Genomic DNA, 71716 nt, shown 5'->3' on the forward strand with positions numbered 1-71716 from the left:
AGCAGGTTACCTATTAACTTTGATATCTTTCTGTTTTACTTCACACTGTTGCCACAATTCAGATCTTGATTTCACAATATTTTGCAAAACTGACAAAACTACATTTTCATTGTGTGAGTAGCCATGGAGGAAGTAGAGGGGTTTGGGAGCTGGAGTTTCTGGGACACAAGCCTCTGGAAGCAGGGTAAAATTGCCAGCTTAGGACAGCAACTGAACAGATTTGCTAAAATAATGAAAAAAAGAAGGTTGGAAGGGACTCCAGGAGATGTTCTACTCAAGTTCCTCTGCTTCAGCTGCATCTATTTGAATCTCAATTGTGATATTCTTGAAAATGTCCAGATATGACAATTCCACTGTTCCCACAGGCCATTTATGGCAGCACCCACAAGAAAGGTAAAAAAAGCTCACTGCTAAAATGATTCCAAGGATAAATTAAGCAACTTAGGCTTTTACTTAAGGCTGCTGGTAAATTCAGGACACTTTACTTCATCTGTTACATCCTGGGCATCTTTTCAATCATAATCTTCAGTGCCCCAAGCAATAAAGAAGACACAGCTTGAGCTACTGTGCTGAGTTCCTGTGGCTTTGTGCCAGCTGAGGATCTGGCCTGTTTGTTTTTATAATGACAGCTCAGACTCTGGACCACAACTCTGCAACAGGAGGTTGGGCTTTGAGGGTGCTGTCTCCTGATGTCCTGCTGGCAGCACTCATCTCCTTCCAGGAAATGAACCCTTTGTTCCTGCTCAGACCTGGGTTCACCTCCCCACAGACATGGGGCAGAGCACACAGAAACACAAGGTTTGCAGAAGTGGGGGTCAGAGTACGCCCTGCAGGTTCTGCCCAGGGCTGTCTTCTCCCTCTGACTCATGGATTTTGCAACACAGGGAGATAGCAGGGCAGTGCTCCCTGGAATTTGGCTGCTCTGCTCTTTGCCTAGGTATCTGTTTGTTCAGGAGTTCCATCCATCAGCCAATTACCATCCAAATGCCCTGGCACGTCCTCACCCAGCTGGGCTGGCCTCTCCCTGCCTGGCCCCGGATGTTATTGAACACTGACATTGATTCACACTGAAGGTTGTTTCACTGGGTCGTGTAGGTGCCTTTGACACCAGAGTTCTGGAAGGCTCTTTCACCCTGGCAGGCTGAAAAGCTTGTATGTTCTTACACGTGTGCATGGCACCCAGGACTGGCAAAAGGATATATTTCCAATGAAAAGCAGCAAATTAAAGCAATGGCTGTGCTTTCTTTCAGCCTTCATTGTGCTGTCACGTCCCTTTTCTTCCCTATCAGCTTTTGTGCCACCAGGTTCTCTTCTGACCTCTTCTTCTTTCAGAAACTTTCTTCTCTAATTTTCTTTGCTCATGGTACTCCTCTGTTTGCTCATCCTTTCACACACCTGCCTTGCACAGCATCTTCAATACTTTCTGTATTGCATGCTTACAAGGGCCTGAACACGCAATTCAACAACAGAATGCCTCCCTTGTCTCATGCCTGACATTGACAATATCATTTCACACTTTCCATGATCTAAACTTTGAATTTCTTTATGCTTTTTTTGTCTTTCTTGGCCCTTGGCATGTTGTTCTCATCCTATTCATCCCTTGGAGTCTCTGTCTAACTTGGTTTGGGGCATTTATGAGCAGGCTTGTGACACTGTTTGCACATGCATGTACAATTTAGTGTCAGGAGAGAGAGTCTCAGACCTCTGTAATGACATTTGGGTCTGCAATTACATTATTAGACTGTTTTCTGGAATTATCTGTCTCCATGGTGGCTACAAATGCAGGAAGGAGGAGCCACCTCCCACACTACCCAGGAACAAATGCATATCTTCAGCAGGAAAGGATAAGCAACTTTGCCAAGCTCCACAGGCACTCTCCTCTCCCCACAGGGTTAGTCTGGAGTCCTGCCAAGGCAATGGTTAGACACAGGGTTTGGGAAATACTGTTACAGCTCAGAGATGCAGCACTAACCAGACACTCAACACTCAGAACATACTGTTCAGGGCTTGGGCCTCCACAGCCTTGCAAGCAAAGAAGACTCTCAAACCTTTCTGAAAACTCTCAAAATTCTTTCTTACAACTGTGTTTTTCTTGTCCATACTTTTTTCTTTGCAGTTTGATATATTTCATACCTAAAAATGGCAACAGAGAGGAAAAAAAAGTAGCCAACAAGGCCAATTAGTCTACCCAAAGTTCTGAAGGAAACCTCTATTTGATGTTGTACCTTTCTGTAAACAGGTACATTTTAGCTCAAGGGTTTTACTTGTTTAAGTATTCTGGGATTTGGGGAGATTTGAAAATAAGCTTACATAATTGGTTTATCCTATCAGTAATGTTGATAACTGCATACCTTTGTTGGCTGGCAGACTAAACTTTGAGTTGTCATACACTAAATTAAACTAACAATCAACAGAAAGTCAGATGAGATTAATCTTTTATTGTTGTTATTCAGCATGAATACTTAAATGTAACAAGAGCTAAAGGTAAAAAGCTCACCCTCTGCTTCGATTAAGACATTCAAATGCCTTTGTCTTTACCCTAACACAGGCCAGACAGAAAACTAAGTGAGGGCACTGCTCTCTAAGTGACAACCTTTATTTAAAATCCTTCTGATGTCTGCTCAAGATTAGGCATCATCCCTAGTATTTCAAACAGAAGCTCAGCATTTTTTATCATATGAGGTTACACTGCTACAGTCCTGTGAGGAGCATGGGACAGATCAGTCTAATAACTCTTTGAAGAAGCAAAGAACTGTCTTTGAATCCTGAAATAATGTGATTTTTGATAGCAGATTTTGAGAAAAATAAAAAAGGGCTTCATTCTGCTTAGAACATTAATCAGTGAATTCAAGAGGTGAAACTCTTCATAGTAGTAAAGCCAATATGAAAATCAAGCATTCAGTGGGTTCACAAATGGAAAGGAACTCAGCCTCTGCTTTACTGAGACAGGTACCCCTCTAAACTTCAACAAACAGGAAACATGTCCTAATTTACACAGCCTGACACTTACAAATTTTGGAGACCCAACTGTGAGTAAAAATGAGTATCTTTATCTGGATAGCACAAAGCCAAGATTAGGAAATTACACCCAAGATTCAGCAAAGTGTAGAAAACTTCCCATGCAATTCAAAGTTTTAATGATTTGTTGAATTTCTTTCCCATCTCTCAATTTCTTCTTCTCTTCTTCCTCTTTTTCTACTCTTCTTCTTCATTTTGCTTTTTAAAATTTATCATTTTATGATTGCACTGTGCCTGTACCGACTTGGTAAACCTACCCCTACTATTTACACATGCCCAACCTAAATAAAGCAAGAAACTCTTAAATTCCATAGAGATGTTTCATTTTCAAGCTGAGAGGCAGCAACATTTAATTACTAGCAGGCTAATCCTGCAATCATCACTCACCACAACCACTCAACACATGGAAGGGTGCTAAATTGATTCTAAATAGTACTGTGTAATGACTGACAAACATAAAAAACAAACAAACAAGAAAGCAAAGCTGTTCAGATAAGGGATACGTTCTGAAATGTGGTGGAAAAGCATCAATTAAGACTAAAATATCCACAATGGCAGGTAATTTAGATCTAGGTTGATTTCCAGGTATACCAGAATGTTTCTCCCAAATCTCACAGGCTGCTTACCACACCTATTAGTCACCTATGGATTTTTTTGTATGAGGTATTCCATGGCTGGGAGGGTAGCTGCACCAATTCATCAGTAAGATACTTTTCATGAGACCAACCACAGACTGGATTGGCACTGATGAAGCAGCTCTCCAGTTTCTTCCTGAAAGCAAGCAAAAGAGAGAGAACAGATATCATTTCAGGAGCTATAAATTCACCATTACCTATTTACATTCCATTTGCTATTGTGAAAAATAACTAGAAATAGTATTATTTGACATAAGGTATTGAAATTATTTGATCCTTTTACCTTAAGAAAAAAAGATTTTCAAAGATCAAGTAATTAATAGTTAAATGCAGTCACTCCCTACACACTGCATGCATTGCCTCTATTCATTAACTAATGAGATTCCTTTGGTGCCCTGCAAAAAAGGGTGACAGTTTGAATACATGAGATTAACTACTTAATTTTGCCTGTTTTCTAACACAATATTGTCCTGTGTAATATGCATTCCATATCTGGGCTTTTATGTCCAAATACAAAATCTGCTAAAATGTGTGGTTCAAAGGCCATAGCAACATCCTACCTAAATCAAGAGCATCAAAACATGGTGTGGGGCAGAAAGCCACAGAGGATTATTGTGTGTGATGGGATTTGAAGAATCAAGAAATAATCAGGACAACTACATTTGCTTTTGTCTTTGGTATCCATGAGACCTCCCTGTAGAAGAGACAGAGCACACAAGGGAACAAGGGTGACAGCTTCTGCAGTGATGACTTTTCACTGCTTTTTTTGTTCTAATACTCTAGTTCAGAAAGCACAATGGGCCACTGTGCTTTCCACCAACACATAATTAGCAATATCAGAGATCCCAGCCCTCCTTGTTAATTCAAAGCAGTGTCTGATCTTTTCTAGAGTGTGCCCAGTGCAACACGTGGTGAATTGTATGAGCACCCCACTCCAAGCAGATATTCTGAAAGGCACCCAGTTCTAAAAAACTATGACACATTCTCCCCCAAATCCTGCTTCAACTAGTCATTCAGAATTGTGCCTTATTTTAATGGTTACATTTTATGCTGTAAGTCATAACTCTCAAAGATTACTGAGGAGGATGCAGCCTATCTCAAATGAAGAGGACAAGGGGAGACTGTGCAGTGGCAACATGAACTGTTGCAATGTTCATTGCAGGCACAGGAGCAGAGAGACCTAACAGGCCCTGGAAACTTTTTGTATTCAGGGATACAACACAACTTGCCACAGATCTTTCTTATAAAAGCTGAAGCAATCCATCTTCATTTTCTATTGGTGGGCAGTCACTGTACATGACAAAAAGACCTTCATGAAACAAGCTGTGGACATGACATTTAGTCCAGATGTAACTTTTTCAGTCCTGATAAATGCACTAAACTGGGTCAGAAATTACTCATTCCTCTCCATAACATTGCTCCAAAGCATCTGACTGCAGACAACCGAGATCCTGATCTAGGATAATAAGGCAGGGGAGAGTATTCTAGGAAAGTTCCAACTGTACCTTTATGCTTACTGCCATTTTGCCAAGTTCAAACCCATTTCTCCTGCTCACTGGGCTATATCCCAAAGGACAATGTGGCATGCATCAAGAGACAGGCCCTGAAAGAAATGACAGGGGCACATGCACTTTGTCTAGTCAGTAACATGTACTAAATGTTTAAGGCAAAGTTGATGTTAATACCCACCCCTTGCTTAATAACTGAGAGTGATAACAGGGAATGACAGGATAAAAATGCTGCCCTCTGCCCTTCATTGCATCTAGACATGTATGAGAGTCACTCAGTACTTTAGGGTCTTTCCCTTAGCTGAGCCAAAAGCTAGTTTCTATTAATTTTAATAGTTTTAAACACAAATAGTGTTCAAGACAGAGCTGATTTGCAGAAAATTATCTTTTCTTATAACAAGATCCTGTAGGCCTTTCCAAACAAATGGATGGCTCCATTTGGCAACAACATCCTTAAGAATCCATTTACATTTTTAAATTAGTTTATTGTGATAGTTAATAGTTAATTATTAATAGTAGTTAGTTATTGTAGTTAACTTTAAAAAAAAAAAGAAGCCATTGATATAAAAATGGAGAGTGAACCAACACCATGACCATTTTAAGTTTCATGTTCCCTGAAAGAGTAGTAATTGCTGGCACAATCTGCTCATCCCCACTGACATCATCACAACCAGCTCAGATAAAGATGCTCCCTCTCCTTAGAGCAGCATTGGTATGGGCACTATAATGCTTAGAGAAATTTTAGTTTGGCAGCAGTTTGCCTTCTAGAGCAAGCAAAGGTTGTTGTGTACAAAACCCAGCAACCACAATGCCTTGGTTTCACTTTTGTTTCATGGCTGCAGCCCTGTGACTGTGAAGCTGCAGGATCAAAAGGCTCCATCTTGCTGTGATATAGAAGTCTCTGTAGACAAGCTTACAAAATAGGTCTCCCAGGTATATTTTCTGATTAAGAAGGGAAGAAAAGTGATGTATAGATGGGCTATTAATTTAACTGGATTGGCACAAATGTGCCACTTCAGAGGAATATACTCCTTTCGACCAGAAATTTAAATACCAGGGATTTTAAAGGTAGGTGTGTTCAACTCTGAAAAAATCCTTAGGTTGCATCAAAGGGAAAAGTGACAAAACAAAAAGGAGGCATTTGAATTTGGGCTTTTGAACATGTATAAATGAGATGTATGAAAGGGAGTAAGGACAAATAAGGAGCATCCAAATTTTGTGGGTGTTCAGGATGTTTTGGGAGACTTGGAGATTCCTGGTGGGCTGCAATCACATGCCAGTCCTTCAGCACTATGGATCACCTGCTGAATAGACCTGAACTTGTCAGGTCCAGTTTGAAATAAATGGAGTTCTGCATGCAAAAAGCCAGTCCTGTATCAGTCTATATCAGCAACTGGGGAAAAGGGAAGGAAAGAGGAACTTTTAGTGGTTTGATTTGATCTAATACATATTTTAAAAAAGCCCTTTTGTTTTCCAAAGAATTCTGCTCTACAACTAGACAACAATGGATTGTAAATTACTGGATGTAAAGACAATTTTTTGATATATTTATATTATACTGGCAATTTTTGCTGCTTTCATGAAACAAACAAACAAAAAATCATCCTTTTACTGACTTTTATACAGAATATTATCATATTCTGGCAGAACAAAGTACATCACCCGAAAAACTGTCTCACAGTGAGTGATGTCTTGTATCTCTGCCAATATTAGCTTTATGGACCAAGTAACAATATTATGTTAATAACTGCTGATTGCTATTTGTGTACCAGACTGTTCCAATACCATGGTGATGAGCATGCTGTTGGTGTCTGGAACAGATGGACAGAACACAAGAGATCTTTGCCTTGATTTCAAGACAAATAGGATTACCTGTTTCATTAATAATGCTACATGAAAGCACAGACAAAACCACAGTTCTGTCTCCATCTCCAGTAACTGACAGGAAGAAAAAGATATATGGCACACATTGGATGCCCAAAAAAATTTAACCTAACTTTAAGGGAGAGCAAACCTTTAAATCACTTGTAAAGCCAACACAGCTGCTTTATGCTGTTTAGAGTGGAAACAAAATTCACCATCTTATTGTCAGCAAAAAACTCCTTTGTAGCTCTCTGCAAAGGGGATACTTAAGGCTGGAGATGAGGCAATGGCCTGCATTCTGCCCAGCACCACTAATTCCCTATCTGCTGATTTAAACACCCCTTACAAAGAAGTCATTGCAACAGCTTCCTGCCATTTGAGAAGAAAACTGAAAGCACTGTGAGTGACACTTGCCATCAATGCTTTTATATGACAAAGAAAAAGGAAGAAAAGTACACTTCAATTCCATGATGATGTTTCTTAAGCCCTACCACCAGCACCAGATAGACACTTTATTCTGCACTCTCCTCTTCTTTCATAGAAATGAGGAAGAAAGACCAAGAGACAAAAGAAGGAGGACATCTTTTCACTGTAGGTTGTGCAATTCTGTTTAGAATGAAGCCTGTGATATTGGGGAAAAAGTGATCTTGCAACAATCTCATACACAGTAGAAGATATGATGCTGTGTACTATTGACAAACTGGCTTTGAATGACTGAAAAAGCAGTTATGTGGGGAAGAGAACTTGGACAGAGCATTGAGACCATAACAATAACAACTCCTTTCCTATCTCAGTGGAAATTGAAAAGAGGAAACTGGATACTATTTTCATAGAAGAGCTGCCAATTTCCTACTGATATCAGAAGCCAATCATGTTTGGAAAGGAAATTACCTATTCCTGCATGGCAAGGCTAGCAGATGCAGATGGCATGTGAACAAATTTCCCAATCACTTATCTGTCAAGGGCACAAAACTTAAAGTGCAAATGGTTTTATGGACAATCATTCAGTTCCTGCCAGGTCATCCACAGATTCTGGAAGCACTTAATTCAACTTGGCATCCAGAAAGGTTTGAAATAAAGCCACCCACAGAGGTGAGGTGTCACAGGAGCTGCCAGAGCAAGCACGACCCAGCTCACAGTTTGTGTCTCGGCACGAAAGGAGGAACAGCCATGAAAACTGCTGAAGGTCTGAGGAAATGAGATTTAGCAGCTTCTGCTGAACGTGTCAAGCAAGGCCAGCGCTGCTGTGCTCGCTGTGGCTGCTGGCCTCCAGGCATCAAAGCCTCACAGCTAAAAGGAGAAAACTTTCTGCAGTGCTTTTGCTCTTCATTCCCTTTTCACCTGCAAATAGCATCCATCTACATCTGTCCAACCTCACACTGCCACAAACACAAAGAGATTCTGACTGGGTCCCCTTCTCTTCTGAAATACAAAACTGGAGAAAATAACAGGAAATAACAGAGCAAAGATGGTTTCCAAGAAGCACAGAGCCAAATCAGCACTTTGTTCTGAGTGGGTAAATTAAAAATCTCCTCTGCTGCTCTGTGGAGCAGGGTGAAATATAGTAGAAACACTTATAGTGCTGCAGAGCTTTGCATTTGCAAATATTGACTGAATTTTCATTAGGTTCCAGTCACAAAAACAGGTTGGATAAGGTTGTTAGTGTTAATTTGAAAGCTAAGCAGTGATAGCTGCACATACAAAACTATCCCTTCCTTCTTGTGTGGGATGAGTTCCTCTCTCCTGAAATGGGTATCAAAGATGAAGAGAATAAATTATCTTCTGAGTTGCCTGTTTACTGCCTACTGACCATTTGGTGAGAGAAGCTGGCTGGCCTTTAGAGGGTGGTTCATTTTACTTTCTCAATTACTTCTGTTCTTTTCGATAAGAAAAATGAATAGAATATGTAATAAGAAAAGCAAAACTGTGTACAATACCATCTTTATTGTCTCAATAATTCAGTTTGTTCATTTTCATTAGGAAAAACCCAGAGTTTCCATGCTTTGGCACTAAAGTTTTAGTCTGGGTTCTAGAAGTTAAACTACATGCTCTTTCTTAACTTCACTGTGCTCACAGTTAACTTACAGATCCCCATTTAGCAGAGGTACAGCTAAATGACTACGAAAAATTGGTCTGGAGTGATGAGGTCATAATTCACGGCATGAAGTCATAGAGTAAAAAATCTCTATATTTGAAGCTGTGCCAGCTTCAAGGGGGAAAAAAAATGGGGCAAGGAGGAAAGAAAAAAGAAATTAAATGAATGATTGCCCTGTAGCCTTCAAATTTTCTCAGATATTCACCAGTAAAATCAGTGAAATATTCTTGGGCAACAGTTAATTTTTAAGTTGGTAATATTCAAAATACTACCCAAGGACCATTGAAAATAGCACTGGAAGATGTGGCCTGAGGTGCTGTGACTTACACTGAGCATGTTAAGAGGAAGACCACAGCTGCTTTGGGTATGTTCTCTGCTCTCAGGCACCAGTGTCACACTCCAGACAGTGTTTGTGGTTAAAACTTGTTTTCCATGACACAGACACTTCCAATATACAGCGTCAAAGAAAGGCTATCCAGCATAGGATGAATGTGTAGTAATACTTCTCATAAGCAGTCTCCCAGTCTCCAAATTCCACAACCATTTGTTCCTCCTGCAGCCAGGAACACATACCCATGTTTGCTCCCAAGGTCGCACAAACAAGCCCCTTCCCTTCACAGAATCAGTAGAACCAGTTTAGCTGCATAGTCTGATAAGTACAAAGATCACCTCAAACTACTTAGATTCAGGTGGTAGCAGTAGATGAATTGTTGGTATTAACAGAGAGAAGGCACTTGAGCTTCATGGTATCTAAAGGAGGCCTTGTACTGGAAGACAGCTCTTGTTTCCCATACCTACCCAGCACTCAGAGATGATACACAAGGGTCAGTTCTAACCTGCTGGCAAACACTACGTGCAGGAAAACAGCCTAAGGAGCCTGGAAAACCCCCCACTGCAGCCTTCCTTGGCTCTGGAGCTGACTCAGATGTTGGCTAGGGTCATGCAAGCACAGATCTGAGCAGTGCTAGTTTACAAGGCCAGGACTGCTCAGGCAGGAGTCACTCAAACCCCAGTCACACCACCTGTATCAGAGTGTTGTGAAAGTCATTTGGCAGGATTGACACCACCCTGAATTCCTTACAGAGGGAAACACTGCTCTCACTGCCTCAGTGACAGTCAATATTATAAACTGGGACTGTTGGAAGAAGGGCTCATGCCCTGCAAACTGATTGCCTATTAAAATGGGAAAAGTAAGGCCAAGAAGGCAGGAATTTAATGCAGAAGCCTGGTATCTCATAGAGTAATATAAGAAATAAAACAGAGTAATAGAAGAAATAAAAGCAGGGAATAGGAATTAACTTCCTCAGATTTAAGAAGTACTTCTCCCTGGATAGGAGCTGTGCTGTTAGACAACACATCCTAGGGTGCACTGTACATACAGTTCTTGTAGAAGCTTTATTACTTTCCAGAGCCATAAGTTACAGTTCGTTTAATTGAAATATTAGTCTGTTACAAGCCCTACTGAAGGGTACATTTTTACTGAGAATTTCAGTGAGGCAAAGGAGGTTTTTTGTCACACCTATCTGTACAGATTCTTCCATCCTAGTTATGTCAACAGATATTTTCTATTTGGTGAAAAAAGGTTTGCACTTGGCTAAGCACCTAGATAAAGCCCTTTTGTTTTCTGCAGTCAAGATGTATCTATTTTTAAGGCAATAACATAATCTACATGAAACCCACCTTTCCTTCTTACCAAGGGGATACATGGTATATATTCCCTGTGTAGAATAAATTTTCAGCTGGTGCTAGCAAACATGAGGTAGGTTATTCAAGCCCAGGCCTGGAGCTAAATGAAATTTTCAGAGACAGAGAGGACATGTGCACAGCTGTTTATTCTGAATAGTTCTTCTGATAGGTTCCTCTTTCCTTTTCCATTTAAGCTTTTGTGTTTTTTCCCTGGGAGAAAAGCACAGCTTGCCATTACTAGATATTTCAGCTACATGTTCTCAAATAGTCAAAGGAAAACTATTATTCAAGTCAACCAAAGCACTAGCAAAACAATGGGGTTCTTACCTACTGAGATGAAGATCAAAGATGAAGGTGTTGATAAGAATTACAGAAAATTGTCCTGGTTCACAAAACGTACCTATTAAATTTGACCTACATGTTCATGCAGATTGCTTTGTGCACCTGCTACTGGATTTTGTTTTCTCATTCATTCCCACTAGACAAATATATGTGATTTTGGAATGACTAGCAGGTTAAGCAAAATTAATCTTATCAGTAATATTGATGTAAGAAACAGTTGAAAAATGCAATCTACATATAGATATTGACCAACTCCTAGCATATTTTCACCTAATGAATAACCAACTTCCAAATAAATGCCAACAAAGTCCCTGCACAAGAGTTCAATATTGTAAATCTGTCCCTCAGTTCTCTATAAAACAGGCCTACAAGATGAAAGCAGGTTTAAGTTTAGAAAGCTGCTTCCATTTGCCCTTTCCATGTCCCAGTGAGGAAACCTTGCCAGTGCTGGAAATCACTAAATATAAAGGAAGTGCCTTCTCCAACTGTTCTGATTCCCTAAGGAAAAAAAAAGGCTTTGTCATCATATTTTGTGTGTGAGTGCCTATTCTGCTGTCTTCACTTCCTCTTAGAGTAACTTTTTAATCCAGTACTGATCTTCAACTAAATTTGAAAATGAATAAGAAGTTTCAAGACAAAAAAATCATCTCAAGTTTAGTGAAAGTAGGCAGCTAGCTGGAAAAAGAGGAGATCCAGATGGTGTCTCCAGCCATGGAAAAGAGTGTAGCAAAAGCCTCATTCTTACCAGGCATCAGAAAAACCATCTAAGACAAAGACCATAAAGGCCAGGGGGAGAACTTGCATGAAGCACAAATCCATTGGAAACCAGGCTTCAATGATTCCATTATTCATGGACTTCTTGCTCATTTCTTTTAGACTTTTCTGCCCCACACAAGGCTAGGGTTCCCCAAATACCTGTTCATGCCATTCACAGTCATAGTTCTGAGAACTACGCTCTCAGAATTGATCTCCTTAGTGCCTCAAACCACTAAATAGTTCTTCAAATACCTTTTCCACATATCTAGAGCTTTTCTCACCATAAGAAACCATTTTCACATGTGGCCCAATTTAAAATGTGACTCTGCTCTGGAACTGGTTTGTAAAAGCATATGAGTCAATGTTTTTCTTTCAGTTTCAGATATTCAAATCCCCAAATGGCAGTCACTCACCTTTTGTGCAGGCAGAAGTCCTGCCCATGATGCCATATGCTTGGGAACTACCAAAAGGGCTTCAGGCTATGTAGAGGTGGTTTCTTCTACATCTAGAAGTGCCAGTGGGTGAGATTAACTACCTCAGATGTTCCTGACCACTCTTCAGGGTGTTGACAGAAGAGCTCATGGCAGTACTGCTAACTCAGGTGAGGCAGAGCCAGCTGCCATACCTCAGACCAGGATTTTAAACTGATTAAAATGATACACCTCTGTGCTGAGTATGAATTAGAGAAAACCCATAAAAGCTTCTCCATGACAGACCAGTTTGTAACAGCTAGAAGCACCCATTTGGCTGTGGAGGGAAAACCACTTTTCTCTGCACAGCTGTGTCTGGAAAAAGACATCTGTCCATGTCCTAACCCAGCCAAGGCTGCAGCTACTGTTGTTCCAAGAAAGCAACAATCAGAAAGAGAACCCTTAAGACTCCAAAACTACCTACTCAAAAAAAGAGAAAACTATATTTCTCCAGCAACACAGACATTATAAGGCCCAAGTTTATTGCACTTCCTCATAGAACAAAATGCTTTTTGGCACATTTTCCAATCCCATAAATGCTGCAGAATGAAAATTAAATTAATGCACAGAACAAGTGTTATGACTCAGCCTTCAACCTAAAAGTAGTGATCAGTACTGATCATCTGTATCAAGCAAGTTTTGCACATTCTTTCACAGTTTCAGTGGCCAAACACACACAAAAAGGGAGGTGCTCATCTTGACTCCAAATAAATCTCAAATTTTTTGGTATTTTGGTATTCAAAATTTGGCATGTATCTCCTAAATTAACAAGTACCTTAATACTAGAAGACAGTAGTTGGCTCTCTTTCCTCCCCTCAGCCATCCACTTCCATAAATTGCTAGGAAGCTGGAAGACTGGAGTCCCCTGTTCCTCTTCCACATGAAGTGAAATGGCCAGTGGGGTTCCACATTATTAGTGTGGCATGTTGAGGGTTGGATTAGGCAGAGAATGATAACACAAGCCTTATTTCTTTAGGGAATCCAGCTCAAAGAATCATCCCCCACCCACTTCTTGTACTAAAAAGACAGCTATTAACTCCCTGATCTGCCTGCCTGTGACAGACAAAGGAAGGGAAGAGAAATATAACAAATGAACTGAGGAATAAATTACTTTTGGCAGTCAGATGGAGGAGAAGCCTCTGAGGAAATGTAATCACCACACCCTGCCACTTATTAAAGGATTGTGTGGAAGCCATGGCTGGGTAACTGCTTATGCAAACTTAAGGAAATATCTGCTTAATAAAAAGATTAAACAGAAGGTTCCTTGACAATGTCTGCTATGCCTAACAGGACTGGACTGTTACAGAAAACATGGTCTCTCATGGAGATCCATCCAGGCAATGGTGTCTGTGTGCAGCAGACAGATCTGTGCATGCACAGGTCAACTGCAGGATTCAAGCCACAGGGGAAAAAGAGGAAAATGCTATTTTTTGCCTGCAGACTGTGACAAAAAAAAACAAGCTCAGAAAATTAGTTCTGTTATGGATCAATACTTACATGCATGTGTGCTTTCAAGGCAGAGCAGAGTTGCAAGCTGTTCTATTTGAAGGATTTGTTGCTTAGCAAACTTTCAAATGAAGACTTTTCACATGGATCTGAAGGAAAAAATTGTAATTTGAAATTTGGCCCAATTTTTTTTTTTTTTAAATGTGGAGCTGTAGGGAAAAATCAATCAATACATACACAAAATTTACAAGTACAATTCCTACTATGAATATCCAGCAGAAATTAACAACACTGCAGAACTCTCTTGGTTACATTTTTTCCCAGTGAATGGTACTGTTCACATTCTTCAAAAAGATTAGAAGTGGGAGGTTGCATGGAGCTACTCTGATTCATTTAATCTTTTTTTGTCTTTTTCCAACTAAGCATTTTCACAGGGGAAAAACAATGATGTCATCAAGTTCCTCTGTCTGCTGAGACTGTGTAGTTGCAAGGGTTTCTGCTGATTTATGGATTAGAAAATTTCAGTGATATTGCTAATAAAAGTAAGTTACTTTGGCATTACTATGTGGTAGTTCATGAAGATAGAAGTACCTCATGACCTGCTTGTACACCACAGTTAGGGGATGAAGAATCACCCAGCATTCCAGGATACCAAAAAGGAGACCAGAAATAGGCACAATTTCCCTTTGAATAAATCAACTCCATATTTTATTAGTTATTCTTGTCTGCAACATAATTTTCCTAGTTAGAAGAAACAGATCCAGAGGAGAATGACACAGATTAAATTCTGCCTCTGCAGTGTGATGCAGTCTTTCCTGCTACAACTACTCATCCAAACGTTAAAAAAATCTAGGAAAACTCATAGCTTCACATTAAAAGTATTAAACTAATTAGCTACATTTTTAATTACCAAGCAAAAATGCCAAAGCTAGTTGTTGCCATCTTCACTATCCGGGATGCTTGCCGTAGTGATGTTTCAGAAAAAGGGCTGAGATGCTGAGCTGTTTGTGCCCAGCTCTGACTCCATTTGGATCTGAGCCTAACCAGGCAGAGACAGCACTGAGTTACTACTCAAGGCTGCCACCTCCTGTTTTAAATCTCCACTTCTTCACGGGCTGATTAATAATCTGATCAGGGTGTTCCTCCCAACACTGCCTTTGATTGTAAAGCTGATTCTGCATAGAAAGGATGTTTTCTCAAAAATAATTATAAACAAATATTTACATAAGTTACAGGAACTAGAAGTATGTCATATCCATCTTAGAGCAGCTATTGATTTCCAAAGCTATGAGCCCTAATGAAAATTATAAAAAAAAGATTATTTCCTCCTCAAGTAGCACTACGCTGCGTGTCACTGTTCAGCATCTCAGCAGACAGGCCTATCCATCTTATTATGCACATTAATCAATTGCCAGATAAAAATGCATTACTGACATCTGAAATGTGCTACTGCATTTATAAAGCATTGATTAAAGAGCGAAAGATTAAAGAGAGGAAGGCTGCATTTCCCCTCCAAGTATTAATACTAATTTAAAGTACAAGTGGCATCAAAACTGCCAAAGTGGAGAAATTAGAGGTCAGTCTTCCCCTTTGCACACTCCAGATATCTGACAGCTCTTTGCTTCTAATCAATTAGGAAACAACCTCACAGTCTTTTATTTGCATCTGAGACTTTCTCTTCATGAGCCTGGCTACTGGAATCTAAGTAAATGCATGTTCCTCTCTTACCATCTAGCCTGAGACATCAATATCTCCCTAATCAAGAAGCATAAAAATTCTCATTCAAAATTTTAAGTACATACAATATTCACCTGCAAAATAAAAAAAAACCACCACCCCCCCAAAAAAAACCAAACCAAAGCAAAAAAAAAAAAAAAAGAAAAAGAAACAAAACCAAAAAACAAACCAACCCCCCAAAATTCTGTATTTCCTTTCCTTCGTGTTTGTCTTATCTAATTTGAAATTCAGGGCAAATAATCTCTACAAAGTTGCTAGCTGAAAGTTTGTGATATTGAGTGTGACAAGGGAAGAGAGGTTTTCCCTATCTTAAGCTAGTGGTGCATCCACATATTTGAGCTATTTCCCCATTTTCATTCTCAATCTTAGTAACTTTTTGGACTTGGCCGGAAACAAAAGGCTTTAAAAATACCAACTCTTTTGAGAAAAAGTGAAAGGTGCAATTCAAACTCCCAGCAATAACAGATATTGAGAATTTGTATGCATTCTGGAAAAGCTACTTAATGAAAGACACTGCAGTTCACTCTGAAATGTCTCTCTCATTTAGTCAAACCCTTTAATACTCACAGAGTTGGGGCATCCACAGCTTCTCTGGGCAGCCTGTGCCAGTGTCTCATCACCTCTGACACAAAAAATGCCTTTCTTAGGCCCAATCTAAACCTGCCCTCTCTGTTTAAAACCATTTACCTTTGTTGTGTCACTGCAGCCCTTGGTAAAAAGTCTTCTGCCACTTTTCTTATAAAGCCCCTTCTAGTATTGAAAAGGCAAAATAAAGTCTCCCCAGAACCTTCTCTTCTCCATGCTGAACAACCCCAGCTCACTCAGCCTGCCTTCAAAGGAAAAATGGGAAACCTCACTGCTTTCTATCATCTAATATGTACAGTATTTTACAGCAACCATATTTACTCTCATGTAGAAGTATTTGGTAAGAATTGACTTTAGAAGTGCAGAAAACAGATAAAGAATGGTAAAAAAAAAAAAATCCATGAATCAATTAATTAAAAGCAATATTTACCTGCATGGGGCTTAACTTCACCACACTAAAGAACAAATTTATTTGAAACCACTTTCTTTGAAAATTTGAGATGCAAATTGACTTCAGCTACCAGAATTCTGTAAATTACATCAAAACACTATTTGCATGTGCTGTGGATGAGTTTTGAAAACTGCATTTATTCTTTTAACAAGTCAGTATTCGAGCTCACATTATTAAAAAATCAGTGTTGTGGTTAATGCACAGGATTGGTGTCAGATGATTTAGATTCTAGTTTTAACTTTGTCTCAGACATCCCCTATGAGATCATCACTTACAATTATCTTTTCAGAATTGGCATCTAATTTTGGATAACCCAGCTTTGCCTGCCAGACTTTAATATCTGGAACCCAATTTTCAGAAAATGGTTTAATTCGCTTCAGCTGGTATAAAAAGAACTTGAAATCTCTGGAAATCAGGTTTCTGAAACTCTGAAATTCCATTGGGTGCCATTTATATCTCTGGAAAGTGGCCTCAAAATGTTAGCAGTGATGTAAGTGAAGAATTCAGATTTATTAATACCTTGCATCTGCTGCACATGTAAACAACTACAAAATATTTAGGGCAATGGAGAACAGGGAGAGAGAGCACCCAGGGGTTTCCCATGAGTCCAGGGTCCAACACATCTCATCTGCACATTTTACTGCTTCATCTTAAGGCCTCAGAAATGGAACTGTTTCAAATAAGAAGCAAAGCTATAAAGGCAGATTTTCTTTACCATAAAACTATTTGTGTCCCCTAAATTTTAGCGAAATCAGCACAGTATATGCCCTGCATGGATCTGGGCTTTTGTGACAAAGAATCATCACATTTACAGTGGTCAAAATTCATGATGATTTGTAGTGCCTGAAGTCTATAAGATAACTTTGTTTGAAGTTGAGTTTTAAAAGTTTTGAATGGCAGATGGGACATATGCTATATATACTACATAAAATTGAATTTTTGTTGAATTTAAAACACAAAATGACCTTTGGAATGTGTTCTTGTTTATCTGGAAATGAGCCAACAAAAAATAAAAGTTCACTTTCTGTACCCCTCTGATGCTAAAAAAACCCCCATTTTCTCTGCCCTGTGAAGAAATGTTTGTGAAAAATACCCAACAATAAAAAAACCTCTCCTCATAGTATTTTAATTACAGCCAAATATCTCACTCAAGAATCCTCATGTAACCTACAGTGGATCATGCCATCTGTGTGAAGATGTTTTGCAATTATGCCAGTACTTCCAGCTCAGATGACTCAGAATGGGTGGTGCTTATAGGGAGGAGAATCCAGACCCTTTTGTCCTTCACAGAAATCCAGGCCTGCTCAGCACTCCTGGGCTGCTGCAGTTTGACAACCAAGCTGTCTTAGCAGGAAAATTATCCTGCTTTGGCCCCCATGGCCACACTACCTCTGGCACCTGAGTGTGGTTGGTTTGATAAGCAGGAAAGTGAGATATTCAGGATCTGGGAAGGTCAGAGTCTCTCAATGCTAATGAAGCAGTCACACAATGTTGAAGGTGTGTCTGCTGAGGGCTTGTCTGCCCTTTAAACCATGATCTATTCACAAGTATCCAGACTGTTTTTAACTTCTTACATCCACAGTTTGACAAATCCAGAAAACTATCAGTGATTAGTGTTTAGTCAGGGGACATTTTCTGCGAACATTTCTAGTCTTCTATTTTTGGTAAAGTAATGAAATAAATCCAAGTCAAAGGTAAAATGCCTCAATAAGAAGCCAAACAGATTATTGAAGAGAAAAGATTAATGCTACTTTTCAGGTAGAATGTCTTTCTCCTGCCCTGCCAATACAACATTGGAACCAGCCTCATCAGCATAGGAATGAACTGGCCTCAGTTTCTCCAGCCAGCCAGAGTTTGCAGGTCCAAATTCCACACACCTGCACTGGGAGAGAGGGCTCTGTGGGGAGTGGAGGAGGGACTAAGGAACACACTGTTTGCTTTGCTGCAAGCAAGATATCAGTAGACCCTCCTTTCTCTTCTATAATGAGCAGAGCTATAGGACAGCTGTTGCAGTAACTCCTTTTCCCTTTTAATTCTGAGTATTTCCTGCCTCTCTTTGTATGCCTGCACTATTAGGTTAAGCACAGAGCACTTATTTGGCAAGTTCATAAACGTCTATCAAGCTCTTTATAAAAGAGAGGTAGTACTTTCTCTGATAAGCTTCAGCACTCTGCTTAGTCATGATACTTTATTATCTTCTATCACGACATCTAGCTCACTCAGAAGTCACAGCTTAGGAAACTGTGGATAGTTCTCTCCATGGCTTTTCTTCTTACAGACACTGCTTTTTAAAAAATCTTTAAAACAAGAAGTAATATCTCTGTTCAGCTAAATCAGTAAAACAAGTTTTAAAAGAGATGTCTGTTCAAACCACATTTAATTTCCTCTCCTTGCACTGTACATGACATTTAATAAAATACAAAAATCTTTTACAGCTATCCAGCAGCTAACACCAACAACAGTTGGTAGTAAGGAGAATGGTGAATTTATTGACTATACCATGCAGGATGCAAATTCAGGTACTTCTGGTACAGAACCTGCATCCCTCTGATATTAAATCTTTATGCTGGGCTGCAAACAGCAAATTAACCATTTATATTTGCCAGACTTCAGTATCACTATTTCCTGAGAGACTTTGATTACACCATAAATTCTGATGGCAAATATCAAAGTAACCCTTAGTCATACTGTGTTTTCTTTAACTGATGGCCTAAATTCCTGGCAGGAAAAGGCTCATCTGATAAAAAGCTACAAAACATTATTAAGAAGGAGTTGTGTGTTATATTTAACCTATTTAAGAATCTACTGAGTATCTAACCTCAGAAAAGTTAGTGAAGAAAGTTTGCTCCTTTTTTACTTCATTGCTGCCATATTAAAACATAGTTTGCCTTGAAGCAGAGTAAATGTAGCCACCACTGTGCATGAGGAGGCACAGCTGAAGCATTCTGTCTGGCAAATAATTTGAACCCAAAATGAAACATTTCTCACTCAGAGATTGCAGATGCTTTCTACATGAGCATTAGTATGAGGTGCCATGGTACCATATGCAGCTTTGTGGGGCTGAGGCACAGGCTGGTTAAGTGCTTTGTCCAGAATTACCCAGCAGAGTAGGAAATAGGGTGTACTTCCCCTAGTGAGCCCTCTATGCCACAAGCTGAGTGATTTAAAACATACAGATTAATTATTTTTTCTGGACAAAGAGCAGGCTTTTAAGGCAATTGCTTTATGCATCTGGCTTCAACCAGCAGTGTAAACTGTGCCATGCTCTGAAAAGCAGATTATAAGAAGATCATGAATCAGATGTATATTAGAAAGGCAGGTAAAGCTGTGCAGAGTGACCAGGATGTCCTTCCATCAGAGCTGTGCGCTACTGGATTAGTCCATGTTTGTTTCCATAGTCCCTTCCTCCTTCTAGGTATGACAACCCTGTTGTTTCCTCATTCTCAGTATCTGGATGCGATTAAAGTTTTAAAAAGTCAAATATTATGGCCTTTATTCTGGTATTTATAAAATTTCTCATTGTTCTCACTATTCTGAAAAATTAAAGGTAGAAAAAAATTACAACCATAAACATATACATCTATCCATATGAGACAGGAGAAATGGGTTTAAAGTGTTTACCAAAGACTTAATGTGAAAGGAGCTGCCAGGTTCTGGAAGAATGGGTGTGGGGGTCTTTACCAACATCAAGCTGTGCAGTTTGTTGCAGAGAGAAGCACAGCCTGAACTTCTGAACCTAACAGACTTATGAGCATTAACATCTCTACCCAGGGTCATGAAGTGCACAATGAGGGAGGGATACACGTTCAAGGGGGAATATGTAGGAGATGGTTTGGGAAGGCTGTAGCTGGGGAAAGGAGGAGGGCAACATGCATCCTCCAAAAAGTCAAGAGAAACCCCACAGGGGTATGGCCCACTGGGCTCTCTCTCTTTATTCAAATACACGTGATTTTTGCAGGATTCCTCTGTCTCCTTTGCAGACACTGGCCTTTCACAGCGTGATTTTCCACACAATATGTAACTCCCTTAACTATACAACCCCTGTCGTGGTTATATTGTGTGATACCCAATTGTATCAGGCTGCTGTTCATAATGGACCCACACAGCTCAGGGCACAGAGGGAAAAACCTGGGGATTGTTCTGACTTCTCGTGGAAGTCAGTGGAATTTGGGGCAACACAATAAACAAATATTGGGCTGCCAGAGACAATGCAGGAGGTCATCCTTATCCTTTACAAATATTGGGCTGCCAGAGAAGAGCCAGGGGATCGCACTTATCTTTTCCTTTATTCAGAACCCATCACACAAATGCACACTGTTCGCCAGGCAGAGCTGGGCAAGGCCTCCTGGGAAGAGTAGAAGTTCCTCCGGGCCGTCGAGCTATGGAATAACACAACATTCATGGCAAACAGCTTTTAAGAGCTGCCTGATTTCGCCAGTGCGAGGAAAGAGAGGAGAGAGACCCCCGCGGGAAGGGGAAGGCGTGAGGGGGAAGGCGGGCCGTCCCTCAGGTGACCCGTCCCCGCCTGGGCATGGGTAGGAGAACGAACACAAAGAGCCGACGTGGCAGGCTGGGGTGACTCGGGAGCCTTGGGGCGCCCCGAGTTCGCCTTGAGGCTCGGTTTCGGGGCCGCTTTGCCGCCCGTGCCCCCCTCAGCCGCTGCCGCTGCCGCCGCCATGGCAACGGGGGCGGGGCCGGCGGCGGGCGGGGCGGCGGCGCGCGCTGACGGCTTCCGGCGTGCGCGCGCGGCGGGCGGCGCGCTCGGGGGGCCCGGCGGAGGTCGGGGCGGTGCCGGTGGCGCGGTCGGTGTCGGTCCCGGAGCGGAGCCGTGTCGGTGTCGCAGCGATGGACACGCTGGGCAGGAAAGTGGTCGTGTGCGACAACGGCACCGGGGTGAGTCTCTGCGGGCGGCGCCGGGACCCGCCCTGCTGCCGGGGCGGAGGGGAAGGGGAAGCCGGGTGGCTCCCCCCGGACCCGGCCCGGCTTCCTGCCGGCACCGCCCGCGGGCCGCGCCCGCCCGGCCCTGCCGCCGCCGCCGGGCCCGGCCGCCATCCCGGCGCTCCGGCGGGCCCGCGGAATGAATGGGCGGGGGGGGCCGGCGGCCCTCGGGCGGGCGTGCCCGTGCTCCCGAACCGCGGGCACCGCCGGCGCTGTGCGGGGCTGCGGCTGCTCTGCCCGCCCCCGGCCCCGCCGCGATCTCGTTCTGCCGTCAGTACCCTGGTTTCTCTGCGTGACCTGAGCGGGTCTCCATGGAGCAACGCGCCTTTAGACAAAAATACCGATTTTTTAAAATTCTGAATGAGCGCATTCTGCATTGAGCAATTAGGATGTGTCCTGTGTCTGCAGGATTATTCGCTTAGAGAAATGCTTGGGGGCTTTGGTGGGGGTTTTTTGTTTGATTTTTTCTTTTTGGCAGCTGCTGTTCAAAATAGAGCATCGTCCTTTCCTTAATACCTCTCTAATCTGCCACGTACCTCCAAATTGGCATTTTTAAATGAAAGGTTTTCTCCCCATCCTTTCCACCTTTTCTGGCCTCCGTCAGCGTGCAGGCAAACCCATCCTTTTGTCAGGCTGTGAGGCACCTTGGCAGGAAGTGAAAGAGATACCATTTTAAAGCAGGAGGAGATCAGATGCTATCGGGGGATATTTCCCCTTGGTAATTTTTTTTAGCGGTCTAGCGTTTCCCCTAGTAAAGCAATATTATGTGGAGAGTTACCTTAACTGGTGATGCAGTAGGATCTCTTGAATGGCAAAAAAAACCAAGGGGTTTTCTTATATATGGATACTTGTGATAAATATTTTTTTTAATAACCCTAGGAGAGAATAGTTGGGACAAAGGATTATTTTATTAGAGATTCAGTGTCCTAAATTAGAGGGTTTTTCAATTAGTATCTGAAATTGTTAGAGTAGTTCAGGAAGAAGATCATCATATTTGACAGTTCAGGGATTTGACACTTTTGATGTCTTTGTTAACCCTCATATAGCAAAAATTATCTTTAATAGGGCTAGAGTTCAGAGCCTTTGGGCACTTTTTGCACTATCATTTAGAAAAAGGAGAGAAGAAGAGATAGCATAGCATTTTCTTGTTACACAGGGATATGGAAGCTGCTTTATGGTTTGTTTGTTTTTAGTTTGAGGGGGTTTTTTTGTTGCTGTTGTTGAGGGTTTTTTTGGTTTTGGCTTTTTTTTTTCTTTAATATTCCTATTGGGAAGCCCAAATTTAGAAAAAAAAAATCAGAGCTTCATCCGTTGGTGTGGTCCTTTATATGGCAATAATGACTGAGTTGTAAAATGTTCAGTGTATTGGTGGTGACAGCAGTGTTGTGCCTTGGCTGGTCTCAGGTGTGACACAGGGGATAAAAGCAATTTTTCCAACCCGATTTGCCAAGCTGGGTGTGCCACACACGTTTCTTTACAGCCTGGGTATCTGTGTGTGCTGTGAGTTCCAGAGACATCTTGGATCCGTAGGGTTTTCCCTCGGTGAGTTGGAGCAGCAGGATATAAATAACCACAGGAGTGGAAGGTGCCTTCCTGGTGCCAGAGGAGGGGCCTGTGTCACTTCAGCTGGGGTGGCTTTGGGCTGTCTCAGCCTTTGTGCAGAGCACTGTGTGTCTGGGAGCCTCGGAGCTCCTTGGGTGGGAGAGCAGGATGTCAGAAGGAATTGTGAAATCCATCAACTCAAAATGTTCACACTGATTTGGGGTAATTGAACGAGGATTGGGATAACGAAGCTGGACAAAAATTCCGTTCAGTAAAACTTTTGAGTCTCAATTACATGTTGAGATATCAAGTAGTTCTGTATTGTCAAGCCAGTATTTTGGTGATAATATTTTGCCTATGTGACAAGAGATGTCTTATTTTAGAGTTATTTCTAATATCTCACACTTAAAAGCATGATTGAAATTAAATCTCTTTACAGGTGTCAGAACACTTATAGATAAAAAATGGAGAATGTCTTTGGAAAAATGAAGTGAATTTTTAACATTAGGCATGAAATTTGAAATTTACTGTTCTTGTTAGGCTGCAGTAGGACCTCTGATGATAGGCAGCAGCCTGTCTTTGAGGAAGAGGTGAGTGACTCGAAGGAAGTTCTTGCAACATGTGGTGTGGGAGGCAGGCAATGGCACCTCAAGGGTCTGGAGTGTTAGAGGTGCATTCTTATTGTTAGAGGCCAAACAGAAAGTTACTCATTGGCCTGTAAAATTGCTGTAACTGTATTTAGGGTTTTTGTTTGAGAGTTGTATCAGTGGAAAGGATCAAGCACTGAGATGTGATAAGAATATTAGTATTCATTTTAAAACCAGTCACGTGACTTGTTTGCAAGCTTCCTCATTCTTTTAGTTTGAAAGAACACTTATACATGCAAGTTGTTAGTGTTTGATGACTCAGTAGGAAGTGAAAGACTCGGTATAAACCACAGTGAAATGGAGAAGAAACTATATATGGTAAAAATTGTTACATACATGGTCTTGCACACGGGCAGGCTAAATAGCTGTTCTTAGAACATTCTGAATGTAGAGCAAATGTGTGCAAAAACAAATGATGAATTAGTTCTTGCAGAAATGGGTAAATTCATGGAGTGCTTGTGTTATTGTTGGAAACCCGAGCATTGTACTGAAATTGTTCAATAATTGGTTTGAGGGTTGTGCGTGGCAAAAGGTGGAAGAGAAACAAGTGCACTGTACTTAAATTAGAGAGTTTCAAACTGAGAGTGGCAGAACAGTGAGTGTTTAATGCTGGGCCTTAGAAAAGAGAAGCTGCTCCAGATTACTGCAGTTCATAACATTTACTTGAAGATTTTGAAGGATTTTCTGTAAGGGACAAGAGGGAGAGGTATCTTATGTTTCCTGTACCCCTTCAAAAAAAAATCTAAGAGTCTAAAGTCTGTTATTGTACAGATCTGTGCATTTTCCTGTGGCTGGTTTTACTGAGCCTTTTCTTCAGCCATGATAGGCAATGTTAGGTGATCACAAACCAACTGAACCAGCTGAATGTTCAGGATAGTGTCAGGGAGAATACTACAGTGGGGATGTCCCCATTGATGGGGAAGCTGACAAAGAAGGCTCACTTGTTCTTATCTTCCCCAAATTTTTATGTAGACTGGAAGGAGAAATTTCAAATTTGAAGGCAAGTTAAAATTCCGTCCTTTCTGTCTGTGGCAGAGTCTATCAGACTTTGTCAAATGTAATTTTTGAGGCTCTCTGTTCTGGCCAGGAAAAAGTGGGAAACAGACTGTCAGTGTCTAAGCTTATTCTCGCTCACTGTAGTTTGCATCAATTAAATCTGGTTTTGATTGTGTTTTAGGCTGGTTGGAGAAATGACAGTCTGTTTTTAAAACCTAGAATTTGTTAATTTCCCAGGAAGATACATCAAGATCTTAATGCAAAAAGAGGCTGGAAGTTGCTATTCATATCAAATAGTAAGAATTTTTGTGGTTTTGTAGGTCAGCAGTTTGTAGGTCAGTGCAGTTGTATGTGATTCTGGGAGGTGTTTTAAAGGTTGCCCAGTAGAGGTGCAGATTTTTGTGCAGTAGTTGTTTTGCTTGCATACATCAGGGTTGCTATATAAGTACAGGGGTTTTGAAAATTTGTGTAGTGGAGCTTCTTGAGGGGGTGTTCCAGGAGTTTAAGTTTTAAAGATTTATTTGGATATTTCTTATCCTGTTACTTCTGATGTGCTGGTGTATTCAAGTATGCAATCCAGAAGTGCTTGTGGCTGCTGTTTGCTTTCTCATAGCAGCACTGCATTCTTGAATGCACAGATTAAATCTATGCAACTCCTAGGCAGGTTTGGCCTTAGTATAACCAAAAAAATTGATAAATACTTGCCTTTTCAGAGTATTCTGGGTTTGAAGTAGAATGAGGGAAACGAGTTGTGTACACAGTGTCATTCTTCAGGTATTCCAAACAGCTCTGCCTTTGGAGGGCAAGCACTGAAGGAGTGAAAGAAGCTAGGGTCAAAAAAACCAAAATTTTTCTCCCCTCTATTACCCTAGCTTTAATTAAAATATCTATTGGTTTTGTCTGTGACCAGCTCTCTAAATTTCTTTCCACAGCAGGTGCCCTTTTTTACTGCAGTAAGGTGAATAATTACGAGCAGCAGCACAAGTGACTTTTCATGTTACCGTTAGTGTAATGACAGAATTCCTCTCAGCTGCAATTAGCTGTGCTCTTTGCTGGGATAATTGTTCCAGTGGCAGTCTTCAGACCTTGCTTCAGAAAACTCGGCGAATATTTGGGAAATTCTAGCAGATGGCTTTTAATACAAGCTGCAGTGGATAATTACATTTTGGGACAGGGTCCCGTGGAGTCTGTGAATTGCCTGTTCTTAAAGGTTCCCAGCAGCCAGCCGGTCCAAGCTCTGAGCAAGCTGCTCAGAATTCAGCAGTGAGTGGTTTGAGCCCAGTGTTGGATGACACAGCTCCTGAGGGTCCCTCCAACCCCAGGGATCTGGGGTGCTGGGTTACTGCTGCTGCACCTCAGTGCTTGGGTGATTTTGCAGATGAAAATGTTTTTGTTCTGGCATATTAATACAGCCTGGTGTGCAAACTGTGCATCAGAGTAAAAGAGGAGTGTTCTCTGTATGAGCTGCAGGCAGAACACTAGGGTATGATACATGAAAGTGCCCTATCAAAATAGGAGAGCTGAAGAGCACAACTTGCTGATCCCTATGAACTAAATGTCTTCCTGGCACATTTAAAGTTCACGTTTTACAGCTGAACTTCCTCTAGTGACTATATATTTTTTTATTGTTCAGTAAATACTGTCTTGGAACCCAGTGATATAAAGCTTCCTTTTGTATATATTTGGGTAATAAACACTCTTTTCATCCTGTTTGGTGTGAACTGCCATCATCTGAGGTTTTGGTTGTGCTGTTGGTTATAGAAGTGCTTGCAGCAGACTTTATCCTTAAAGGAAAGCTTCAAAATTACAAAAATTTGAGAAATCTGTCTGAATTGCTAGTTCACATTTGAGCACTTTTTACAAGAGTATATAACTTGAATTCACAAGCTTTTGGGGCTTTTTCTGGTGTGTAATTCATTATGCTACCATGTGTTCTAATTGGAGAGGTGATTTAATTAGGTTTCATTGGGTACTCATTATAAGGTGATCCATTACAAAATTACAGATTTTAGGTTGCTAGAGGACTTTTTTAATAGAGTGGCAGGAAATCCAAATTCAGACCCTGGATGCTTTTACACCTTGCAGTGTACCTATTCATTTTAAACTGTTTCTCAAAAATCTGATAGTCTTGATTCAGAAAACATTCTGGAAAATACTTTTACTCAGTTTTAAAAATCTATGCATCGTCTAAAATGTGTAAAATTGCTTTGAAAGTATAAATTAATTTGGTTTCCAGCAGGGTACATGCTCTTAAATTTGGACTTTTAATTTTTTACCCCAAACCAGGTTTCTATTTGTAAACAAAAATAATGCATATTCTAATAAAATTATTTCTTCCTTTTCAGTTTGTGAAATGTGGCTATGCAGGCTCGAATTTTCCTGAGCACATTTTTCCAGCTTTGGTTGGCAGACCCATTATAAGATCAACTGCTAAAGTAGGAAACATTGAAATCAAGGTAAATTTTTTTATTGTTATTTCTTTCTGACAGATAAAAATATTTAGGGCTTGTGTAATGTTTGGAAATGTTTTTTCCTTAACTCCCTTTTATGCTGTTTCAGTATCTCTTGATTCATTTCTGTATTGGATTTTAGCCTGTCACAAACTACAAAGTTAAGAAGAGGGTGCTCTAAAGCATTGGAGGCCTTCAGATAGTGCACCTGAGGAGGCAGCAGGTAGGGCTTGAGTGGTTCTGGGCAAAAAGGGGCTTCAAATGCCAATAATGCAAATGGTGTCAAGATCAGAAGGCAGAAATCAGACAGAAGTGACTGACTGTCACCAAGCTATCGTGTGGGATTCTGAGACAGTGCTGAAGAGCTGCTGGAGCTTCCAGGTTTTTCTGTATGGTTTGCTTTCTACTCAGAGTTGATCATCTGTGATCTTGTATGAGATGTTTAACCTTGGCTGTGTTTGCGTTTCATTGTTTCTATGGTTTTTGTTTTCCTTTTGCTGTTGATGGACGTAGGTGCTCCACACCAGTTAGAGATGGAGGGGCTCTCCATCAGGCTGCTTTGTCTTGGGGCATTATTCCAAGGCATGAGGGGAGAACTGCTGTTGGAGAATTCATTTTCTGATGTCCAGGGAGCTATAATTTTTCACTTATTTTGTAATTAGAGAGTAACACTTCAAATGTTATTAGTTGCTTCTGCTATATAGGCTTTGGTAAATGTCTTGGCCCTGCTGTGGTCACATCCTCCCTTCTTGCTTGTAGCCACACAATTCTCACCTTGTGCTGGTCATGCTGCTTGTGCAGGCGTGTTGTGAGCTGATCCAGCTGAAAAAGAGGGATTTCTTGGTCAGGTAAAGTAATGACAGCCTTACTAGACCATGGGGCAAGCTCCAGTTGGAGAGTTAGGCAGAAGCAGGAGGCAATGCAGAACTGTAGAAGTGCCTACTTAGGCCAGTGAAGGTTAGGTAGGACCTCACATATACAGGATTTCAATTTTCCCTTCCTTATTCGTTCTGAGCAGCAGTTTAGGAAGAGGAAAAAACAATCAGTCCTGTCTTGTTCCTTATTTTCAGAACCCTGTCGTTGACAAGGAGAACTTGAGTTGTTGGGTTTCTGCTTCTGCTTGTGAAATGGTTGTAGAATCAGCAGAAGGCCATACAAGGAAGTCAAAAGGCTGAAAGATGCTAGAGCTTCCCAAAATGTGTTTGTGGGTTTGTCTCATTACTATCTCAATAGTGCTTTACCTTGTATCAGCTAGGACAGTTTGTTTTAGAGGATAGAGATCTTTCCCTTTTACAATAAAGAGGATTTTTTTGTAAGGAGACAGAAAACAATCCTTTCTCTAGTAAGATTTGGGTAGAGGTATTTCTTTGGGTATCTTCGTGAACTTAATGTGAGGAGTCTCCTTAAAAGAGGTCCTGGTAAAGTTTTATGAAATTATGCAGTGATTTATGAGTCTAAACTCCCCCCAGAATTTTCTTGCATGAAATCTCACTGTTGAAGTCATGTTTTCATTCTGTCTGATTCAATACAGCCTGCCCCATCAGTTTTGGTATCCTCTGATTATCTGATCATTTAATATTGTTACAGATAACAGTGGTGCATTGAAAAGATAGGATGTAGAAGTTGGTAATTGCTATGAGATCAGCAAAAGAACCTTAAACAATCATTTTGCATGCATTGCTGGTCTTCTGCTTGAGCACAGATCATGTGGGTGTATTTCAAAGAGTATAAATGGTGTCTAGATTGTTTCTGGTAGTTTTATGTGATTTGCCTAACAGCTTGTAACCCTTTCTTAAGGAGGCAGTGTATCAAGAGAAGAAATCTCTGCCACAGGCACTTTGGGTATCCCAGTAGGATAATACAGTAGAAAGACTTGATAAGTGTGAGTGCTGTTTTTCTTCATGAGAATCTTGCAGATTTCCTAAAAAAATGTATTTTAGCAGATGAGTTTTATGCCAAAATTTAATTCCATGCATATGCTGTGAGTTCTTTCGGTATAAGTTTAAAACTGAGTAAGGGAAGCTGGCAAGGAGATTTTCAGTTTAACTTTTCAAAACTATTGAGGAAAACTACACAACTACACTCCTGTGGAATTCAGAAATGCTGTGAAAGGAGCCTGGAAGCTGATCAAAACAGTGGTTATCATCCATCAAGTTACCAATTTGCTTTGACCACATTTTCCTTATGGATTCTCATTTCAGCTAGCAGCAGGAATATAGCTTTTTTTCCTACTCAGGAATTCATTCATTACTGGGATTATTTTGCTTAAAATTGCAGCTAAATCCAGAAGCATAGATATTGCTCTGGGCTTTTCATGACTTACTAGTCTGCAGCAGGTTTGGGGGGTATTAATAAGTCAGTACTAAGGAGTAGTTTTCAGTTCTTGAATATATTGAGTGGATTTTTAAAATAAAATTTAAATTTAGCAATTGTCAGAGCTAGTCAGTTGTCCTGTGCAGAGTCTTGTCTAGTTCAGATATACACCTAGCCCAGGGTAAAACTTCACTGTTACAGAATATTTATACACAGATTCCTATTTATGAGAGATAGGCACATACACTGATCTTGCTTGCAGTCTAGGAAGCCTAAACATGACTTGCCACTGACATGTAGCAATAGCTTCCTTTAAAGAGACAGTTTAATCTGATGTCCTGTTAGTTTGGCCCTAACTAAACTAACTCAGATCATTTCCTGCTGTACATGCATCTCTTTTCAGCCTAATTCTATTGTGTACTTAAAATAATTTGAGAATTTCATTTAGGCCTTTTCTGACTTTCTTGCTTCTACCTTTTCTTCACCTTTCTTGACCTGTTGAAGTAGAATAACAAAATGATGGTAAGTGAGGTGCCCCTGTGCTTTTTGTTTACCATTTTTGCTTGATGAGACCTAGTAGCTGTTATGTTATTTCTAAAATGCTATTCATTGTTTTGTCTTGTCTTACATTTTACATTTGAATACATACTTATTTTGGACATTGTTCATTGCTTTGGTTTACTGGCAACTAATTAACGAGAATATTTTATGTATTGCTTTTAAATGCTACATAACGTGTAGTTTTGCAAGATGCAAGAATAACATTGGAAGATCAACGTGAACTCAGCATCTTTAACAGTAGAAATTGCTCCTTTTAACCTAACAAAACAAGAGTTTGAAGAAATGTTCAGATTTCAGTTAGACAGATATTACTGAGTACTGAAGTGGTGGAAATATTGGATGCCACGATACTGATTCCTCTCTGCAGATTTGGTTGTGTTGTCCTTCTTGCTCTTCAACTCCCAAGTGTACGTGTTTGTTAGTGTGCTAGTGCTGATGTTCTCAAGAGAGAACAATTGTTCTGCCCTTTAGCTTTGTTTTAAAAGGATGTGAAAGTTTTGTGCAACTTTCGCTTTGCACCTTTGAATAGCGGCTTTTCCTGGGCTGTGTCCTGTTGGGCAGCTTGGAGCCTCAAAGAGCAGTGCACAAAAAAGGCTTCTGATTTCTGATTCTTCTAACTGGTGGAGTCTGTGTTGTCTTAAATTCTCATGAGTAATGTGGCTACATGGTGGAGTTCTCATAGTATGGTTTCACCAGAGTGCTTTGGATTGAGAGTGTTGGAGTCTTGACTTTTGTCTTCTGTACAGTCAAGAGCTGAAGTGTGATCTGCTGTGCAAGGGAAAACAAATAAAACACCTTGTCAGGGAGAGGGGGTGAAAGGGGAATGGTTTCACTTAAACTATTTTCAATTCACTTCCTTTTTGTGTAGTCAATAGCAATTGCTTAGGTTACTTCTAAAATAGGCATTATAAACCACATGCCAGATTTTTTCTTGTGTGTCTTGTTTTTCCCCTGGCACTGAATAGTATAACCCTCACTTCCACTGTGCCACAGCAACTGCAAACTGTCGTGGCATATGGTTGGATGAAGCAGCTGGCTTTTTTTTTTTTTTCCAATTAATATTATTATGGACACAGAACTAATGGTACCTAGAAATATGTTTTTACAGCCTAAGTACAAGTGAGTCAGTTCAGGCTTCTTTAGAAAAGTATGGGATATAATGAGGAGCAAAGATAAGATGTTACTGTGCATACTTCCTGTGGGAAATACGTGGGAAAGGAGAAGATGGGATGCTACTAATTTGAATGTGCAGTGTTTGCATAACTAACGTTAATAAACAGATTGCTTAATCAGTGTGAAATGACTATACAAATTGCATTAGTTGGTTGTGTTTGTGCAAGAATGCATTTCTGGGGTTTCTGGCTTGGGACTTCTGGCAAGGAACAGATGAGGTTATATTTTATATTCAGATGTGTCTCTTCACACCCTATTGACACAGGCAATATGTAAACCATTGTTTCTTTTAATGTCTGGTGTGGAATTTATAATCTCTTATTTGCTTTTGCTCCTGTTCGGTATGCTTATTCACCTCTCATTATTCCTTTTTTGGTATTGTGCACAGAAATTTGCAACATGCATGGAAAAATATTCTGCCAATCCCACCTACTACCCTTATGTGCTGTTTTGCATCTCAGCTCTTAGAAATTACTATTTGGTAAAATAATTTTGAAGGTGTCAGTGGAGAAACACCTATGCTTAAGTCTTTGTAGTCTCTAGCTCTAACAAGGTTTATTGGTTAATTGAAAAAAATCAAATTAGTAATGTTTATTTTGGAAAAGCTGTGAGATGGGTAAGAGCCAAATTTAAATATTACATGAAATATATTCTACTTCTCTCCTAAGTACCTGCAAGTGATTCAAAAATGTGGGCATTGTTTAAGAGCACATTGGACACAGGCTGAAGCAGCTCACTGTCATTCATGAGGAGTTTGGTGTTTTGTAAACACTGTTTTTGTGGTTTTTGACAATTTTTTGTGTTAAAATTTTACAGGATCTGATGGTTGGTGATGAAGCCAGTGAGTTACGATCGATGCTGGAAGTGAATTATCCAATGGAGAATGGCATTGTTCGAAACTGGGATGATATGAAGCACCTTTGGGATTACACTTTTGGTCCAGAAAAACTTAATATTGACACAAAAAATTGTAAAATACTACTCACAGAGCCGCCCATGAATCCGACTAAAAATAGGGAGAAGATTGTGGAGGTATGTGTGTCTAGGAGGAGCTGATACACAGCTGATATACATTGGAGCACTGCTAAGAGATTCCTTGTTCCAGCCACACGCAGTGACTGTCTGAAGCAAAGCAGTTCTGTTCTCTAACCAAAACCCGTTCTCAGCCATAGGCATGAATGCTGCTGTGCTTGAATTCAAACCAGCTGATGTCATTCACAAGCTGTAAGCAAGCTTCTTGTCTCAAGCATTAATAGCAGCATTAAAACACAGAATTGGAAATACATGTCTGTCTTCACATACCCAGGATACGTTGATTACTAGCTGTTGGATGAATATTAATTACTTTAAATGACTTGGACTTGTATAAGCCAGTAGTGCAGAGGAGATTGGAGCTAGATGATGCTTACCAGATGGAACAGTGTTGTTGGAGGTGGTTGAGACGAAGGTGTGATGACAGCCAATGCACTAATCTTTAATTAGTGCAAGGGATTATCAATGAAAGCCTTCTAAGAAGGAAAGCCCGGTTCTTGCATCCTCAATCTCAGAGTGCTGCCCTGGGTGATCTAAGCTCCCGCTGAGCCTTGTATTCAATGTAGGTTGTCAAATATATATTGTTTAGGTGCCCTACCTGTGATGAAGACTCAGGCTTGAAGAGCAGTAACGTTTGATGAGAACAGAAGGTTTAGTTTTCTGGTTTGTTGAATTTTTTTCTCATAAGCATCATAGGTATTTTCAATTCATGTAAGTTTGAATATAAAACTTGTGTATATATATTTCCCAAAATCATTCCTTAGTCTGTTAAGTATTTACATTTATCAGCACCTTTCTTTGAAATCCTTTTGATGTCACAGCTACAGTAGTGCTTTCTGTAACTTGGCAGTGAATACGTTTGCACTAATCCTTTCTTTCAGTGACCAGGGAGCAAATGAAGTCTAGCAAAGTTGGGAAAACTTGAGTGAAAAATAAATCAGACTGTGCAATCTAAATTCAGCATTTTTTTAACAGTTGTGGACATTAAGGTCCTGTGACCTAAGTATCAGGTAATGCAATACTAGTAATATCATGCACTGTACATCAGCCAGCTGTGGTGTATAGGCAGAGCAGGTTATTCTGGGTGGCCTCCATGGAGCTGGAATGGCTCTATTTCCTGCCCAGGCTTCTTTGCTTTTTAGTTGTCAACAATAGTGTTCTTGTTTCTGTTTTCCTGGTAAATACAAAAGGATAGATTTTAGTTATTCTTGTGCCAAATAATTTTACACCAAAAATCCAAGAGTCTAGTACGGCCTCTGAATTGTGATGTAATATTTGCATTGCTCCATTTGCCTTTTTAACACTACCACAGAGACCATAGATACTTAACCTTGCAAGATGCAAGAATAACATTGAAAGATCAAGTTGCAGAAGATTAGTGAGAACTAGAATCCATTTTTGTAAATTTAAATTTGGGTTACACAGAAGCTCATTGTTTCTACTAATGTTTGTAATGGAGCACAAGGTTATGAGAACTTAGAATATTTAGTTTAACTGCAATGTATGCTCCTTCCATTTTTGATGTAGCCTCCTCCTTTCCAGGGAGGTGAGCCCAGTATGAGGCAGAGGACTGAATGAAGATACTTCCTAAAGCCTGCAGTAAATATAATAATGTCTCTGCATTTTGGGATACAGTGCAGTAGTGTTTTAGAAGAAAAGCTTAGTCATCTGGACCATATAAAGATGATAGATAATTATATATGCTGTCCTTCATTCTGTTTCCAGTAATTCTCTCTCCTCATTCCATCACTTTGTCAGGCCCACTTGCAATAGAAAGGCAGCAAGTGTTCACATGTCAGCTATATTGTAAAATATATGTTTAAAAAGTGCTTTTCCTTTCATAGCACGTAAAAGACCTGGGTTGCTCCTCAGCTTAATGGGGTGTTTACTGTTTGTCTTCATCTGCTGCACTCTCATTGTGTAACACCCTCAGAAGCAGCCAGACTGTAGTGGCAAATCAAGAAGCTGCAGAGAATCAAATCAGAAGCTTGAGCACAGTCACTTCCATCTAAATCAACCTAGGATTTCTTATATTTTTTCCCGGTTTTTAATTCTTTCTGTACCCAGTTAGAACATCACTTTGTAGGTAATCAAAAATCTGCTGTTATGTGAAGAAGAATCTTTTCAGGGAAACATATTGCTCAGTATTTATATCTCAAGATTTGTTAACATAAATGCCCTGTGTCAAGGCATGTTCCATGTTGAATAAAGTAATGCAGAGGAGAATCCATTTCTTTTTTTTCTTGAAAGAATGACAACACTCCCAAAGGTTATGAAAGGTTTTGTAGAAGCCTTTAGGGTTTGGTACATGTGAAGGCAGTAACTAGTGCCATTTGAATATTGATTTTGTTGTATGAAGGTGATAGTTTAGATTTTTCTTACATTATTTTTTGATTTAATAAGCACTCAGGTTGTTTGAAAGTATCCATTGGATTAGTGTTGGGTTTAGACAATGACTACTCAAAGGGGTTCTATTTTGAGTTGCTGCCCTTTCAGCTGTTCCCTTTCTGTTCCTTTTCACACTGTTCTAACGGAGGAGGTTCTTTAAATAGTTCAGAATTCTAAAATTGTCAGGCATCAGCTTTTTTCTTCAAAAATATTTAGATATCTTTTACTTGGACTGTGGGAGCACTTAGGATTGAATCCATTTCTAATCCTAGAAGTTGCAGAAGGGTTCTGAAGCCTGCAGGGTAGCAAAAGCAAAGCTGTATTTGTTGGAATAATCAGAGTTCATCCATTTTTCCTGGATGGTAAAGCTTATTGAGGGGAAAACTGCTGTACAGCATGATTTGTTTACTTGGCCTTTTCTTGTGTTTAGGAAGAAGACAAGATCCTATAAAACTCTACATCCTTTAATCTTGTTCTGCTTCTTAACTGAAACTAGTTCAGTGATTAGGGAAACCTAGTTCACAAGGCAAGGAGTTACTTTTCCTGTTTCAGTATGAAATCTGCAAACCTGCAATCTTCTCTCTGTAGTGGATTTTACACTAAATTTAAAAGTTTGTAATTGGTTGCCCTTTAAAGAAGGGAAGAAAGTGGTCCAGATCCAGAGAGCAGCCTGTGATACTGGGCTCATTCTAGATTAAGATGTGAAGGAGTCTGGTCTTTATTTGACATAGTGTGCAGTTGTATAAAGTCTATGGCTTAATATGAGGAATGAAAAATGCCTGAACTTTGTTTTAAAGCATACATCTTATACATCTTAAACAAACATTTTATTCCCCAGTCACACTTCAGTAATGAGCTGCTTGGCTGGTCTACAAGTACTGCCTCCCACTCATTAAGCACTTTGGAAAAGTAAAAATTTGTGTAAAGCTGCAAAAATTGATGTGTGGGTTTCTTGTGTTTGCTTTTGTTGCTTAATGGATGTGGAATATCTCACCTGGCTTGTCTGGTGTGAACAGCTAAGATACAGAACTGAATGTACTTCTTACTGTCCCAAAGCACATAGGTTTCTAATGTTCCTGTGGAATCTTGTGTGATGAAAATTCTTGGGAAGTGTTTTTGATTAGTAAAAATGCAGAATTCTAGAAATACAGTTTTCAAACACCAATGAAATTTCTTTGAGGTATTTGGCCTGTTTTGGAAGCTGACTTTTGCCTTCATCTTACAGGTTATGTTTGAGACGTACCAGTTTTCTGGGGTGTATGTAGCCATCCAGGCTGTTCTTACTCTGTATGCTCAAGGTAGGCAAAATCAACCTAAAATTTCTTTAGTTTCCAGTGTTGCTGAGCCAAAGTACAAACATGGCATCACTGTGTCTTGGGCTTAATTCCATGCTGTTCTCTAAGGAAGCTCAGCTCCTTAGGCTTGCTTTTTGTTGTGGGGAACTATTGTTAGGTACCACTGTTGGTGTTATTTTCATGGATAAATGCAAAAATCGGGTTCCTCAAAACTCTTACTCTTCCAGGGTGTAATTATTTTGCCTTTGGCATCAAGTCTTAATGGCTTACTTTGAATTTTCTGAAAAAGGAAGAACTTTTTACCATGAGTAAGAGAGTAATTTCAAGAAGGTGATCATGTGACTTCTACACTATTTTCAGGGGGGTGGGGGGGGAAGTTGAGTCTTTTGCTGTAGATAAACTAAATTGAAATGATCCTTAGCCTGAGCAGAAAATTATGGATTGACTGAATTAAATGGAAATTCTACCATCAAGTTCAGTCCATCTAGGATTCTATGAAGTTACTCAAGCACATCAGTTCTAATACCATGACTCCTTGCATCTGTTTGTTGGTGGCTTGGTGTGTTGAGCTGTCACATAGCAGGACACAAATATCCATGTTCATTAACATGTCACTGTAGTGTCACTGTGCAGGACCAAAAGCAGTGGGGTACTGCAAGGGTGTCTCTGCCATGCAAGTCAATATAATTACTTGAACCAAAACCACTTTTGCAAACCTGAATATTAATTTTATATGCTGCAATCTGTGTTACTACCTTTTTTCCCCCCTTGGTTTTCTTTGGTTTGATTCCTTACAAATATTTAAGTAACTGACATCTACAGTCTTAAATTCTGCTGTAATTGTACATGTACCTTACTGTGTAGTGCTCAATTACTTTGTGAATAACAGAATGTGAGACAACTTTGAGCAGTTTACAGTGTTTCTACATACCATCATCTAAAACAAAGCTGAAGACCTTCTAAGACACAAAAATCAAGGAGCACATAAATCAAACGTTTGATTTTGGAATTTTTTTTTAAAAAAGTTCTTTACAGCACTTTACTTATATTACTTCAAAAATTAAAGTAGTGGCCAAAGTTATATAGAGATGTGCCTCATTTCAGTGCACCACACTTCTAAGGTCTATCCTTAAAATATGGTTTCTTACTTTAGGTAGCTTGTGAGAAACTATAAAACTGTTTTCTGACCAACTTTCATCATTGATTTTTGCCCCCAAGTATAGAAACTTCTGTTTCTACATGCTCATGATATCTGCTTTGTATAGCTTAGAATTTAATAGTTAGTGGTAAACTTTTTTTCATGAGAGTTGATTTTTTTAGTATAAGAAAGTGGATCTCTTTCAGCCTAACGCCACTTGTGTGAAGAAATATTAGGCGTGTTCTATATAGTCCAAATATTTTCTACCTTATGAAAGTATTTGGTTTTTTGTATACCAGTAAAAATCAACAAGTCCTAAGAATTTAACAAGGTAAACTTGTGGCTTGAATATCTCTAAATTTCTTAATATTTCAGAAATTATTATAAGACTACACAACTGAATCCGTGGAGGAATTTGTGCCCCAATAAGCATTTAATGAACATAGATACTCCCTTTAATTAGAATGCAATTTAAAGATGCTAAAATGCCACTTAAAATTGTGAGCGATAGAGTTCTAAACATGTAGGTAAAAGTAATAATTTTTTTAAAAAATGTATGAAAGCATTTGTTACTATGAAAACCTGAAGTTTAATACCTACTGATGACTGAGGGAAGAAAGGTTGTATTAGTTTACAGTGAAAAACATATCTTAAACTTGCTGCTGTTCTGCTCTATTGTGAAAGTGCAGTAAAATTGTGCTTGCCCCCGTTCTTTTAGGTTTATTGACTGGTGTTGTTGTGGACTCTGGAGATGGTGTGACTCACATTTGCCCAGTTTATGAAGGTTTCTCCCTCCCTCACCTCACGAGACGGTTAGATATTGCTGGGAGGGATATCACCAGGTACCTCATTAAGGTAAGCTGGGAGGGAAGAGGGTTTAAGGTTGAGGTGATGCTATCTGTGGTTCAAGTCAAAATCCCTTGACAGCAAGAAGGGATTTTTCCCTTGATAATTCATGTTAATTACATTAAGAACTCCTGTATTCTCTGTGTTAATTCAGTCTATTCTTACTGTGTTTCCTCATCTAAATCACAGTGATGATATTGGTGTTATTCAGAGACATCACATTTTCTTAGTGGCAATCTTGTAAGAACAGAATTTATTCCATATTTGGGAAGGAAAAACTCGAAAGTTGGCTTTCTCACCTAAAGTGGAAGCTAAATTGTATTCTCTCAGCTCTACTCCTCTGTTTCCAGAAAGACTTCCTTGCAGTGTGGAAAATAGTGTAGTAATTCTTCCCTGATAATTAAATAAGAGAACATGTTTGATAGACAATTCATTTGTTTGGGAGTTTTAAATATAAGCAACATCTTAGATTGACAAATCTTATGGTTAACCTGGAATACAGGAATGTTCTGAAGTGAAGCTCTAAAGACAAGAATTATTTTGGGTTTTCTTAATTTGTCTTTGTTCTGGTTATGCTGAAAATTGTAATGAAGAGAATTTCCCATTTGGAGTAATGCTGCTGCTTTTCTGGGGATAATGGATACACTGGGACAGATTTCTCTGAATACCCAAATTTGCCACTAAAAAAGGGAGGTGAACAGAGATATGTGTCTAAATGTACTACCCCTCTTCTGAGAGATCTAGAGTTCCTCTCATTTCCTGCTAACCTGCTGTGCTCCCTCCAGCTCCTCTTGCTGCGGGGTTACGCTTTCAACCATTCTGCTGACTTCGAGACGGTTCGCATGATCAAGGAGAAGTTGTGTTACGTGGGATACAACATTGAACAGGAGCAGAAGCTGGCACTAGAGACCACAGTTCTAGTTGAATCCTACACGGTGAGTGTCTCAAGGCAGCTCTCCTTGTCCTGAACTTCCTAGGTTTAAATTCAGGTAGCATTTAGCTTTCATTCCTTCACAATTTTTCTTGGCAGTAGCGCTCACCTCTCGGCTTGTAAAATCAAATTAATTCGTTCTGGGAAAGTCTTCTACAGGCTTTTTTCCTTTCAGATTGTCTGTAAATCTTTGTACTCACTTTTGTCATTGTAGGTCTTTGAAGTTTTAATATTATAGTACAGGAATTTGTAGAGAAAGTGGACTTTTTCTAGCATATGAAATTGTTTCAGCTTCATCCATGCAGCACTGAGACATGAGACTGATATCTGGTGTCAGGAAAGGTGAACTTGCTCTTAGTTGAAACTTTGTGATCACAGTTGGGAAAATGTGCAGAAAATGATTATTCTTGCTTGTAAGATAATTTTTAAAATTGGTGCTAGGAGTTGGTATTGCAAGGAAATATTTGGTATCTCAGTATTGATGTATCTGGTCCCTGATGTCTCCAAGTGAATTGCAGAGTGATTAAAGAATTTGTATATTCTTTCAGTACTACTGAATGACTTCGTGCAGTGCTGACAATTATCAACAATTTCCTGTGTTAAAACATTTGGGAGCAATGTAGGTCATTTCCTCTTGTTTTTTTTTTTAGCATTCAAGTGGCTAAAAGTAGTCTTTTCAATGGTGTTGTTTCTTCCCTAGCTCCCAGATGGCAGGATTATCAAAGTTGGTGGAGAACGGTTTGAGGCACCGGAGGCTCTCTTCCAGCCTCACTTAATCAATGTCGAAGGGGTTGGTGTGGCTGAGTTGCTGTTCAACACCATCCAGGCTGCTGACATTGATACCAGGTACGAGCAGAACATTTAGAATCCTTTGTCTGAGTGCAGGGGTGACACAGGAACTGTCTTCAGAGTAACATCTTTTGCTTTAGACACTAATGTGTGCTCCTGGGAAAAGGGTGTATGCTGGGAATGGGGCTCAGGCTAAGCTTCTGGAGCTTAACCAGTTGTCTGGAAACTATTTCAGTAAGAATGAGCAAAGATAAAATCTTAAAAGCACTTTTTTTAAATTTATTTCTGCTTTCTGGAAAAGCATGAGCAAGTCTGCTGAAATTGTGCAGTCTGTCTTTGCATAGTGACTGTTTTTTAGATTTGTGTTTACTCCCCTGTCTGTACAGGTACCTTTACAGGTACAGAGTCAAATGTACAACACTACAAAAACTGTATTTTTTGGGTCAGGTCTGAATTCTACAAGCACATTGTGCTGTCTGGAGGGTCCACCATGTACCCTGGGCTGCCTTCACGACTGGAGCGGGAGCTGAAGCAGCTCTACCTGGAGCGAGTTCTGAAAGGGGACGTGGAGAAGCTCTCGGTGGGTATGGGGTGGCTGCTGCGGCCGGGGGCGCAGAGGCTTCCCTGAGTCCCCGCTAGGGGGAACCAGGGGGCCAGAAATGACGGAGGCTGCGGGCGGCCCTCCCTGCAGCTTGCGAAACCGCTGCCCCTCCTTCCTCACACCCCTGCCTTTGCTTGGTACCTACTTGCAGTGAAGTTACCTTCTAGACCCGGCTAGTAGCCGGTAATTCCCGAAGTCTTGGGTAAAATAGGCTGAGAAATACCAGGACACATATTGTAATGTTGGTTAAACAAAGCTAAGGAGTTTCTGTGCCTTCAAGTTGTCATTGAGTAAAAAAAAAAAATATTTTTTTTTAAGTCTGTGAAAATTTTGGTTCATATTACAAGTGAAATACTTAAAAGTGAGAGAGGCTAGGGCTCTTAATAAGCTTTCAGGTGGAGTAAGTTTCCCTTTTCCATTTGTTACTGTGATAAGCAGGCAACAGCCACACTTGTTACAGAGGTAACAGTGTGTTGTACTGAAAATTCCTTTGAGTGGAGTTTCTAATGGTGAACTGAATTGAACTTCACTGGTTCTTAATGCAGTGTTCTCTGAAGGTCTTCTGTGGAATGACTCAATTGAACAAAATGTTTTACATCTGAGACAGTATTTCAGTCATAGCTTTGTACTCTCTTTGTAGCTCTTGAGGTTAGAGCTTTAGCACTGAAGAAGTTAAGGGAATATTAATTAGTTAAGCTGGTTTAGATTGTGTAAATTGGTATAATTCTAAAATGTGTGTGATTTGATGATCTGGTTACTTCTGATAATTTCAGCCATCAAAGATTAGGAATTATTTCACTTTTAATAGTGTTCCTGAAATGCAGAAATTGGGCCTCTAATTTTCTGTCAGTATTCTGAATCCTGGGTTTTTTGTTGATATACTGAAAGTACAGGTTTTGGGCAAGTGTCAGTAGCTGTGTGTAATTTGCAATGCAGAGCCATTATTTTATTCAGCTGTGCAGGCCGGAAGCTCGCAGTGCCCCGTGCTAACATTTCAGTTTTTTAGTTGCATTTTTCTCACTAGACAGTTTCCACTTCGTTGTTGTGGTGGAAAGCCCAATTTTATTTTGCAAGGCTTTGTTTCAAGAATCCTAGTAACGATTTCTTTTCTTCTCAGAAATTTAAGATCCGAATCGAAGATCCCCCTCGTCGGAAGCACATGGTGTTTCTGGGGGGTGCTGTTCTAGCAGACATCATGAAAGACAAAGACAACTTCTGGATGACCCGACAAGAATACCAAGAGAAGGGAGTGCGTGTGCTGGAGAAGCTTGGTGTGACTGTTCGATAAACCCCAAAGCTTGTTCCCATCACATGTCTAAAGCTTTTTTCTTTCATTGCCAATCTCTGAACTCACTCAGCTACATGCTATGGAAGGGCCTGTCTGTGGCCTTTTGACCCAAACGTCAGGTTTTGTTCTGGTTTCTTGGGGTAGCTTTTGTTAAATGTTTCTTAATGTGGCTAAATCTGACTATTAAATTTGACCACTTCCCTGCAAACAAAACAGAGCAAGAGCAGCCTGTCTACTTCATTGTTCCCTCCCAGTAGGCAATTGGGTAATTCTGGTAGGCTTTTTCTTCTGGGTTTATTGCTGTAGTCCTGCTAGCTTTTGTCTCTAGTTCACAAAGGGTTGTGTGCCTTTTTTAGCATAAGAAAACCTTTAAACAAGAGTTTTTGCTATTGGATCATTGTGGTGGTTATCTTTGCATCTTTATGCCTCTCTCTACATTAAGTTTGGGGTTTTCTCCTTTCCTGCAACTAGGAATTTTGATTAAACATTGTTAAAAACTAGTTGAAGTAGCTGGAATGACTTTAACACACTGTTTTGATGTAATGTGGTTTCATATGCACTGCTGCCTAAACAGACTTCTGAGATGGTTCATTCTTCAAGGTGGTGGTGGGGCCTTCAGACTGTATTTCTCTAAGTGGGAATGTACAGTTGCCACAAATGGAGAAACACCTGATGTTCTGGCAAGTGTACATTTGTGGCCTTAGGTGTCTTTTTTCTGGAGAGAGGAGACAGGTTTGAGCTGTGTTTCTTTTTGTCAAGGGACAGATGGGGGGGTCAGCCTGACCAAAAATGCCTCTTTTTATAACTAAATTTTGGTATCATGTTGTCTCAGCATAGGAAGCAAGAATGTTAAATTAGCTATTCTGTAATTGTTGAAGAAACTTAGATATGCTGAGACAGGAGACTCTGAACTTATTGAACAGATTTAATACTTTCAGAAATGCTTGTGAAAACTGTAACTATAAATATTTAAAGCCCCAGAACTAAGTTTTAAAAAGTCTGATGTTTTAAGTGCTTGTATGTACATCAGAAGCACTTCCATTAAACTTTACAAGTATATTAACCTAGTGCCAAGGAGTTACTGCAAATGAGTATTTCAATGACCAATGTTTATTGCAGCAAGCAGATATTTATAAACAACCAGTGGCAGTAGGTTATAAAGAATGACTTATATTTGTTCCAGTTAAGAATAATATTGGAATAGAAGATGTTGGTTGGTAAATAGCCACAATTAATTTTATCTAGTCTTGATTTTTGATACTTAACATGGGATGGGGAAGGAAGTGAAAACCAATGATGAAAATGCTGTTTCCAGAAAGTACATTAAAGCTGAGTTGTTCTAAAAAATAGAAGTTGTCACTAGTAATTATCAGCCACCTTCTTTGAGTATAGTTGCCTGTGTTTTTTTCCTATAGCAGACTGGTAACTCTTGTTGCAATAAAATCTGCCTTACATTAAGCATAGCAAAAACTGCTTGCATACAAATGCTAGCTAGACTTAGTTCTACTTTGCTTTCCATAGAAATATTATATTCTTACTGGTTTTCGAAGCCTACCATAACATTTAAGGATAAGGAAGTCAAGATCTGCTCTTGACTTCCAAACCTTGGAATGTATGAGAGATGCTTTCATATACTTGCCATTTGTCTACATCTTTACATTAATAATTGACCCCAGAAACATGGAAATATTAAACTCTCTTGGACTCCTAAAATGTGCTTCCTTTCTAAATTGAGCAGACAGCTTCCTTTGGCCGAGCGAGCCAAAGGGGCAGAAACCATGTCTGCATTTCTTTAATAACAAGACAGTCACTATAGCATTGCTAGTAATGACCATTTAATTATAGGTGGGTGGGGTTTTTTGCAGCTATATTTGCTCTTAACTTGAACAATACGAATTTCCAGGCATGCCGGTCGTGCCTCAGTGCATGCACTTAAGCAGTTACTAGATTTTTGGGGACATGAATGTAAGGGGTACTCTGAATTCCTGTAGTCTTCTAAACATTTAATACACAAGACTTAAAAATGCTGTGGGCTTGCTTTAGAGCTATGATTTCTCATGTGACTGTCTCTGGGCTTTTCAGACAGTGTTGGGAATCATGGAAATAAACCAAAGAATGACTTAAAAAAATTTTTTAAATGACAATCTGTCATGTGGTTTTTCAAATCTAGATCTTGACCCTGCAACCCCTTTTCTAAACCATCTTCTCCCCTGACCACTGGCTTCATTGAGGTATGTGCATGTTTGAGTAAGGGTTTTGGAATTTGGCCCCTTCACTAGAGAACTTCACAGCACCATGAGTAATAAATGTCAGTTGATTGTGCAGAATCTTGGGTTTCCATGGAAACCATGTATATATTAAAAAAAGAAACTAGCATTTTAAATTAACTGTGATCATGGATTCAGAGGAACACATTTGTAATCCAGATACTGAATGGGGTGTTCCAGTTGTGCTCACTGTGGTTCTCCATGTATGTGTTTGCACACACAAGAGTGTTGTGTGTGTGTTCTCTCAGCTGACAGCTTCAATACTGCTATGAAAGCAATCTGGTTTTAAAGTTTTTTTGAAGACCAAATAACTTGAATTGTATTTGCAAAATGCTTTAGCTCCTTTAAAATTAGAATAGAAGATGCCGCATCAGTTGTAAGTTTTTTGAGAACATCCTATTTTTAATGTTAAGCTGCTTCAAACCCTCCCCCAGTGTTCTAGGATGTTAACCAATGTAACACAGATGGCTTTTTATACAGTTCTGAATAATGTTAACACACAACACTGGTTGAGACCATGAATGGAAATAAACATCTATTTAAATTGACAGGTCTTTTCAATACAAAAATAAAATCAGATTTTTTTCAAAGTAGATTATGTTTGCTTTGTTTCCTTTGGGAAATCGCAGTTCTGTCAGTTTTTCTCTAACTTAACTTCCATCACAAAACCATCATGAGCTGCTTTTGCTGAGGAAATCTGACATGACAGAATAACACATTGTCTACTGATTGCTGTCATACTCCATCCTTTAGCCAATACTCCACTCCCTCCATCCTTTTCTTTAGAAAGAGGAAGAATCCTTATCCTTGGACAGGAATCCTTTTCTAGTTCAACCTCCATACTGCAAAGTGGGAAGGGCCCTCAACTTGTATTGACCTCAGCATCCTTGGCTAAGCTCAAAAGCCATGTAATCATGCCCTGTTTAGGAAAAGTCTCCTTGGCATTATGACTTCATGTGCTATTTCACCTGCATCCTTGATTTTACCTGATAGAAAAAGTGCACGTGGGGTTGACCTTTTGTGTTTAGAAGGACTTGGGTGGATTAGTGACTGGTCCACCACTCACAGTGCATTTATTTGGCTTTTGAAATGAACTCAACCAGCTTTTTCCCCCAGCTCATTGCACATGCTGGGCTGGAGGAATGTTCCCCAGGCATCTTGTTCCTGGTGGAATAACAGCTTTGCTTTTCTTAGATGGAGCCACTATGTGCAGTTTGGCTCTGGATGCATCTGCCTCAGTAGCTGGGTCAAACACTTGTCATCTTAGGGACAGATGCAGATACACAGCATTTTTATAGGAAAAAAAAAAGTAAGGCCACCCTTAACTCCAAATTTGTGTTTCATCACTGTGCATTCTTGGGAAAAAATAAATCCATGTGGCTACACCTCTGCTCAGTACTAATGCATGGTCACTGCTCCTCCCCTTTCGCTTGCTTTGCCTGACATGGCTTTTGTGTGGAAAGGACCAAATACAGCCAGTGGACATTTGCTAGTCAACCTTTTCAGTACTGAATTCCTCCCTGTGGGCGCTTCAGCTGTTTTCCACAAGCAAGTGCCATTAGCTGTTCCAAAACTGTGGAAGATCTAGTTTTGATCTAGTTTCTAGATCTAGTTTGTTGTTTGAAGGGGGAGTTTGCTTGTTTGGTTTGCTGTGGAGTTTTGAGTTTTGGTTTGCTTGTTTGTTTGTTTGTTTGTTTTTGTGGGTTTTTTGAGGGATTTTTTGTTGTTGTTTGGTTTGGTTTTTTTTTTTTAATCCAAGTATATCTGCTTCTATGTTCTAACTAAGAATGGTATTTGAGAAAAGGGATTTGGATTTTTTCAGCAAGTATTTCAGCTAAAATTTTGCTTTATTTGGACCCTGCTATGTTATGCTTGTTTCTTCCTATTGGGTTGGTTTGTTGTCCTGGTGCTGTAAGCCACTGCAACTTTGCCATTATAGGCCTCAAGGAAAAAACCCTTCTATTCAGAACAGGCTGCTAATTTTGTTTCTTACCTTCACTGCATTGCAACATTAAAATAGCTCTTTAATAACATCCTCCATGTAAATTGCTTACCTTCCTGCAAGCTGGTGCTGCAGCCCATTGAACCAACTAACAGCTGCACAAAACAAGATTTCTGTGCACATCTGCTTATTGCCCAAACAGCTGGAGAAGAGCTTCTTGCCTTCTTTGTGCCTCATGCAGAATTCTGTTGTGGTGCTGCTGGAAAAAGGAGAAGTTCAGTGAGGAGAGGCAGCATGGGGCTTTGTTTCTCAATTGGTTTATTTGGGGTTTTTAAATTTTGTTTTTCCTTTTGAAAGCAATCTTAACATTGAAGATTAGGGAAACAGTTTCTATTCTGGGTCATGAATAAAGCATATTAAGAGTCCTAGCAGAAACTTGGGATGATACTAAGGGCCATCTTCAGCTGCAGAACTCATGTTTCTTCACTTATCTTTTTAAAAAAATTATTATTAAAAAAAAATCTGTGTTCCCAAAGCCTAGGAGTAGTAATTAAACTGTAGCTGCAGGAATAATGACAGCTATGGGCCCCTTGCCTGCACCTTTTAATCTCTGCACCCATCTCCCATCTGGTTTTTGTTTGCCCTAAAGCCTAAGTGGTTTCAAGATCTTCCTCTTGCATGCATGTTCTCACCACGTGCCCATTTTAAATCTCGCCAGGCATTTTAACGAATTAATTGATTGCCAGTTGTTGGCCTCAGTGCAAGCAGATCCTGTAAGTCCTGACTACCATCAGGCACTTTTCTTAGCACAGCAGCACTTCTGGGGGCTCCTCCAAATTGAAACCTTTGTGTTGGCCTGGAACTTTCTGTTCTAAACCACTCTGTGTAACCCTGATTTTGGCTTTCCCTGCCAAAGCAGGAAAAGCAAGGGTGGCATTAAGGACATGAAAGGCGGTATTTCGGGAAGGACCCAACCACATAATCTCCCTGGAATATTTTAGGGTTTTCCTGTTACAGTGGGTATTGGCACAAATTATGTGGGACAAGTCCAGTAAGAGCAGGTGGGATTTATGTTAGCACCTGTAATAACTGGTAGATTTGTCCCCTCTAAAGTCTTCTTGTAAGAGAGGTATTAGGGCTTCTCATAGCATTACTGGGTAATAACCTGGAACATGAGCCTTTGAAATGTGGTCACTGCTGGAATCCACCTAGTGCCATGTGAGAACAAAATGCAGTAATGATAATTGCTCATTATCTAATTATACAAGAACTTACAGCCCCAGAGGGTGAAAACTAATTAAATGGTTATCCATTCTTAAAATGGCAACAAAAAAAATGAGGAAAATTCATTCTTTTGGCCCTTGTTCTGTTGCTGTCAGCAAAGTCATGTGTTCCTTGAGAAGTGAATGAGACTGTCCAGGATGGACAGAGTTCTCTCCATCCTGCTGCAGGGATTGAGGCAGGAAGCTTACTTTCAGGAGGGTGGTCTGCTTAGTCAAAAGTAAGCACCTCAACTTTTAAGCTGCAACTCAAAATGAAGGAGGATTCATTGACCCAGGTTATCCAGGAGGGCAGCAGGTGCTGGCCTTCAGAGCAGTATGGGTCACCTTTTATGTTTGCTTGTGCAGAATTTTAAAGATGAAATACCCAGAGCACTTGGTCCCTTGGTGTGGATGTTGTGTTCTAGGAGCAGGCCTTGGTTTTATCCCATACCTGAAGCATGCTGCTTCTGCCTAGGAAAAGTAGCTGCCTGCCAAAAAAAGTGGTGGCATTTTCCTGTGATTCAAGACCCTGCAGCTTTTGCTCCAGCAGTAGTAGATCTCTGTAAAAACCCTTATCCTGCCAAATGCAGCAATGATTAGCACCTTAGGCCCTAATTTGACTTGTCCAGCCCCTACCTCATGTTGAGCCACATGCCCTCCTTTGGAGCCCTCCTTCCTGCCTCTTGGCATTCATATGCCGCTGCTGCCCTGGCAAAACACCACTGCTTAAACCAGGGTCCCTCAAACACAAGGGACATGCCAGCCTTTCCAGGGCCCACAGTGCTGACCTGCTGTTCTTGAGGTGCTGGAGTGAGTAGAAGGCAGGCAGCAGGCACGGCTCAGCAGGACCACACACTTCAGCTATTACCACAGCAGTGCTCCAGCAAGCAACAGGTGCTGAGCTTCTGTGGGATTTGTGCATGCAGCGTTCCCTGCCTGTCCTGCCCGTGTAACCCAACACTGCAGGCATTCTCAAAGCACAGTCTGCAGGCTGTAAAACACACCTGCGTGGTTATGGTGCTCTCTGGTAGCTCACAGCTCACACCTGGGACACGGTGGCAGACACTGGTTTAGAGCTTTGCAGGGGGCTCCAAAGCCCCACCAGAAAAGCCCCCTCTAGCGTAACCAGCGAACACGAGAAGCAGAATTTCTGCCCTTTCCAGAGCCTGAGACTAACAATTTTAATCAGAAATGCATAATGTGGTTTAGGAATGAAGTTTCAGTGAGTGCAGTGACACCCAGGCAGTTTCTGGGGAGCAGCTGATGCACTCTTGTCCACATTCTTGCAGCTGCAGGGGTGTGTATGGGTTGCCATAGATTGCAGAGCTGTTAGCTGGATGTCTTACATATTCAAACTGTCTTTTTGCCTGCTTTCCCAAAGAGCATAGTGCAAGGTTCTGCTGTTAAATGTGGGGGGTACTAACTTGGGAGGTAGGTTGGTCCCTTGTAAATCAGAATGCTTGCTATTTCTGGAGGTTTTCTTAAGGAGTAGAGTAGGTCAGAAGGAAGTGACTCCTTATTTTTTTTAATTACCCATCCCCCCGACATTGTAACACAGTTGCTGCTTTCAAGAATATGCATGGTCTGTTTTCTTCAGACTATTGGCTCATCTGGTAAAATAATTAGCTGTTAGGCAGACAGAGGGAAAGGATCACATCTGCACAAGACAGGAAGACTGGGACAGTAGAAAGGGGAAAAAAAATTCCCTGCTTGAATCACAGCTGCCCACCATGCATAGTAACAGAGCTTGCCAAGAATATTCAAATTGATTTAGGAAGAAAAGCTGAGGAAACCGTTTAACCCCAGCCTGCTTGGATCTGTGACAGTACCTCCATGGGCTGCTCTGCTCCCACTTTGGGCTGAAAGAAAGGTTTTCAAGCTGCCTGTTTCCCCAACAAGCCTTCCTGTGTCCCCCTTCCTCTTCTGCAGTAGGAACACAAAACACAGACTCGTTGCTGGGCATGAGGCTGTGAGCAGATTTCCACACCAAGAAAATAACCAAAGGTGGGAACATTTATTTCATATTGATAGACTTAAGTTGTAATTGGATCATATTATTAAAACCTAGAGTAAGGCAAGTTATTTGTCACTAATTTGGGGCAATGGGAGCCTTTTTGCTGCCTGTTGTATACTCTGAATTAGGCTTCTTCTCAACAGAAGTGGTCAGCATGTGCATCATCTGCAAACAACCTCTTCAAGTGTTCCAAGCCAAAATCACTTGCTCAAGAGTTTCCGAGCACAGGAATCCTTTGCAGCTCATTTGCAAGCAGTTGAGAGGGTTTTACATCAAAAAATGAGTAGCAATACTTCAGACATGTGAGTCATACAGCAAATCCCTTTTCCTACTTAAATCAATCTACGTCTGTAAGGATATAGTCATTTAATGATTAAAAAATGGGGCATTTGGAGTATTTCTTCTCAGAACTTGTTATCTCTGGGATCATCTTTTTCTGCAGGAATCCCAGCACTATCTTTGGGATAAATCCACAAAAAAACAGTAAGTGTAGAGCTGCACAGGATCATATCCAAATAAAATAACAGGGCTTAGTGCAGGTGTTTCAATACTTGATTTCAGGTGCTGGTCCCACCTAAGCTGTGGGTGGGCTTTCCTTGCCAGCTGGAGCAGCCAACTCCAGCATTAAGCCCCTCCAAACCTCTGCTCAGCTGCAACCTCCCCTATAACAGGAGGCCTTTGGCTCATAAGCTTTTTTCCAGTTAAAACACAAGTTCCCTTGGTACCTAAATGTCTGCTGTGAGGTGAATGCAGATCTGTAGAGGCCTTGACAGCACTGAGCAGCTATGTGCTGCGTCCATGCCTAAACCACAAGCAGCAAAGCGTTCTCCATCAAGCTCGCCTGCGGAGGAGCCAGGCTGGAAGATGTGTGCACAAGATGTTTTTGCATCAGGTCTCTCACAAAAACAGCTGTGGGAGGAAATGGGCCCAGTAGTCAGACCACATTCACTATTAATATTCATTTATGCACAAATACTAACACAATCATAGATGACTTCTAAAGGAATGAGCCTAAATATTTCCAGGAAGAGACAGCTCTCTGTTCTGGACAAATGATTTAGAGGCCACTGAAAGGAAATCCAAACCCTCTTCCTCTATTTCGTGAGAAGGGCCTCTTGCAGAGTTCCTGCCTGTGCATCCTGAGGAGGAGGAGACATCTTGTAACAGAGGATGAAGCACCTGGCTGGTTTCGAGGGCCCACAGCTCTGTCTTCACAGCTCTGATTTGCCAGGGCTTGGCAGCTCCTTGCCCACAGCTGACCAGCTCCTAGGGATGCATCACACAGCCTCCCAAATGCACCAGCATGGAAGTGGTACCTGAGAGCCCCCAGAATGGGCAGCTCCCCCAGGCTGCAGGAGAGCCACATCCTTGCATAGATTCCCATCTCCAGCTGCTCTGTAACTCCTGCTGGAGAGAGATGATCCTCCCCTCCTGCAGCACCAAAGCACTGAGCAGGGGTTGGATAGAAATGTGTGTTGCAGGAAGCCTCAGATACCGAAGAGAATCAAGCTGTACCTGTACTTAGGTGGGTGTGTTTGAGGGACATCTTTAGCTATAAAAGGAGCAAAGAGGAGTAAAATAGAAGAGGGATAAGAGATGACCAGGAACAGAGGGAAGGAAGGTGATGAGATAAATACCACTAGCTTACTAACCCTAATAACACAGTCAAGACCACTGTGACAGAGACACTTGCTGCCCCTTGCTGGTGGCCACACAATCAAGCATAGCCCAAGGATGCACTACAGAGGACGTAGTTTGTCACCCCTTGTTTTGTGTGATGTGACAACAGACAAAATGCAAATGCATGTCACTTCTCCCAAGGTTTAGAGTGCAGTAGATGCTCCTTGCTGGTCAGAACTCCTCCTGAAGTCAATGAAATAAACCCTGAATGGGACCAGAGGCATTGAACAGAGTTCTAGGGGTTCAAGGAAAATTTTCACTTGTTCAGCAGTGCATTTTTAGTTAAAGTTCTTGATGCTTCAATTACTCCCTGTTGGAACCAGCTGTGTCCCAAGGAGCACAGTGAACACAGAAGTTTGGGGTTTCCTCAAGGATGCTGCTCCATTTTGAAGGACAAAGCCTAGAAAACGCACAAGAGGGAGGAGACACAGAAATGTTCCTCTTCAAGATTTCCTTAAGTTCCCTGCACTTACAGAGAAGTTATCAAAGAGTAGGAAGTGTAAACACAGTAACACCAGAAATACAATTTCTTGCAAACCAAATTCCACTGTAAATCAATGTGAAGGAGCAAACACACAAGACCAAATCCAAACCCATGTCATTGCCTCATATAGACAGTTAAGCATCACCTTACACTGATGGTCCATCTGATTTTCAAGATTTGCAAGCACAGGACGACGCCTGCCAACTTCAAGAGAGATGTTCATGTGCACAACAGGCAGGATGAAGCTTTAAACCACTGGTAGTTACACTTTTACTGCCAGAAGCAACATTTTAATCTAAGTATTGGCTGCTGACAAAGGCTGTATTCTGAAGCACTCCAACATCTTTGCTCCATCTGAGTAATTGCAAATGCCTGTCTTTAATCTATTTTCAAGAATTGTTGGGTTTTTTTTTTAAAGTACAAAAGAAAATGTTTCTGTGTGTACATTCATGGCAACAGAGCTACACAGAGACATAAACTAGTGGAAGGTCCATATGTTTAGAGAATATCATACGTAATGAGAACTGCTGCAATTTGGAAAATGTAATGGGACAGATACACAGCAGCTGTGGGTTACTCAAGAAGCAGCTAATTTAGCAAGCTGAATTCAAGGATATTTCCCAGATCTCTCAAACAATGAATAGCAGTGTTGTTTAAGATTACCATTATGCCTTACATCCTCCTTTGACTGGAAGCAGGGGGAGGAAGCCCCTATCTGTGCTTCTGGGGCAGAAGTACATGATTAGTGCCTAGCTATCATACAAAGTCCCAGGGGAGCAAGGGGGTCTGGACTTGAAGGAAGGAAGGAAGTTGTGTAGGATAAACGAAAAAGAGCCTCAGGAAAGCAGTTGAGATGGGCAAGACTTGGTGAAAAATAGAAAATATAAATTAAAAGGGAAATAGTGAAGGGATTGAGTTCTAACTGGTATTGACCTTTTAATACACTGATTTCAGAAACAGCATTAGAAATCTAGCAGGTTTGTGTTTGTAAATATTTAGGTTTGCTCTAAGGCAAGGTATTACTTATTTCAAATATACGAATGGAAGTTTTAAGTCTCGATTGCCCTTAGATTTCACTTTCCCAGGGATTTTACCTACCCTTCCCCCTATAAAAAAGGAAGATACAGACAACCTGGATGGAGTCACAGCTCCATTTCTCTGTTCACTGGGGAGATGGGGCTGGTATGCTCTGCTCTCCTAAGGTGGCCAGTCTGCCAGCAGCCCAGGTACCCTGCAGCCACCCCAGAGTCACACAGAGGCCCAGAGCACAGCCCACTAGACCCAGGTGCCCTCAATTCCCACCACAGCTGGAGCCAAGTGCCTCATACTGAAGAGGGGATGCATCAGTGGACCCACTCCAGGTTCTGCTTATTCACATTTTAAAACAGGTTACACACACTGCTTAAAAAAAAAAAAAAAAAAAAAAAAAAGGAAAAATTATAAATGGCTCCCTATGGAGCCAAATGGAAATTCTGGCTCCCTACAAGATCTTCCTTTTTGTGAGGAAGGTCTCTGCAGTGACAGTGTCAATGGCAGTCTGCAGCCACCCTTCCTCAACTGGGAGACAGAGAGGGAGGAGGGAGGATAGGGACTCGCTAATCTGGAATAATTTGTGGGAGGATTTACACATATAAATAGAAGTGACCAGGTCTTCCCCAAAGTGAGAGATTACCTTAAGTGAATAGACTTTCTAAAGGATTTTCAGATATAGTAACTTGGTACTAGTAAACTGCAAAGGACATTGTTGCATTAAGATATATTGCATTTATCTCTTTCCTGGATCTGATATTAGAATTTTCTCTTGGTGTACTATTGAGATAACCAAAACCTCTGCCTCTCTATGAAAGAAAAATACTTGATTTCCAAACAAATGGGATGAGCTTACACAACAGAAATAGAAGGAAAATCCACTTCTCCTGGCCAAGCTCATCTCTCTGCTCCACTGGTGGAAAACAGGAGTAAATGCCTAAAGCTCCAAAACTTGATGTGAACTCCTGGGGTAGAGCAGAGGCAGAGGCTCGTGCTTAACTAATGGAGTCATTCCCACAAGCCCAGCTTTAGAAATTCATTATAGCAACAGGCTCAAGCCAAACCTTTTGCTTAGTTACACAGAGAAGGGATTGCTCCTGGTGAAATGAATGTTAAAACCACTGAGTGGCTTGTGTAGTGTAGCATTGGGCCTCCAAAGTGTTTTACAGTAGAGGAGCACATCTGGAGTCAGCAAATCTTGGTCCTTATCTTGGGCTAAGGACTTTGCTCTTTGCCATATAAGAGCTACATGTGCAAGCCTGGGTGTAATTCTACTTCTAGAACCACAGCTGAAGTGAGATAACACAGCTAAAAGTTTGGGAACTACCTGAAATAAGTACACTATTAAGTAGACATCTTTTTCTTCTTAAAAGTTTTTGAGCAGACCCTTTATACTTAGTGATACACAAACACCACTGCTCTCATATCAGAATGTGATTCCCAGAGCAGTTCATTCCTTTGCACAATGACAAAAGCCCAGCCCATCAGCAAGAAGAGCTGGAGTTTATTCAGGAGTCCATAGGAAACAGCTGTTGCTTTCAGCCCAGCCTCTCCTTTATCTCCTTTATTGTTTATTAATGTCTCAGCTCATACAAGCCACTGTGAGCAGGTCAGGACTCTGCACTCCAAAAAGCTCCTCAGAAGCTGATGGAACTCAGCCCAGTACCAGCAGGACAGAGGAGCTAGGTTTTGTATTATTCAATTCCCAGGTGGCAACAGAGGTAAATTCCTGACTTCATTAGTTAATAGTGCAGACAACAGCCAGGCCTTTGCCCTGGATTTTTGCAGAGGGAGCAAACGTTCAGTGAGTAGCATGAAAGAAACCAAATGCAACAAGCCAAAAATGGACAGTGCCTTTGGATATTTCTCCCCTTCTCTCCGAGTTTGTTGACAATTCCTTTGTACTGCAAAGGATGTTTACTCCCCCTCTCTTCTGTAATGATGTAGTGAGTAGGACTGTGCTTACAAACCTGCAAATGTTTATCTGTAAAGACTCTGCTGTGGTGTAATGGCATGCAGAAGTGGTCTAGAGCCCAAATAGACCAGAGTTATTTTCTATAGAGGAGCTGGGAGTGGTGACCCCAATTCATTTGCTGGAAATTTGCTACCAGGCAGGGGAAGAGATGGCAGTAATGAGCCCAGTGTGAAGAACAGGAAAATAGAAGGCAAGGCTCCCACGTCCTCCTTCTAACTGCCTTCATCTGTCTCTGTTTCCCAGTCAAAACGTGGGTGTAATTGTTCAGGCTTAGCAGGAAGGTTTAAAGACTCACAGTGGATATGGCATAGCGGGAGGACAGCATGATGTCAGCAAGAAGTGAGTTATTCTCCTCAGCAGTGAAAGAATTAGTGAGTTAGAAATCCAGGGATGTCAGGACTTCAGTCCAAACTGGAAAGAACATTTCAGCTCACCAGACTGGCAAGAGACAGAGGGACGATCCTATGTCTCCCCTTGCAGAAAAGTTTTCCTGAGTCACAAACCATCCAGAGCTGTATGTATCATTCACACCCTTGAAAGCTCTGCAAAACCCAAAACAGTGTCTCCATGGCAAGAGAAATGAGAGTTTGCCATTTGGAAGAGGAGAAGAGAGGTGAATGCCTGCTCATGAGCAGACCTCTTTCCATTTAACAGCAGATGACAGTGTCACTTATTTTCACAGCTATTTAACATAAGGAAGCATCATGAATAGAGAGCAGCAGATAAGGCATAAATTATACAGCTAACTCAAGAATATGGCCCCTACTCGACTTTAAAAGGCAGGCCAGATGTCTTCAGATACAGTCGGCTGTGAGTCGGTGTCGCAAAGCCCTTTCAAGCTCAGCTAACTCAAGGCACAATGTGCACTTGATTTGCTTGGCTGAACGGGGAACTTCCCGAGCTGTGAGCAGGATCTACGCGCAGCTGAAAATACGGTGGGAATGAGTCAGTTCCTTGGAGCTTGCGTGGGAGGCAAAGACAGAACTGTGGGTGGCTTCAAAGTGTTAAGCAGCCTTTTAAATGCAGGCCCAGTTTCTCAGAGGAATAAGGAAACAGAGATATTCACCCAGTCTGGCTTTAGTTCCATGTCTTGGGTCAGCCTTGAGAAAATTGCTCTCTGATAGCAACAGCCACTTCCCAGGCACGCAGATCCTCTTGCTCCCAAGCCGGTTCAGCTTCAGATGTAATTCTGTGGAGTTTAAGAGCAACCCACTTAGTCTCTCACCCATAGCAAGGCAACAGCAGCTGACCATTCTCTCTTAACACCTGCAAACTGCCTCCAAGGCAGCTCCAGGTCCAGGTCAGGTGTTTCTCTGTCCACATCTGCTCCCTTCATTTCACCCCTTTTGCTTGAGCTGCTTGGGATAACTCTTCCAACACAGACATTTCAGGTACCCAGTCCCTGTGATAACAGAGAGCTACTTCAATCTTTCCAGTTCTGTACTGGCAGGGACTTTCCCTGTCCTGCAGTCTATCATTCCACCTCTGGTGCCAAGAACTTTGGGATATGGTCCTACCCACAGCTGGTTTGCACATATAAGGGAAAGGGGATGCTGTGGGTTAAATTATCTGGTGCATTGGAAATTCAGGCCCCATCCAGTTATCCTCTGCCAACTGTTTGCCATTCAGCCTGGTTCTCCTATAGTGCAACTGGAGTCTGGTCAGCTCTAAAGAGGATTTATTGCTTTTACTGGATCAGGCTCACCCTTCCATTTAAGTGGATTAATGTGGGTTAGCTCCACACAGCATTAGCCAAGTCAACAGAAAGTTCCCTACTACTGGCAATGTTGTTGTTTTTTCTCTGTCACGATGAATTTTTAATGGTCTTTTTGTGCAAGAGCAGCTTTGCAAAATCTTAGACTCCTGCTTTCCAATTTAGATGATTTGGCATGTGAAGAATGCAATGAATATTTAAACCTGTAGTTTGGCATAGCCTCCACAGAGCAGCTAGAAACCTAGTCCTGGTCTCTTGGGGACTAGCCAGCAACAATGTAAAACCCCAAGCCTGGGGAGCTTGTGAGGTTACATCAATCTTCGGCGCTCAACCAAAATCACTCTAACCCTACCATTCTTTAGATTCTTTTAATTAACCTCAGGATTCACATGGAGGAGCTGCATGTGGGTGGAGCTGGGGATTATTTGATAGATTACTCAGACCACTCTGCTGGTCATATTTTATTCACGTGAGAGTAGCTGCTGAGGGCTGTTATATACCACTGGAAGCAGGGTCCCCAGCACAGCAGACAATGTGCAACCACGCGGTAACAATCTCTGCCTGGAAGATCTTACAATCAAACCAGATTAGACAAAAGGGTCAAAAAGGAAGGCACCCCTATTTTGCCCTCCTTGTACACATGGGTGAACTAGGGGCTTGCACACACATTCAAGCAGCCACCAATTAAGAGTTTACTGTAACCCCTTTGTACCCAACTTAGCCCACGGCAAAATCAAGGCAAATCAACTCAGCTTTATTGGCTGTAAAAGGGCACCCGGTTCAGGAGCCACCACCAGAAATCCTCCATCATCCGCTCGAACACACAAGGATAGATGCTGGAATTCAGCCAAGACAATGTGGCTTTCATCTTCTACATGAAAGGGGGCTCCCTCTGACATTTTGAGGCCCACTTTCTTAAGAGATGTTATGCAAACTTCTGCTCACATGAGCTCAAACAATACGGCAGTGCATACGACCGAAACTTTCGAGGCAAGCAAAGTTTCTGTGTGATGTACATGGGGATGCAGTGATGTACATGGGGACAACCCCATTGGCTGGACAACTCCAGCAGGTATCAGCCTGCAGCCACCAGCCATAAAGGATGGAAGTGGAAATAAATTTCTGATCTTAGTGTCCCCTGAGCTGTGCTTTCAGTAGAGATATTAGCATGGAAAGATGCACATTTCTTCAGAAGCTGCTGTTGCTCTCTGTCTCTGTGTGGTCTTCTGGAAATCCCAGATCTAAATATTGGCAGTCCTGTAGTATTTAACTTGTGAAGCCATCCTGTAGCCAGTGGCCTTCTTCACACACAATTATATTTAGAAGGCTCCATAGGCTGGTATGTCATTATCTCAGTGTGTTAATTGATTAAGTCTGGCCTACATACATTCAGCTAGACTATTCCCTTTTGGGTTGTTATTATTAGCAAGACCCAGACATTTTAAGCCTTTTGGAGCGCAGGAATCTCTCTCATCATACAAGCAGAGGACCAAAGAAATCTCTTGGAATCACTGACTTTGCAGCTATAATAATTTAGTTTCATAGATGGAAAAATACTGATACTGATGCACAAGAAAATGGTAAAAAAAGGTGAACGCAGACTTCAATCTGACAACAACAACAAAAAATCAGCCACATACAGTCCTTCAAAGATGCAGCCAACACTCGCAGCTGAATTAACAAATTGTGAAGCAGACCCTCTAGCAGCTAGTCAAACTGAAAAAACCCAGGGCATTACTTGACACATATCTTTGCTCTGATTGAGAAAACATGTCACTTCCCTCCTAGATATCACTGGTATATGTTAAAACAAGTATTCCACAAGTGATGAAATAAACAGGGTTTGGTTTCTAAAGGATGTGTCTGAGCACGACTGGCTGTTTAAGTGAGAGGTATGGTGTGAAAGCAAAGCTGCTCTTGTGGGTTGGCTGTTTAGTGTCCAGCACGGCATGAGTGTCAGCTGAGTTTATCCACAGGTAAGGCACTTGTAACAGGGGTTTTCCCACACTGTTTGCCCAGTGTCTAATCAGGGATGAGCTCAGCAAGGGTACTAAGAGCTCTCTGTCTTACCCAGATGCCTGTTTTTATGAAGCCTGTGGGAGATTAATGTCTTCGAGACCTAGGTTTGGTTTTTCCTGGACATGTGGCTCAAGAAGCATTGCTGCAGCAATGGACAGGACAAGCAGAAGATTAATGGTGCAAATACAAATCTGTAAGAAACCAAGCCAAAGACAAATTTGTGTGTGTCTTTTGACTCCAAGTTGTAATTAAATTCAATGAGGCGCAGAGCCTTAGGACCCACATCTTAGAGAGCCCTGTACCTACTATTTTAAGTGATCTGTGGCCTGGTTTCCAGAGATGCTGCTCATCTGTACTTCATGTTGAAGCAATTAAAATTCACTAAACGACCAGATTAGAAGTCTCACATTAGGATCCAAACATCAACCACTGAGTTTCTGCAGCAGAACCACCAAGCTGCTACTATTTGGCTGAACTGCTCAACTGGCCAGGCCTTGTATTAAGCAAAGGAGGTCTTTGTGTTGTTTGTGACTAAGACCAAATAAATGACCCTTAAATGGGTGTGATGGCAACTTAGGCTGCAGAATTTTTCTGTATTTCATTATAGGTTTTGGGAAAATGCATAGACCTTTGCATGAAGAAATAAAACCCACAGAGACATTCTGGTTTGTTCTGTGCATTAGCCAGACTCTTAGGAAAATAGCTGCCAAAAATTAATTTCATAACCCTGTATTTTGAGGGTGATCATTCTTTACTAAAGTCAGTGGGAAGTTTGCCATTGACCTCAGCAGGGTCAATGTTTTACACCTATCAAGCTCATGGGTTTCAGAAAAAATTAAGATATTCAACACCTCTCAGTGCAAAGCCCACTGAGCCTAAATACAGACTTTTCACCTTCCTGTCAGACACCCCGTTCATCCTAGTTTTTATTCACAGCTACAGCACAGCTGTACTTTGGAAAGTATCTGAGTTCTAGAAAACAAATATTATAAATCCAGCTCAATGTCAGCAATGTGACAAACAAACAAAGCAATAAATTGCTGTGTTTTCACTACCTGCCTCATACCCTCAATCCGTTTTGGGTCTTTGACATACAGGAGGCTCCAGAGAAACTGTACAGCAATAAGAACATAGTATCATCCCAACAATCAGGAAATGATGGTTACAGGAGCCATAAAAGAGGATTAAATCTCTTGCCAGGAGAAGAATTTGGAGGAGGAGACACTGTCATTTGCAAAATAGCTGCCATAGGGCTGCAGCTCCTGAACATCGTCACATTTCAAGGGCAAGCTGTATAAAGAGGTGGCTGGAAAAAAACCCTCAAACTGTCATTTCAGCACTAGGAAAACCATCAGAGAAAATGTAGAAGAGTTGTTATTTAAGAGAAATCAAATATATTTCAAATAAAATTTTGTTAGGGTTAATGAATAAACTCACATCACTGTTAACATTCAACTGGATTTGTTTTAAGAGGCACATAAACTCTCCTGTTTGAGGGGATAAATCAATGACAAATTGTCTGATGTTGGGAAGAAATTTCCTCTGCTAGCAGATGATTCCAATACAGAGTTTCTTGTATTCTTTCCCTTTGAAGTATCTAGTACAGGCTGTGGTTAGAGACAGGATATCAGCCTGATGAACCCCAAAGACATTTTCTTGTAGCTCAAAGTTCAGATGGTCACAAACAGCAGTTGTTCTGGTTAGAAAAAAGTATCACGCATTTGCTCTAAGTTCAAAAGCTCTCTGCTCAGCACCTGGATTTGCTGCTCTTCATGCCACATCTTTACAACCACTTCCTTCAGGAACTGGCCATAAAAAGTGCTCTGATGGTGACAGCTCTTAAAATGTTATGTATGTGAGTGGGTTTGAAAACACAGTCCTTTCAGAGGTGCTTCTTTGTTTCAGGACCTTTTGGTCATGAATGTTACTACACAGGCCTTTCAGCCTTTTAAAAAATCTTTGATTGGAATTTCAGCTTAATATCAGAAATAACTGCTGCCAGCTGGAAACCCTGCAAGCTGCCAAAAATGAGTGAAAGGTGGCTGAGAGAACCTCCCTGCCAATTTGTCACTTTTTAAGTCAAAACTGTTTACTCCTCCTACCTCTATTTCTTTTGTGAAGGTCCAACTAAATGAAATGTCCTGGTAATTTGGCACAGGAAAAAAAATGAGTGACAAGCTAAGTTTAAAATCAGTGATCCTAGGGTCCCACAAAACCGTCAGCTGTCACTAGGACACTTATTCCTTTGCAGCAGCAGAAAGTGGCTCCCATTTCAAACAACTCTTTCAAGACAGAACTGGGGAACTGGTGCACGATGCAGTAGAAGAAATCCCCTTTTATGGATGTAGACTGTCATTGTATCCAGTGTCTCTGAGGAGGATGGGGGAAGGAGAGTGATGGAATATCCTCAGCTGGAAGGGACCCACAGAGATCACCAAAGTCCAACTCCTGGCCCAACTCCTTCACAGGACACCCCAACAATCACCCCATGTGCCTAAGAGGGTTGTCCAAATGCTTCTTGAACTGTTAGTCTTTGTACTGGGAACACTTTCCTGAGCAGCCTGTTCCAGCGCCAAACCACCCTCTGGATGAAGAAACTTTTCTTAATATCCAACCTAAACCTTCCCTGACACAGCTTCAGGCCATTCCCTTGGGTCCTGTCAGTGGCCACCAGAGAGAAGAGATCAGTGCCTGCCCCTCTTCCCCTCCTGAGGGAGTTGTAACTGCAGTGAGGTCTCCCCTCAGTCTTCTCCAGGCTGATCAAGAAGACCATGGGAAGTTCACCTCAGAGAACTATCAGTGGAGGAGGAGTTTTGAATACCAAATCTTAAGATACTGGCATCCAAACCCTTCAAATCCCAGGAGAGAAATTCTGGCTTCACTTTAGTGTCTGGGTCTTTGGCCACTGAGTTAAGTGGAATTAGGATTTTACCTCAGGGAAGTGGAGAGGAGTCTCCAGTTGTCTCCTACCTGTTTCTGGAAGGAGCCCATTTATTTAAAGTCTAGAGAAGCACAAATGCAGCAAATAGCATTGTACTGGGGATGGCTGCAAGAGTTTTGAAATGAAATGTATGTGGCATTTTTGCTACCTCTCTGGCACATTGCAGCCCTTCAAATCTCTCTGCAGAGATCTCTCTGCAAAGTCAGGGGTAAGTGTGAGGACCCTGCTCACCCTGCAGCCTGCTCCAGGCCTGTGGCATTTCTGGCCACATGTGGAAGTACAACTATGTCTCAGCCTTGTGGCAGAAACTGTATTTAAACTGTGGAACTGGCACTGTTGCAAAGGCTGCCTTGCTCTGGCCACGTGGCTTACCACAAACTCCTCCATTTCAGACAGATGAATGAATGCACAGGCTTTCCTGCTTGCCAAAATGCCCATGGTTTCCCCAGAGCCCAGTCAATGTCCCCTGGGAAACAGCATCACTGACCATCCAGCACGTGACCCCCAAGCCACAGCAAAGCAGGAAACTCCTCTGAGCAGAATATATCTCTCTGCTTCATCCTATTGCTATTTTGCTTGCTATTTGGAAGCCTTCTCATTTCTGTGGCTGGCTCAACCACTTAATAAGGTTCTGGGGTTTTGCTCTAGATGAAGATGTTCACTGAGATCTATTCATTAAGCGAACAGAGAAATCCTGCAGCCATCCCCAAGATTTGGGGTCACTGCACAGAAAACCCCATTCATTGTTGCCAAGCCACCAGGGTCAGCCATACAGCTGGAGTTTTACCTGTTTATTTGGTTATTTAAAGCGTGGCTCTCACTTAGGACTTTAGATCATGTTGGTAATTTTGGATTTCTGTTCCAAAAGGATATGTATATACATATACATAGATACACTTCCAGTTTGACAGCCTGAGCCACGGTGCTGCTCTGAACGCTCCTCTTGGAGCCACAGACCATCCGCCATTCCTCGCAGGAAAGGAAGGGAAACATGGAAACTTCTGGGGGCATTCCAGCTTAAACATCAGGCCCCATACCCATACATTACTGTGACAATGGGAGCTTCCTTTCAGGTGTCCCTCAAAAGAAAAGAAATTAAAAAAAGAAGATTGTATTTCTTATGTTTCATATCTAGGATGAACCATATTCCCCGCATCTGCATTAAGTCCTAACTTCTATTTCCTTTTTTGTTTTAGCTGTTCAGTGTTTTCTGATACAAATTTATTGGGATTTGAATTTTGCAATGTTCAGACTCCTGAACAAAACCAGCAGAGTACTGCTTCTTTTGGCTGCCTACACCAAAATACTCTCTGCTGTAAGCTGTGGCCTGGACTTTTGCAAAATGTGGTTGAAAGTTATACTTTGTAACCTGGCTTTTATCATTGTTCTCAGGAAGTTGTAAAGAGTAAGCACTTTTAAAGTGAAATCACTTGCGTTCAGTTGTTCTGGAATTGGGCTTTTAAAGCTGGAAATTACTCTCTGGGGCACAAGGATGATAATGCTTCAAACTTTAGAAGTGTCTGAGCTTTTAGTTTCTGAATGAGGTCAGAGCCAAATGTAATCTGCATTCTGGAAATCTCTGATTTGAAGATAGGGTACATTGGGAAACATATCAGACTTGATACTTCAAGGGTCTCACTGTATTGACAAGTTCCCTCTCCCTGTTCTTTTTTACCACTGAAATGTCACATCAAGAGCTCTATCAGTTAATAAGATAACACTGGCACAACACTGAAGTGGGGAAATTAAGAGTGTGAAAATCAGCAAAGTGCTTTTCTCAAAGCAGTAAGCCTGACAGCAGTCCTGTCAGTTGCCTTAAAACAGATGTTGACCAATTTAGTAGCTCATCGTGAAATAAGCTGAGAAAATGCAAAAAAAGGAATTCCAGTTCATGTGACATTTTCTATATAATTAATAATAATTAAGTAATCTAGATAAGAATTAAGTTTAAGGCTGTGTATGACTTGGCAATGTCTTATCCATCCCGAAGTATGCATTAATTCTCGCTCCCCGAGGCAATGATACTTACTCCTAATATCAGTGACTCCTTGGGGGATTACATGAATTACATTAAGTCTGAAAATCACTTTGTACTTTCCTTGCCACCTCGGAGCATGGAGCTGTGATGGCTCAGGCAGAGATGGGATGTGTTACAGCCCTCACAAACCTTTCTCCTTACAACCACCCAGAGCGCTGCTGTGAGACCCCGTCTCACATGATGTTAGGCAGCAGGCTTGGAATCTGACAGAAGCCAAACCAAAGTCTGTCAACTCTTCCTAAATGAATTTACAAGCAGGGAATGAGATGAATGGCATGGGATGGTTGTGCATTACTGCAGGAAAGCAACTAAAAGCATTTGTGGGGATCTAAGTATAAGATCCCAGAAATACACACATACTTTCCACCATTTAAATATCTTGTCTCTGGGTGGAAGCCAAACATTTTTCTATTTATTTCCACATATGTCATCAAGATTCTAAGGAATTCAATTGCTAAATACATCCTGGAAAAGGACAAGGTGTTAGGAGGATGTTAACTCACCTAACACTGTGCGCTAAAGAAAGAAAAGTATCTCTTTGTTGCTCTCACAGAAAAAGGCTGCATTTCTTTTATTATAAGAAGACAAGATCTGTCTGTGATAAGTACTGAGAACACATGCAATGATACCTCTTGTTTCCAGGCATCCTGACAGCTACTTCAAATCTGCATTTTTAAGTGGAATTAGCAGAGAAAGAAGATTTACACACCCCTTGCTGGCAGCTCAGTTTATGCTCCCTGCAGCAAAGCTCCTGACAAAGTCCAAATTTCCTGATTAATCTCCAGGATGATAGGAGAAATGACCTTTGGATGAAGATGGTGGTGAACTTGTGCTCAGGATACTCCAAGCCAGACTGTGTCACAACCCCCCCACATGACTTTATGGAAGTAATTCAAACTCTTGGACTTGTTTTCACAACAGGTTTTAAGTCTGTTTTGCACATTTAAATTACAAACTCTCCAAGCAGAGTGAGAGAAACCTCCTACCCAGTGATTAAGAGAGGCCAGGTGAACTCTCCTCATGCCCCTGAAAGCAATGCCAAGCAGCTGCACTGCTGAGAAATGCTCTTTATCTTTGTCCCCTAGAGAAGAGCAGAGCTGGAGGGAACCACACTGGTTACCCCTTGCAGTTGCCCTCCACTCACTCTGCCATTCCCGACCTGATGCTGCTTCTATAAGAAGAGGCTTCTTAGAAGCATTTGCAGGCTTCCTGAGGGGGCATCAAGAAAATCCTCTCCTTACCCTCTGACTCCTTCATTTCACAGGCTATGAGGAGAACAATTCACACAGGTGGAACTACGTTGATCTGAAACCAAGGATGCCATCCCATGGGAAAAGCCTGGGTGTGAGCTGGGTCAGCACAGCTGCTGCTAAAGTAGGGAAAAGAGAGGCCTGGAGAGCCACTCTGACCCAGGCAACGGTAGCTGCACACTTGGTGTCATGTCCTTGCTAGAAAATGCCAAGCTGCAATTGTCAGACCCTAAAACTCAGCCTGAGTGAAGACGTTATTCTAAAATGTATTTTGCGTTACATTTACTAGCGAACTAGATTTTTTTTTAAAACATATTCAACATGTGATTTCATATGGCTTCAAGCTTACAGTATCTGTGTCCTCTCCAATCTCAGGCTCTGAATGCATCCTACCAAGAAGACTGAACCTGTCCCAGACAGACAACAGTAGTAAATTATGCTGCAGAAAGTTGGTTGACGTTCATGGTGCTTCCTATCTTGATGACACTTGTGTTTTCCACAGATTCAGTGCCCAAATGTAATGTTTTCTGGTTCAGTTTAGAAATCTCCAGGCATAAGCAACACCTTTGATTCGTGGATGAAAGCAAGAGGATACTGCAGGCTGCAAGAAACATGGTTTTAGCCAGGCATTTTGTAGGATGAGCTAAATCCAAATGGCCAAGGAATACGGTTGAAGTTCTTCTCCATTAGTTAAGAGAGTGATGGACTGTGAGCAATACTTTGCAGCTTTGCTGCTGATGGAGCCAAACACAAACACAAACTGAATAATCTTGTGTGCAGAGAGTCCTGAACACAGCACCTGACCCACACTGAGCATTTCTCATGAGGGCTGCATGTCTTTTTAAAAAACATACACATACCATCAGTTGTATAATAAATGCATACAGAAATCTTTGTTTATATGAACACATCATGTTTCTAGGAATATGTAAACAAATATAAATGAATAAAAAGTGTGCTCTTTGCCTCCTCTCCTACATACTGCTTGAGGCAGCTTTGTTGTTCAGGAGCAAAACAATCAGCAGCACATAAAAGAGGAGCAACAGCTTTATTATCACTTACCTATGGAAAAATAAACCTGGGCTCTGCAGATGTGGTTGGTGTTGGCCTGACCAAGCCGTTGGAAATAATTATAAACGTTTAGATATACTCACTGGTTTCTCCCTGATTTCCCCCATTGATTGGTGGCAGCCTGGTATCCATTTAAAGTGGGTTATTCTCTTTCCATGCTAAGCCTCTCTGAGCAGGGATGGCCATGCCAGGCACCTCGGGCATCTCTCCTTCCCAGGGGCTGCAAACCTGCCCCGTGTGCCCTCGGCAGCCGGGATGGCCCTCGCTCGCTCGGCAGCCACTTCTGTGGCCTTGCCCTGCTCCCCTCTTCTCAGAGCCCTGCTGAGATGAAACAAAGCCAAGGAACAACAGCCCTGCACCATCTCCAGCTCAGCCCGGAGCCGTGCGGGGGCTGAGGCCTCAGGGGAGAAGAGCAGGGAGAGCAAGAGGAAGCCTTGGCTGCTGCCATGGCTGCCAGGGCCTACTGGGGCCTGGTGCTGCCAGGCCACGTCCTCCCGCCAAATGCGCAAACATCTGGAAAACACCTAAAAACCACCAGGAAAAACCCACCCATCCTCGTCCTCCCTTGTTGTGTCTGGATGAGAATGGCCTGTGCCCAAGGCTTAGCAGCCTTTGCCACCCAAAATTGTAAAATTGAGCCATTTTGTTCCTTAGAAACCCTGAGCTCTGGAGATGCCCCCATTCTGTCTCCCCCTCAGTCCCCAGCCACCTCAACAACAATAAACAGCATAATTCTGACAATAAACGACATCATTTTGATATGATGTATTTGTATTTACACGGTACATTTTAAAGCAATAGCTACACTGATCATACATATTAGAAACAATAAAAAAAGAAGTTAAGAACTAAAATGTACATCATACACTTGTATATATATTTTTTTTTACACAGAGGTAAAAAGGCTTATAAAAATCAATACAACAGGGTTTTAACTTTTAGTATATAGATACATAATGATGAGGCTTCAGGCACTTTAATTTGTTAACGTGAGCAATAGCTTGGAAAAAAAAAACAAACAAAAACCCAAAACCTTTCCACAACAGGAAAAAAAAATTGGTTAATGTTTTTGTTACCACAGATACAAAAATAAAATCTGAATAATTTCTCTCAAATGATTGATGTCAGTATTGCAAAGCTGACTGGGAGAATGCTACACACTGTTCAGCAGCAGTGTGGAAATTAAGGAGAAATATTTACAAAAAACCACCCATTTCTATCCTTGTGCCCTTACACCACTGCCATCACGAACCAAATAACGTACGCAGCAAAATCTACAAGTATTACAAAAACCCAAGAGAAGAGGGAAGAGGAGAGGGAAAGAAAAAAAAAAAAGAGGGACTTTTTTTTAATAACTTTTATTTTCAGACATACAGAAAGGCTTGGAGTATGTCTACTTTACTTAAATAAATAGGGGCACTTCAAGACCGGACAAAAAACTGTAAGATCTTTTTGTAGTGTTGTGCTTTATAGAGAGAAGATCTTACAGATGTTTGTTTACATGAAACAACTTTTGAGAACAGAAATAAAAGGAAAAGGTTGTTTCATTAATTATTTTTTTACGAGGCTGGCTTGATGTTTACTAGACACCATTGAGAGATTTGTCAACTGCTATTAGGCACAAAATATTTATATTTCATTCAGCAAACCCAGACATATCACCCAGAGTGTAACACTCCATCCCTTTTCCACTATCATTCAATTTTTTTTTCTCCAACTGAAAAAATCCCCTGTAACTGCTATGAATTAAACCTACCCAACTCTATAGTGTATAATAAGCACATTGCATACTTAATTCACGGTTGACTAAAAAGCTATGATTAATTCTCAGAGGAACCGTTGGGACATTCCACCAAGAAAGAATGGCAAGCGTTCCTTTTACATTTATTTGGCAAATTAATTCTTAAAAAAAAAATCCTCTCTTTTAAGACTGATGTCAATGTGCAATAGAGGGAGGGAAAGGACATGCGCCCACTGGCAATTTACTGCAGAAAGAAATTATGGCAGGAACAGCAGTGCCAGCTTTGACAAGCCAATCCCTAGCTGCCTCAAAGTATTCGGATTGTACTATGCTAGTTAGAGCTCACTGCGCTAAATCTTTTTTTTTTATTTTTTAATAAAAATTATTTGGCTATTCCTTGTAATATATTAGAAAAATACTCTTTTTCCAAGCTAATTACAAGCCTTGTACACAAGACAACATGACATAAAAAAAAAATAATAAAAAAAATTAAAGTAATATTATCCTGCTGTATGCACCTTATGCATCCACTTGATAAACCTGGGTGGTGAACTGGGGAGGGGGAAAGCCAGGCAGACACCTCAGTCTGGCTCCTGCAAGGACTCACATGCTCCATCCCACACACAGGCTCACAGCAACGTGCTGAGACGTGTGCAAATATCTGGCAGACTGGGACCGCAGGTCACAGACTGGAAGTAGTAGTTAACATCCTGGCTTTGGATTTTTCAATACCTGCTTGGATCGCTAAATGTTGTTACTACAGTGGATGCGAATGTTCTCATGCTCATGGATACAGAAAACAAACACACACGATTTTCCATATAATCCACCACTTAATGCAGCATTTCCCCAGAATTGCCATAATAGTGCTTTTGACATTGCATTGTTAGTAATTCTTTGCATATCAACAATTTTCCTCATCTGGAACCTTAGTGTTTTATTCACAGATCTCTACGAAGAAGTTCCCTTTCTTTTTGGGCAGAGCTCTGAAAACACATTTTTCCAATGTTATTTAGGGAAAAGAGAAAAGCCTAAAATTTAAGTTTCCCTTTCAAGTAGTGGTCTGAAATGATAACAGGTAAGGAGGACTATCAGATTCTCAATGGCTATGTGACTATGGTAACTGAGCCTTACTTTCTGTTCACAGAGCTTTAGGAACAGAGAAATAATTTAAGATGTTTGCTGAAGGAAATGACGATGGACCCTAGAAGAGAAACTGCAGCTTAGATGGCTATTTTAGCTTTGGAAAACAGAACAAAAAACCCAAAGAAAACCAGTGACAGAAATACTGTGTTGTGGTACAAGTTTGTTACTAGCACACCTTCTATACATACACAATAGCTTGACGGTAAGTTAAAATATCTTCCAAGTGAGATCTCATTCACTACACCGTCCCATTTCTAGAAATGCCAAAGCTTGCTAACACGCTGTTGGTACCACACAAGCGGAGGCAAGACAGACATAACCTGGAGATGTTCTACAATCCACCACCATTTAAAGCAGTTCTTCTCTCAAACTCATTTTGAATGAAAAAAAAAAAATTTAAACATGTACAAGACAGTCTGTTTTGATTACAGATTAATAATACAAAAGTCTATGCTGTAGGTTAGTTAGTTAGAACAGTTGATGAGCAAATCAATGCAGTGTGAGCCCCAGACGACCCAATGTAAAGTGATCCAAACTGGTGGTTTCCGGATGCTGTCGGGCACAGTGGCTGCATTAAAGTGAGTGACCTCAGTGCTCCAAAACCAACGTGTTCCTTGAACTACAGGAAAAACCTAACACTTTGAATGCATCTGTAGTCATCCAGCAGCTTTGTGTTTTCCACCACAGCACCTGCACATGACCCCACAGTGGTAACAAGCCCGAAGCGGCAAGTAACAGCACATACATGGAGCAATGAAAGACAAGGCGATAAGGGCCATCCACCGGAGGCAAAACATTTCATCACTGGTGTCGCACGAGCAAGGATCTGTATAGTCTCCTTCTGGGTCGGACATACAGTGATAGAGCATAGTGTCTGCGCACCACATACAGCTCACTCGATGGATGCAAGTCTTGACGCGGTCTGGAGCATCCTGGCATTGACCCCGCTTGTTCTCCTCGTGGTTGAACATGTCCCTGCAGTACACGCACCGCGACCTCTCACCATCTTCCTTCCGCCTGGGCTTGAATTTGACAGGTTGAGTCTTTATCACAGCACCCTTGGTATCTTCACCCAGGTCAAAGTCCGAGTTGTCTACGTAAGGATAAGTGTATTCGTGTTTCGAGGCCTCGCTTTTGGCAAAACGTACGTAAGAGTCCATGTCATCAGGATCAAAGTTCTTTCCTCGTGCTGGGGCATGGCGATAATCCTCATACCCAGTCATCCAAATCTTCTCCCGAGGATTGATGCGCACTATCTCCTCATCATCATCTGGAAAGTTGACGTGTCGGTAGGATCGTGGTACTGACTGTGGAAGTAAGAAGGAGATGAGGAGAGAGAAAAGATAAATAAGCTCATTTTGCTACTGGTAATCACTGTCTCCTTGCTTCCTGAAGAGCCAATACTTAGAAACTTTATCTTTCCTTCTTTATATGCCCTTCACCATGATCCATCATGGACTTTTTCAGTCTTTGGCTCACGAGGGAGTAAAACTGTCACAGTCCTACACTGGCCTGTGTGCACGTGGTACAACACAACATGCTAAACCAGTGTTACCTCCCCCTCTTTTTTAATAACAGGAAGCCATTTAAAGCTAATTGAGAAGGAAATGGGGAGAGCAGAAGGAGGGAGCTGTCTCAGGCATGTGGAGGAAAACCAAACACCAACAGACTCTGGCAGACACAGAGAACACTGGGAAGAAACCTTACTTGTTCTAGATGGTAGTGGTCAGAGCTGTAATGGTCGTGAAGGTGTCCACGAGTGCAAATTCTTCGATGTTCACAGGATGCAGGAGAAGCCAGAGTTCTCACAGGCTGTTCCCTTTTCTGAGAGGAGTTGGAGGAGCTATCTGTAGCATTCTGTTTTAAATGGAAAGGGGGGAAAAAATCGTCATATATTCAGCTGTTACAGCACAGGGCATTAAGAGATGTTTTGCCACTCACTGGTTTTGCGCACACCTGCAATATTGGCAACACCTGACCGCTGGAGGCTTCATGAAGTTTCTCATAAAATACTTAAAAGAGGCAGATCTGTTGCCAGGCCATAAAAGCTGTCACCACACACATGGAAAAATAATATGCCATAGCCTGCCTGTGACATATTCACCAACACCACTCGTATTCGCTTGGCATGTTTTTTGTTATCCTGGGCATGGTGGGACGATGAGTGCTCACCAGGAGCTACCTCTGAAGAGCAAAGTTAAACCCTGGCAAATGACGCAATCCTGTAGGTCCTGAGGGCTCAGACAGAGCATCTGTGTGCCCAGGCTGTACCCCACCAGTCACCCAGGCTACAAAAATACTGGCAATTTTGTTAACCTTTACACATTCTCCAAACACTCACTGAATTCCAGTTCATCACCAGTTACCTGAATATCAGCTTTCCTTTAAAAATTTCAGGCTTTTTTTTCTTGTTTTGTCACTTTTTTGCCACTCACTATTACTGTGCAATGAATGTTACTTGTATTTTTATACATTCCTGGCTCCCTTTGAGCACTTTCTTAAGGTTAATTAGTTACATCATTATGCAACAATGATCATGAAAGGGTGAAATATCACACAATAACATGCTGTTGCCAATACCTACTGCTTCTTAACAATCCTATTGCTCTTCCTGCAGAAACACACAAAGAAGTAATAAAGTCAGCCACCATCTCTGCATAGCCCTTCCTTGGTAAAAACAGTTGCCATACAGTATCCAGGATTTTGCCCATTCGTTCTATTTTTAAGTTTTGAGCTTTTTCATATTACCATGAATCTCTATGGACAGTTGTTAAATGCACCAGCAAACCAAGAGCAGGAAAAAGAGAGCCTCCATGCAAAACAAGCAGAACAGCTGTAGCACTGCATGTGCCTGAAACGTTGGTGCCTGAAATAAAAGAAATCTCCACCCCACTCCCCTCTCAACTAACAAGATGTGCTGCAGCTACAAGTCCATGGTCCTGATTGCCACTGCAGTCAGCTGAGACTGCACAACCTCAAGAGCAGAGAATTGTATCAGCAGTAGCAGAAGACTGGTTTTACCTGAAAAACCTTCTCTCCTTGTCAAGAATGCACTCTCTAAATACTATTTTCCAATGAATGGCACCAGACGCATTTCTTGCTCCAAGAATACAAGAACCCTCTTTGTGAATATTTGTTTATTCTGAAAACAACACTCTGAAAGACTCTGTCCAAAGGTGAGAACACCTTGAAGCATTACAACACAAAAACAGATGTTGGTTCTCTTTAACTCTTGCAGCACTTAAAAGCACCGAACTCCCAACTTATTTTGTTGAAAGCAAATACACAGTTGTTTGCAGTGTGATGTAAAGCCAAGCTGGGTTATCTGAGAGGTACAACAAGCAGAATGAGTTTTGAATGGCTGACTCCCATTAAGAACAGACTTTTAATACATGTGTTTGTTTTAGGTTTTTTTTTTAAACAAGTACACAGAAGCAAATCAACTCTTAACATAGTTAACAACACCTCTAAAGAGGAACCAATATTCAGGCTGCACCAATATTCAGGCTCTTTTAAAAAAGAGGCTTCATCAGTCTTCATAACTTATTAGACAAAGGCAGTCCAAATCTGGGTTTTAAACCCTTCAAAGCTAATTCTTGTGGACTTAACTTCAGGCCTTGCAA

General features: G+C 41.1%; 2 protein-coding genes across 5 annotated transcripts in view; one reads left to right on the top strand and one right to left on the bottom strand.

The window, feature by feature from the left end:
• Positions 1 to 21349: 21349 nt before the first annotated feature.
• On the top strand, positions 21350 to 44380 carry ACTR2 (actin related protein 2). Of its 3 annotated transcripts, XM_054290182.1 has the most exons (10): positions 21350 to 21485; positions 27061 to 27171; positions 29986 to 30000; positions 32029 to 32244; positions 35858 to 35930; positions 37784 to 37920; positions 38697 to 38846; positions 39543 to 39688; positions 40079 to 40211; positions 41350 to 44380. In XM_054290182.1, the coding sequence occupies exons 1-10, from the start codon at positions 21438 to 21440 to the stop codon at positions 41518 to 41520; spliced, it is 1200 nt and encodes a 399-aa protein (XP_054146157.1). In that variant the 5' UTR covers positions 21350 to 21437; the 3' UTR covers positions 41521 to 44380. The 3 variants fall into 3 exon arrangements, with proteins under 3 accessions (XP_054146157.1, XP_054146158.1, XP_054146159.1); XM_054290183.1 differs by lacking the exon at positions 29986 to 30000; XM_054290184.1 differs by lacking the exon at positions 21350 to 21485 and having other exon boundaries at positions 27122 to 27171; positions 29983 to 30000.
• Positions 44381 to 65956: 21576 nt separating this feature from the next.
• The window catches only part of SPRED2 (sprouty related EVH1 domain containing 2), a 59162-nt gene continuing 53402 nt past the window's right edge, over positions 65957 to 71716 (bottom strand). For both annotated transcript variants that reach the window (XM_054290187.1, XM_054290188.1), the window contains exons 5-6: positions 69801 to 69950; positions 65957 to 69400 (exon numbers count right to left, since the gene is read on the bottom strand). In XM_054290187.1, the coding sequence (XP_054146162.1) occupies positions 68750 to 69400; positions 69801 to 69950 (801 nt within the window). In that variant the 3' untranslated portion in view covers positions 65957 to 68749. The remainder of the gene's footprint in view (positions 69401 to 69800; positions 69951 to 71716) is intronic.

Source organism: Melozone crissalis, unplaced genomic scaffold, assembly GCF_028551555.1.
Source record: "Melozone crissalis strain CALT ecotype California unplaced genomic scaffold, PUWL_Pcris_2 ptg000081l_1, whole genome shotgun sequence".
Taxonomy (NCBI): Eukaryota; Metazoa; Chordata; class Aves; order Passeriformes; family Passerellidae; genus Melozone; species Melozone crissalis.

What these genes read in the sequence shown, in the direction of transcription:
- ACTR2 (XM_054290182.1), top strand. Translation starts at nt 21,438, where the DNA reads ATGGACACGCTGGGCAGGAAAGTGGTCGTGTGCGACAACGGCACCGGG. An exon ending in TGTGCGACAACGGCACCGGG is followed by an intron (nt 21,486 to 27,060) that starts GTGAGTCTCTGC and finishes CTTCCTTTTCAG; the next exon opens with TTTGTGAAATGTGGCTATGC. An exon ending in ATAGGGAGAAGATTGTGGAG is followed by an intron (nt 32,245 to 35,857) that starts GTATGTGTGTCT and finishes TTCATCTTACAG; the next exon opens with GTTATGTTTGAGACGTACCA.